This window comes from Chiroxiphia lanceolata, unplaced genomic scaffold, assembly GCF_009829145.1.
Source record: "Chiroxiphia lanceolata isolate bChiLan1 unplaced genomic scaffold, bChiLan1.pri scaffold_53_arrow_ctg1, whole genome shotgun sequence".
Lineage (NCBI taxonomy): Eukaryota > Metazoa > Chordata > Aves > Passeriformes > Pipridae > Chiroxiphia > Chiroxiphia lanceolata.
Genome location: NW_022476526.1, coordinates 1 through 71,655, shown reverse-complemented (window position 1 = coordinate 71,655; position 71,655 = coordinate 1). Strand labels below are relative to the sequence as shown.

General features: G+C 47.7%; 2 protein-coding genes and 1 long non-coding RNA gene across 3 annotated transcripts; all 3 read right to left on the bottom strand.

Moving 5' to 3' along the window:
- Positions 1-19,373: 19,373 nt before the first annotated feature.
- Positions 19,374-35,854, bottom strand: LOC116781682 (homeobox protein NOBOX-like). The gene is made up of 8 exons (XM_032677388.1): positions 35,788-35,854; positions 32,782-33,198; positions 32,267-32,373; positions 31,636-31,778; positions 30,709-30,842; positions 22,796-23,081; positions 21,960-22,297; positions 19,374-19,896 (listed from the first exon to the last, which is right to left on the bottom strand). Exons 1-8 carry the CDS (start codon positions 35,852-35,854, stop codon positions 19,619-19,621), a joined length of 1,770 nt encoding a protein of 589 aa, XP_032533279.1. The 3' UTR covers positions 19,374-19,618.
- Positions 35,855-47,022: 11,168 nt separating this feature from the next.
- Positions 47,023-71,648, bottom strand: LOC116781692 (C1q-related factor-like; the record flags this gene model as incomplete). The annotated part of the gene is given in 3 exon segments (XM_032677395.1): positions 47,023-47,295; positions 47,297-47,344; positions 71,271-71,648. Coding segments are annotated over 3 exon segments (561 nt in total), but the record flags the coding sequence as incomplete, so codon positions are not given.
- On the bottom strand, positions 56,187-65,322 carry LOC116781693. Its single transcript, XR_004354945.1, has 3 exons — positions 65,312-65,322; positions 58,132-58,136; positions 56,187-56,432 (listed from the first exon to the last, which is right to left on the bottom strand). It is a non-coding gene; the product is annotated as an uncharacterized LOC116781693 (long non-coding RNA).
- Positions 71,649-71,655: the final 7 nt, after the last annotated feature.

Below are 71,655 nucleotides of genomic sequence, written 5' to 3'. Positions count from 1 at the left end.
AGAATAAAGGCATGCCAACACTGATCAGAATCACATGCATGTCCACTAATTGCACTCCCAAAATCATACGGGTAGGTGAGTTTTTCTCGCACTGTATCTCGTACAGTAACCTCAGTTTTGGGTGACCAATCAATCCGTGTCGGTGGTTTATATACTCTACATCCAATTCGGGTTTGTTCTCCAATTTTTCCTATTAAAGTACTTGTAGTGTAAGAACTAGCAGTGTGGTTCCAGTTATCTAGTACTCTTGGTCCTTGAAGGACTAGGACAGATGGGTTATACTCATTCAGCTTGTTTGGAAGAAGGGGGAGTTCTGGGTCTATGAAGAATTGTAGACCAGAACTCTTGTTATAGGCTTGGGACCATAATGACTCTTGGGCAAGAATTTGATCAAACACCACTATACTTATCAGTCCAAAGATCAGCACTGAGGAGGCTTGACAGTAGATGATTCTTCTCCCGAGGTCCATGTTTCCTCCGGAACCCTCTTGACTCGAGAGTAGTGGATCCACGTGGGTTTCTCTTTCACCCGGATCGCTGTGAAGGTGGTCATCAACACCTGGAAGGGTCCATTCCACTTCTCTCGTAGTGGAATCTCCTGAAAGATTTCTAACATATACCCAATCACCAGGTTTGAATGGATGTAACTTACAATCAGGCTGCTTGGGTTGATGTTCCAGCACTACTGTAGCATTTTTCTGTAATTGTTTCCCAACAGCCATAACATAATCATACACATAGTGATTACCAATTTGATCTACAGCTTCACTGTTCACTGTTTGCATCATGTAGGTCTGCCGAATAAGATCTCAAATGGGCTCAATTTCTCTTTGATCTTGGCTTGACCCCTAATCTGATTAAAGCAATAGGTAAAGCTGATACCAATGTAAATTTGTCTCTTGACATATTTTAGCAATTTGTTGTTAATGAGATGATTCATTTTCTCTACTTGTCCACTTGCTTGGGGTCTGTAGGGGTGTGTGCAATTGCCAATCAATTTCAAAGCTTTACTTATTGCTTGTACTACCTCTGCACAAAATGTGAGCCCCTATCTGAAGAGATACTCTTAGGTACTCCAAATCTTGGTATAATTTCATTTAACAGGACTTTAACTACTTCCCTTGACTTATTTGTTCTGCATGGGAACGTTTCTGGCCAACCAGAAAATGTATCAGTCAAAACTAATAAATAACGATACCCCCCTTTTCTTGGAAGTTCAGAAAAATCAATTTGCCAAATCTCACCAGGAAAGCTTCCTCTTTTTATTGCTCCTAAATTAATTTTAAGTTTAGTGTTTGGGTTGTTTTTCAGGCAGAGTTCACATTGAGACGTGACTTGCTTTATTGTGGTGAACAAATTTGGTCCTGCTACTCTAGTTTTTAAGTGTTGATAGAGTGGATCCACACCCCAATGAGTTTTATCATGTTCTGTTTTCACAAATTGCCATATTAATTTTTCTGGTAATGCTAATTGGCCTGTCTTTAATTGTCCCCATCCATTTTGTAGCAGCTTACCTCCGTTTTATGTATCCACTGATGATCTGTTTCCTGATACTCTACCTGTTGATCTGTGTCTAATCCTTCTGGGACTAGAGCTGCTATTGGTTGTTCAGTACCTCTTGCAGCAGCCAATTGGCTTCTGCATCGGTTTTTCTGTTTCCTATCTCTGGAACGTGTTGCCTTTCAGGTGTCCCCTGCAATGCATTATAGCCACCTGTGATGGGAGTTGGACGGCTTCTAGCAATCGCAGGATCTCCTCAGCATGTTTACAGCTTTTCCTTGTGTGGTCAACAATCCTCTTTCTTTCCAGATCGCTCCGTGGGCATGTACAACAGCAAGGCATATTTAGAGTCAGTCCAAATGTTGATTCGCTTTCCCTTTGCTAGTTCAAGAGCTCAGGTAAGAGCTATCAGTTCTGCTTTCTGAGCTGAGGTTCCTGCAGGTAAGGGGTTGATTCGATTACCTGTTCTGTTGTAGTTACTGCATAACCAGCCATCCTTGTGCCTTGTTTCACGAAACTGCTACCATCCGAGAACCAGTCCGTCTGCATCCTGGAGGGGTTCTTCTTTGAGGTCTGGGCGACTGGAGTACACTGCTTCAATGGTCTCCAAGCAGTCGTGTACAACAGGTTCTGCTGGGGCTTTTCCTTCTAGGAATGAAGCTGGGTTGACAGTGTTAGTCACCTGAATGGTAACATCATCTGATTCAGCTAGGATTGCCTGATACTTCAGGAACCGAGAAGGTGACAGCCAATGGTTCCCTTTCTGTTCTAGCACTGCAGATACAGTATGGGATACTAACACAGTCATTTTCTGTCCCATAGTAGCTTTCTGGCTTCTTCTATGTTTACAACCACTGCTGCAACTGCTCTCAGACAGGTAGGCCATCTTTGCTTACCTCATCCAGTTGTTTGGAGAAGTAGGCCACTGCTCTTTTGTGTGGTCCCAGTTGTTGAGCCAAGACCCTAAAGCCATCCCTTGACGTTCGTGCGAGAACAACCAGAAGGGCTTCGTCACATCGGGTAAACCCAACGCCGGAGCCCTCATGAGTTCTCGCTTCAGTCTCTTGAAGGCTTTATCTGCTTCAGGGGTCCAGATTATGTGATCTTTGTTCACTTTCAGCAGATCATACAAAGGTTTTGCAATTATCCCATACTGATAACCACTTAAACCCAAAAGTTTAAGAGAATACAGTCCTCTTCTGTTTCTGTTGCTATCAGGAGATCATCCACATACTGCAGAAGTACGCCCTCTCCTGGTGGCTGTTGCCATAGTTCTAGCTCTCTGGCCAGTTCATTACCAAAAAGTGTGGGGCTATTCTTAAAACCTTGAGGCAAGACCGTCCATGTGATTTGCATCTTTCTCCCTTTGTTAACAGATTCCCATTCGAAGGCAAAAATCTTTTGACTTTCCTGTGCTAGGGGTAGACAGAAAAAGGCATCTTTTAGATCCAACACTGTAAACCAAATCAAATTGTCCCTTAATTTAGTCAAAGTGTGTAAGGGTTTGCCACAACAGGATGTATAGTTTTGGTTATTTGATTTACTGCTCTCAGATCTTGTACTAACCTGTAGGTTCCATTCGGTTTCTTTACTGGAAGAATTGGAGTGTTAAAATCTGATTCACACTCTATCAGCAGTCCTAATTTCAAAAAGTTTTTCAATTATTGGCTCAATTCCTTTTCTGACCTCTAGCCTCAGTGGATATTGTTTCTTTGCTACTGGTTTAGCTCCTGGTTGTAGTTCTATCTGAATAGGAGTTGTCCATTTTGACTTACCCGGGGTGTCAGTGGCCCATACCAGGGGGTACACCTGATTCATGATTTGATCAATATCTTGGTTGTTTGGCTTCGGTTCCATGCAGCTCATAGCTAAACTCGGAGCTGCCAGCAATTGTTCTTCTTTACCTTGAATTCAATTTTGCCTTGCTTAAATTTTATTACAGCTCCCAAATTTTCTAATAAATCTCTACCCAATAAGGATTTAGGTGAACTTGGTAAATACAGAAACTGATGCAATCCCATTTGTTTCCCGATTTTAACTTTAGAGGTTTTAAAAAGAAGGCTTTTTCTGATTGGCCAGTGGCACCAACAACTTGTACGTAATCATCAGTTTTAGGTATCAATTCTTGATTTAAAACCGAAATGTTGCCCCAGTGTCGATCAAAAAATCCAGTTTTTCTTCTTCTTCCCCTAGCCGAATTGTAACCAGCGGGTCTGCCAGGGAAAAACCAGCCGGTCCCCGTCAATCACTATCTTGATGGGCTATGACAGCCCCCCCCGAATTTCTATTTGCCCGAGTGGGACACTCTCTTTTCCAGTGTCCCTCCTTTTTACAATAAGCACACTGATTTTGACTTATCTGTGTTTGCCTAAAGGGTGAACCTCCCCTTCCCCGTGTTGCTTGTCCCCGGCCACGACCTCTGTAATATCGTCCAGCTGTTACCGGGTTCTGTGTTAAAACTGCAATCATTGCTCTTGTAAGCCTTCTGTCTTCCCTCTTATCCCTGTTGTTATACACTTTCCAGGCTTCATTCATCAAAACCTCTAAATCTTTATTGGCAGGGTGATCTATTTTCTGCAATCTTTTTCTAATATCAGGATTACTTTGTCCCATCAATAACCCCACTAAATGTAGTTTACCTTCCCTGATGACGGAGCTAAGGTGTATATTTTCTCATAGCAGCCCTCAGTCTATCCAAAAACTCTGTGGGGGTTTCATTCGTCCCTGCCTTACATCATACAAGGCTGCTCAATTTACTGCTTTAGGGATAGCATTTTGTAATCCCACCTTAATCAAATCTCTATATTTCATCAGCATTCTATAATGTTCTGAATTGTTTGGATCCCAGTTAGGTTGTTGCAATGGAAAAATTTGATCTACATCTCCTGTCAGAACTCCCGTGGCAATCTGGCTCACCACCCTCTTGTCTAGCTGTTTTTATTACCAGGTCTTTCTCTGTTTCTGTCAGTTCTGATAACACAAGTCAATATCATTCCAGTCTATTTCTGGTTCTTTGCAATCAATTCAAATCTCTTAGCCACTTTCTCAGGATTTTCCCTGAAGCACTTAGCTTCCTCTCTCCAGCTGTTCAGATCACTAGCCAAAAAAGGTACTTTCACTTTTGCCTGCGTGCCTGTCGGTGCTATTACCTGACGCAGAGGCACTAACATATGACCAGTCTCTGCTGTTCGAGCCCTTGTCCTGACCCCATTCCTTCTTCTACCACCTTGTGCCGAAGCCTGACCACGATGAGTGCTACTTATCCCTTCCTCGGGGTCATCTACACTCTGAGCTATACTCCTGGAATCATCTGCTCCTAATCCCGATTCCTGCGGGTTGCCTGGTCCTTGCCTAGCTGGCTCCGGTCCTCTAAAACAAGTTGACTGCAATTCCTGAGGGTCCAAGATACTATCTCCATCACTCTCTCTCCTTCCCAGCTTAAGACACCTCTGACCTATGCTACAGGCATCACAGCAATGCTTTTTCGGCTTAGTATTTTTCTGATTTCTTTCTAATGCCAGCACAAGAGGGTCCTGGGGGGCTACATTAATTCCACAACTTTTCTGCCACTCTGGTTTATTCCTTAACGTAAAAAACATGTCGGCATACATGACTTCATCCCACTTTTGCTCCCTACGGAGAAATAACATAAGCTGTAAGATGGTATTGTAATTAAGACTCCCTGTGGAGGCCATTTTTCGCCATCATCCAAAGTATACAAAGGCCACCAATTCTGGCAATATTTTAAAAAGGTCTTTTTACTCAGATTACCCCCAGGAGTTCCTCCTAATTCCTTCCAATGACTCAATATACATCCTACAGGAGTCTTAGAATTTATCTCCTTACTTCCACCGATTCCCATTATGGAAGCAGGGAATTAGATCTGAAATGTGCTAACAACCACAACTACTATATTCTACACAATATTCAACCACCAAACCCTAATACTGGTTTTCAACAAAGATTTCCTAGAATTATCAGCTTTACAACCAGCTTCTAAAATCACTGGTTCTTATAACGAACTTGCACTAATACAAAAATCCACAAGATGTCACCCTTAGACCACAAATACACCTGACTCTCACAACAAGCCTATATATCCACATAAATCCACAAGATACTGCTGTTAACCACCAAACGCCCACTTTTATAACAAATCTGTATACTCAAAACACAAATCCAAACCAGATGTTAAAATTCTGGGCGTATTGAGAGAGACACTGGCCTATGAATCCTACAACAATAATACCTAGCGCACCTAGTTTCCTCTATAGTTTGATTATTTCCACATCTAACACATACAAATTTAAAGCCCAACCTAACCTTATTTCTTGGGAGGATCTGGGTCCTAGAATATACTTAAAACAGTTGTTACATAGAACACGCACATACAATGAACAATTGCAAAATGGACAGATCTTAATTCTGGGTTTTAAGCTGTGTGGTATATTCACAGTCAATTTCTCAGATCCCCTCCCCATACAAGTTTAACAGGATGTTTCTATGATTGGTTTAGGATGAACAGAGATTTCAGAAGTTCGAAATTGCCGACAACACAAAGCAAGAAAACAGAAAATTAGCAAAGCGATATAGCACACACAAACTGCTATGACAATTGCTATTTTCCAAGAGTACATAATAAAACATAGACAAAAGAATAACCAAGGAAACGTAGGTGCTTTGTTTTCCTTGATGTAAACACTATTAGGCCAAGTACAGACAAAACCAGAACATACCAGCCCAGAGGGTTATTCCCCAGGAAGAGCATCCTCTCCCGTATTCCCTGCGAGACGGCGTCCCGTTTTCGACTTACGGGTATCCAATAACCAGAACCAGAATAAACAAAACCAGAAACCAGATATAAATACCTTTATCAATAGGCAGTGTTCTGTCCAGCCCCCGCAAGAGATCACCGAAGGAGGGAGTCCCTTCGGGTAGAAAGACTTACCCAAGGGCGCCCAGGGTGTCCCGTCCTCTGAGGGTCTCCGCAGCGGGGGAGAAGGTGTGCTGCCGCGGTCACCAAATGAATCCGAAAAATCGGTCTAAGAAACTGCTCAGAGACTTTGATCTTTTGAGCAGCAAAGGTATTTATTTGCAGCGCTGGGAGCAAGCCAGCTCGCGCTGGACAAACTTGCTCACCGGCTCTTCAGAAAATCAGCACTTTTATACAATTTTTAGATGTGATTAAATGCATATTCAAAACCATTACAACATCTATCAATACATATTAAAAATAGGCGGAGAATAGGTGGAGCTTGGGGCGGTGCTTCTCTTGGCACCCCCATTTCGAGGGGTCGTTCCCATCTTCCTCCATGGGGCAGGGGGCTTTAACTCCTCTTCCTCAGCTTGACCTTTCTTCCTTTCCATTGTTCTTGACCCGCTCACTGAAGCTCGGAAAAGGCCCTGGCTCCAGACCTGTTTCTCCTATTCTAATGCCTACCTGATCCTGCTGTATTCCTAATTTATTGCGTCTAGGCCTATTACATGTTCTTGTACTGTTCTCTTAAGCTTTGGTCCAGTAAGTAGAACAGAACGGGTACAGATCGTTTTGGATGTTGGTAACTTGTTTGCAGGCCCAAATTTCTTAGTTAACTCTTTTGGGCCTAACCCCTTGTATCACAATGGAAGAGGGCCAATTGGCAACGCAGGGGTAAACCCATGTGGGCTGCTGCATTGTGCAGGACATCGTTGCACGTGTGGAAAACATGACTCTGAAAGTGCATCACATTCATACTCACATGCCCAAAAGTCGTGCCACTGAAGAACATCAGAACAATAAGCAGGTGGATAAGGCTGCCAAGATGGGAATAGCCCAGGTAGACTTGGACTGGGAGCGGAAGGGTGAGCAATTTATTGCCCAATGGGCCCATGAAACATCAGGACATCCAGGAAGAGATGCGACATACAGATGGGCTCGTTCGTGATCGAGGGGTGGACCTGACCATGGAGGCCATCACACAGGTTATTCGTGAATGTGAAACGTGTGTGGCAATTAAGCGAGCCGTGTGAGTAAAATCTCGCTGGAAAGGGGGGCGGTGTTTGGATTTCCAATGTGGTGAGGCCTGGCAAATGGACTGCATTGGACCACTGCCACGAACACGCCAGGCAAGAGCTGCACACTCACCATGGTGGAAGTAACAACTGGCTGGCTGGAACATATCCTGTAAACCAGGCCACTGTTCCGTCTTAGGCCTCAAGAGGCACATTCTGTGGCGACATGGGACCCCAGAGAGAATTGAATCAGATAATGAGACTCACTTTCGGAATAATCTCATAAATTCTTGGGCAAAGAAACGTGGCATCGAGTGGATCCATCATATCCCTTATCACCCACAGGCCTCTGGGAAGATTGAGAGGTATAATGGACTGTTGAAAACTATGTTAAGAGCGTTAGGTAATGGGACATGGAAGCATTGGGAGGCAAATTTAGTTGAAGCCACTTGGCTGGTCAACACTAGGGGATCTGCCAACCGCCCTGGTCCTCCCCAAACAAAACCCCTACAAACTGTGGGAGGGGATAAAGTCCCGATACTACACAGCGGGGAAGTGGCTGGGGAAGTCAGTGTGGGTTTCTCTTCCCATGAGAAAAGGCAAACCCATCCATGGGATTGTCTTTGCTCAGGGACCAGGGCGTACCTTGTGGGTAATGCGGAAGATGGGGAAACCCGGTGTGTGCCTCAAGGAGATTTAACCTTGGGGTAAAGACGATCTGTGTTCTGAGTTGTATGTTGCAGGAAGTAAAGTCGCAGGACAATGAAGAGCGAATTCTGCGAGGAGCAAGGACAGTGTGACAAGGACCCGAGCCGGGCTGGTGTTGGTGCCCAACTATCAATTGCTTCTCCTGTCCAGAGTACCCATCAAAACGGAATGGAGCCCAAGATCTGAAGGGGTGGAAGAAGGCCATTAAATGAGATCTGTGCAAGCGTGAGAGATAGTCAGGTATGGGATCTGATGTAAATGGTATGGAATAAGGGGTGGAGATTGTATTTGGGTCTGGCTGAGCTGGAGTTCATTTCCCCATAGCAGCCCTCACAGTGCTGTGCTTGCATTGGCAGTTAGAAGGGTGTTGATAACGCACCAGTGTTTTGACCACTGCTGAGCGCAGCATCAGCACTGTAACATTCCTTCCTCAGCTGAGGGCAGGATCCTGGGAGGGGACCCAAGTAGGCCAGCTGACCCAAACTGACCAAAGGGATATTCCATACCATATGACGTCAGCTCAGATATAAAAGCTAAGGCAAGGAGCAGGAAGGCAGGCATTCATTGTCTGCAGCGGCTGCCTGCTGAGGAACCATTACGCATGCAGAAACCCTACTTCTTGGAAGTGGCCGACCATCGCTGCTGATGGGAAGTAGAGAATAAACCGTGTTATCTTTTGCTTTGCTTCGCTTTTGCGTGCACGAGCTTTCACTTTGCTTTTGCTTTAAATAAACTGCCTTATCCCAACCCACGAGTTGTTTTTCCCACCTTACTCTCTCCCCTGTCTGACTGGGAAGGGGAGCGATAGAGCAACGGGGTAGGCACCTGGTGGCCATGTAAGGGCGGTACTTTTGATGTAGCTGATCAATGGAGCATAGAGGGGTGCGAAAGTAATTATATTAGGATGTGAAACCAGCCAGAGTATTGCAGAATGTAACTTTATTGCACAAGTTAACTGTAGGTCCGTTGTGCCTTTAGCAAGTTAACTAGATGTCCCCTGTTATCATATCTGAGTTCCTCCTTGGCTTGGCTCCATACTGCAAGATAGATACAAATACCCTTGAAACACAGTGGTAGAGGTCGTACATAGGGGTGAGAAAGATGATGGTGAGAGGAAGATTACGCGGGAGGGGTCGCTCGCCCCTTGCCCTACAGTAGGGCATGCGCAGACTGTTGCTATTAGGTAATGAATAGGCGGTGTTTGGCTGCCACTGAGGCATCACCTTATACTGCGTACTGCCCCTACATAGTGTAATGTAGAGCTGATAAAAATGGGGTGTCAGGACTGCTGGCGGGAGCGATACTCATCCTGCCATCGAGACTGTGTTGCTCTGCGAGGACACCCGCTAAGCATGGGTACCGACCAGCTGCTGCAGGTCCTAGTAGCCCTGGCCTATCTGTGCAGGTGTAGTGGTTTGGATTTTGTTTTCCCCAGAGGCTAAGAAAGTGGTAGCCCCCAAGGGGTGGAAACCCCTGGAAGTTTTGAAATTCTGTCCAATAGGCGCTCCTGCAAAAATGTAAACATATCACAGCCAGACCAGAAAAGAAGAGTTGTAGTTTTAGGTTAGAGGAGGTAGCCATGTTGTAGAGCTACGAGGAAGGGGGTCTGAGCCCCTCGGGGCCTCTGGGCCCCCCCCCCAGCCCCAGTTGGGGGCTACAGGGACGTGGAACAGTGTTAAGCTGGACTAAGTGTCTGTAGCTGAACCTGGAGATGTTTCTTCATTGTGAGCAGAGACAACAGCAGCAGACCAACACTGACCGGAGGAAAAGTGGCGGCGCAGAGCCGAAAGATAAGAGAGCAGTAAAACAACCATGCAGCAAAGCAGGCAGAACTTCTGCAAACCTGAGAGAAAGAACGGCAGCAGAGAACAGAACTAAGTTTCTACAGAGAGAAAGCTTGGGGGTAAGAACTGCAAAACTCCCCTAAACTTCCTTGGAGATCCCTCCAAAAATGGAGGGGGTGGACTCTTACTGATTAGAAGTCCTAAATGGGTAAAGGAACTAAGAAGCTCGGTTGTCCTGAGAGCTCAGCCAGGACAGTGTATAGGAGGTTGACCTTGGGGCCCTCCTTTGCTGCAAGCTGTAAAGAAGCTCGCAGCCATCTTGAGGCAGGGTACAGAAGCTCTGCAAGGAGCTGGAGTCTCCTGAAGATACCAGACCGTCACAAAGACCCCCTGCGTCTCGTGATATGACCGTGGTGATAGCGACCTTTGTCTGGGGTGAACGCAGCCCACAGAAGCCCCCTTTGCCTGCGTCAAGGGGCTGAGAGGAGCTTGGAGGCCTCCCTTGTGAGTGCTGGCAGAAATCCAGCCATCAGCTGCTGCATGAGAAAAGGACAGATGACTGCTGCCTTAGAGACATTGCTGCTCTGAAGAAGGGATCTGTCCTTCTTTCCCTCCTGGACTTTATTTGGAGGGGAGAAGAGATCTGATCCATTGTAAATACTATATGTCATGGTAGAGATAGTTGTGATCGTGGTATAATGTGTTATAGTATTTATTTGTACAGTCATTGTAATATATTCCCTTTCCCCCATTCTGAGTCTGGTTGTGTTTTGTCTGGAAAAACCCATCTCACATTGGGTTGAGATGTGGAAGGGGGAATGGAGCTAGGGAATTGGATTTTGGGGCTATCTCAAACCATGACAGTAGGTAAGCACAGTTTATCAATAGGAAGCAACTGAAAAAGTAAATGTTTTATATCCTTTTTTGTATCCCTTTAATTCCCTTTTTACTAGTAATACTGTAATAAAAGCTGTTCTGAGTATTGTATGAATGCCAACCAATAAAGTAGTTTTTTGTATTCTTTTTAGCTTTGATTCTCTTTGCTAGTAGTTTTTTTTTTTTTTTATTCTCACTGCAATAAAAGATTTATTTTTTTTTTTGGTAGTGTTTGAATGTCTGTTGTACTTGTCTTTATTCCGGGCACATATTCAAATGAACTAACACAGTCCAGCCAAGGTCAACCCACCGCAAGATGTCACTGCCAGTTCTGTCCATCTTGGAATGGCCCCTGGCTACCAAAACAACCGAAGCCCCACTCCTCCACAATCTACCCAAACCGTGGGACCCTTTGCAATGTCACGGACTATCTCTCCATTCGGAATAGCCCCTGGCAACCAAAGAACCAACCCCCCCCTCCCCCCCCAGCGCATCCCCACCATGGACCCCTTTGTGATGTCATGGCCTTTCTTCTCCATGCCGGAATGGCCCCTGGTAACCAATGAATAGTCCCCATAGTCCATCACTGTAGCCCCACCCATGGGCCCCTTTGGAATGTCATGGCCTATCCTCTCCATTCCAGAATGGCTCATGGACACCAAGGAACCAAAGCCCCACATGCCCACACTGCAGCCTCAACCTTGTGCCTGTTTGTTATGCCACAGGCTATCCTCTCCATTACGGAATGGCCACTGGAATCCAAAGCACTCATTGTCCACACCCCCACAGTGCAACCCCACCCCTGAGCCCGTTTGTGATGTCATAGCCTGTCCTCTCCATTCTGGAATGGCCCCTGGCAACCAAAGAACCAACGCCACACACCCCCACATTTCAGAGCTCCCCTTGTGGACCTTTGTAATGCCACAGCCTATTCTCTCCATCTTGGAATGGCCCCTGGCTACCGAAACAACCAATGTGCCATACCCCCACAATCAGCAACACCCTTTTGCCCCTTTGTGATGTTACGGCCAATCCTCTCCATTCCAGAACTGCCCCTGACAACCAAAGAATCAACACCCCACACCCCCACACTGCAGCCAGAACCCTGTGCCCCTTTGTGATGTCATGGCCTATCATGTCCATGCTGGAATTGCCCCTGACAACCAAAGAACCAACACCCCACTCCCACATAGTGCAAAATCTACCTGCTATGCTGCAAAATCAGGTATACCCACTAGGCTTAGAGACCAGGTCTACCCGCTGTGGAGGGAGATCAGGTGTTCCTGGTAAGCTCGGAGACCAGGTCTACCAGACAGGCTCGGAGACCCAGAGCTGGGTAGACCATATGGTTGAAGGGAGCCGGGTAGACCTGATTGCCGAAAGCCTGATAACCCAAAAGAGCCTCACAAATCTGGTCGAAAGTAGCACTCCAACCTGGACAAGGGTAGACCTTGTAGCTCCGTCCTGCTCCTCAGCTGAATTTCAACATAGAGAAAAATTGTCAACAGAAATAATCTTTAAAACAAATTTAAATTTGATTTTCGTGGGAAAGAAATCTCTTATTTGGAATAAAAATTCTATAAAAGTTTCTTTTTATTCCTTTGGGCCCACAACACTCTTGTCGTGCTCACGGTGAGCCACTGCCCTTCCTCCAACGTGCACACTTACTCAAACTCCCCCTCGTACCCTACATAGCCCCCATCGCAAAACCTGGCTGTGGGGGATCTGGTAGAGGCGGTAGACCCTGACGGTGCTGGGTGCTCGCCAGCTTTTGGCTTTGGCTTTGCAGTCTGTTGTGAGGTATTTTTTTCTAGTTGATGGGTAGGGGGATCAGGCAGAGGCAGGAGACCCAGGCGTGACCTGACAGCTGCAATGTTGCAGACACCCAGAGGACCCCAGAGCTGGAGGTAGCACTGCAGGTGGGATCTCACTTGAGTGCAGCAGAGGGACAGACCCCCCCCCCACACACACACCTGCTACCCACCCTGTGGGATAAGCCCAGGACACAGGGGGTTTCTCACATTGCTGACACACATCCCATTTTTCATCCGCAAATATTCCCATGCCCTTTTATGCAGGACGGCTCTTGATCCCTTCATTCCTGCAGCCTGTATTGATATCTGGGAGTATTTTACATCCCACTGGCTCCTTGTACACCCTTTCCTGTCCCTGCCACAGCACAGTGAAGGACCCGGGGGTCCAGGCTGATTGTCTGTGATCCTCTCCTGCCCTGACACCAACCAGTGCTCTTTGGGGATAGTGCTTGGACAGCCCCAGTCAGACCCTGTTTCCCACTGTATTCCCAAACCCCAGGTTCTCCAGGGCCTGCCTCATGTGCCCCTCACCTCTCCCACCCTCAGGAGGAGGAGGGAGGCTCAGAGTGCCCTAACCTGCTCTGCTTGATGTGCCCATGATGGGAGTGAAGGGGATCTTGTGTGCAGAGACCCCCAGGAGCCATCTGAGCCTCTGTGCTCACGGCAGGGCATGCGGCCAGAGAGGCACCCTGTGTGCAGGGGCTGGAGAGGGGAGGGGACGGGGATATGGGAACACACATGGAAACAGTTACACACAAGAACAGGGAGAGTAGCTTTGCTGAAGGAGTTTATTGACCGTTCAGGGGAAATGGCCCAGGGCTCCAAGGGAATCGGGAGGGTCCTCCAGGGATCATCATCTCCTCATGCCGCTAGGGGGAGACATGACACAAGTGTCACCACCAGTTCCAGTCCTGAAAGACAGAGCCCAAATGTCACATCTGGTGTCCGCTGGGACATGAGAGGGACCTTGTCCCAACCCCGTCTCTCTGCAGGGACATGGGTCAGGAGAAGGGAATTGGAGTTCTGGACAGGACTTGGATCCTGAGATCCATGGGGCACCCAGAGCTCCTCACCCTGGAATGTCCCCAGACCTCCCAGAGTCACTCCCAGCTCTCATGGTGATGCTGGGAGTCTGCAGGAAATGTGAGCCCCCCCCGTCCTCAAGGTGACCCTGGGGATCCTGACAGACCACCGAGTGCAAGAAAAAGGCCTGGGGGCAGCTCTGCCCAGCACCCCAGGACATCAAGGACATCCTCCGTCAAGGAAAGCCACGTCCATGTCACTCTCCTGTCCCCAAGCCCTGCCAGGCCTACCAGAGAGGGCTTAGGGATCCCACAGGGTCCCCCAGGACCCTTTGTGGGGGAGGAAACCCTCCCAGGCTGTTCACCTTAGGCATCCAGAGAGGGAGCCAGGTGTTTCTCATGCACAAGACCCACCACCTTCTCAACCACAGGGGGCTGGGGACAAAGGTAGACTTAGAGACACACTGCGGTGCACGGGGATGTACTGGGAGCCAGGGAGAAAGCAATGGGGTCCTTGGGGAAAGTGCTTCTGGGCAGAAATGAGGTACAGAAGCTTGTGTGATCCTGCCCAGGAGCAGTGGGGGGGTCCTGGCAAAGAGGTACATCTGGATCTGAAGTGGAATGAACCTCCAAGCCTGGCAGAGGAGGGCAGAGCTGGCGGGACAGGGAAGGGCAGGTCCTGGGGCACCCCACACACCTGGGGCTCCCTTGTTGCCCTCAGGACAAACTGGAGCCCAGAGGTGGGGTGAGTGCCCAAAGCCTTGCTGAACTCCAGGCACACAATACCCACAGCTCTGCTCTCAGCCAGTCAGGCAGCTGCCCCATCCTAGATGGCAATCAGGTGGGTCAAGCAAGACTGCCCCTTGGTGAATCCATGCTGACCACTCCTGATCCCTTTCTTGTCATCCACGTGCTCAGAAACGGCCTCCAGGATGAGTCATTCCAGCCCCTGTCCAGAGATGGAGGTGGAGCTAACTGGCCTGAAGCTCCCTGGGTCCTTCTTGCCCTTTTGGAAGAGTGGGATGACACTGGATTTCATCCAGCCCTCAGGCCCTCTCCTGAGGGTAGGAATGGCCACCCAGTGGTGTCCAGCAGCTCCCTCAGTGCTCCCAAATGCATCTGACAGGGCCCATGGACTTGTGGATGACAAATTTACCCAGGAGATCTCAACCCAAATCCTCCTTGACCACAGGGAAAGTCTTTCTTCCACCAGCTCTTTTCACTGCTCTCCTGGGTCAGAGATTCCTCAGGGCTGGTTTTCTATTCCAGAAGTGGCAACTCCACTTGCTAAAGACCGTGGAGCCGTTCATGACAACACTCCAACCCTGGAGCCATCCCGCCATCTCTCTGGGAGATCCAAGCCTCCCAGCTGCACAGGATCTCTAAACCTCTGTGTTTGTTTCCCTACCTTGTGCTTTGCTCTCCAGGCACTTCACTGAGGTGTTGGAGAGGGTCTGTTTGCCAGGAGGGCTGCAAGAGGACACTCCCTTGTCAGGCTTTGGGGCCACTCGCTGGGCTGCTGAAGGGAAACTTCCTGGAAGTTTCCCCACTGGAGCCTTGTCTTGCTGCCTGGGTGGTCTGCAGAACTCTGCCCTTCCCATGTCTTCCCTAGTTGAAATCCCACCTTCCCAGGTTGGCTCAGACACCTGTGTCCCACTTCTTGAGGTGGATTCTGTGTCTCCCAGTCCCCTGTTGATCTTCAAACAGGGTGTCGTGGTTTGAGAGGCCCTTCCCCCCCTGGAGCTGAAAGATGGGTAGCTCCAGGGGTGGATTTCCGGTGATGAGCCGGCGTCGGCAGCACCCGAGGCCGGTCGGACGATGGCCCGTTGCCGCCACTGGCGCGGAGGTCCTGCCGGCACCACCGCGGCCGCTTGGCGCCCTCGACCCCTTTCGGCGGGCACGCACCCGGCGGAAGGCAGGCGGCGCCCGGCGGAAGGCAGGCGACGCTCGGCCGGGGGGGACGACGCCCCCTCGGTTGCCACCGCACAAGTTCACCGTGGCCGCGGCCGCCGGCCGGGGCGACGGGCAAGTTGCCGGATCTGGACAAGAGCTCTACGCACGGGGCTTGGAGACCAGGGGTCGGAGACCAGGTCTACCTGCTGCCGGGCAGGTAGCCCGGCGGGGCGAGCCCGGGCACTCTGGCTCTAAGTTCCCACGCCGGCAACAGGTCTACCCGCCGTTAAGGCCAGCTCCAGAACTTCAGCTCAAAGTCCCCTCGCCGACAACAGGTCTACCCGCCGCCGGGGCCCCGCGCGTGCGGCACCTTCCCCGCCCAGGCGCCGCCCCGTCCGCCCGGGGCCGCCGACGCCGGCAGTTAGTTTTACCTTACTGATGATATGTTGTTGCAATAGTAATCCTGCTCAGTACGAGAGGAACTGCAGGTTCAGACCCCTGGTGCGCGCGCTTGGCTGAGGAGCCACTGGCGCGAGGCTACCATCTGCGGGCTTATGACTGAACGCCTCTAAGTCAGAATCTCGCCTAAACGTAGCGATACCGCAGCGCCGCCGGCGCCTCGGTGGGCTCGCGATAGCCGGCCGCCCGCCCCCCGGGGCGGGCCCGGTGGGGAGCGCCGCTCGTGGTCGGGAGCGGAGGGGCGGACGGGAGCGGAGGGGCGGACGGACGCGCCGCCGCCTCTCCCCCGTCGCGTACCGCATGATCGTGAGGCACCCGGCGCTAAATCATTCGTAGACGACCTGATTCTGGGTCAGGGTTTCGTACGCAGCAGAGCAGCTCCCTCGCTGCGATCTGTTGAGAATCAGCCCTCGACACAAGCTTTTGTCCACCGATCGCTCGCTGGCAGACGGCGGGCCGGGTGCTGACAGGGGGCCCCGGCGCGGCGTGCGCCGCGCTCGGCCCAGCTTCCCTCCGCGCGGGTCCAAGGTCCGAGACGCGGGGTCCCGGGGGCCGGACCTAAAGGCGAGAGAGAGAAGGGGGACGCGCGCGCGTGGGCCGCCGGCAGCGGCCCGTCCTTCCCTCCGTGCGAGGTCTGGGCCCGATACCTGGGGCGGGGGGCTTAGGGGTGCTCCGGTGCTGAGGGGCGGCAGCAAAGGGGGCACCTCGCCGCAGGGCGGAGGGGCCCTGCTGCCGACATCTTCCCGCTAGGGGTTAGACCTGGTGACCCCCCGGCACCCTCGCGTGCGGGTGTGGCGCTGACGGTTGGCTCTCCCCGTTGCCAGGTGAGGGGGGTAGACCTGTTGCCGACGAGGGGACTGAGCCTGGGTGCTGTGGCTGGCACTGGCGGTGGGTAGACCTGAACTGGAATATTATTCCTGACTTGTGTGCTGCCAAGTTGTTCTGGCAGCAGTGTTAAAGGTAAAGGCTAGAGTTAAGCCCTGGCTTCAGGATGTGAAGGAAATATGTGATGCTGGGTGCAAGGTGTCTGCAATTGTGCTTGGTTTTGCCTCCTGGGATGGGGCAGACGTGTCACTAAAGGGGGAAAGAAGACAATGGAAAACTATAGAACTTGTAACATCCTGAGGCCTAATGGTCATCGCTGTAGAGTGATCCGTTTCTGTGCTGTTCATATCACACCAGTGATATTTGTGGAGATCAGGCAGAACAGTGTGGTTTGGGGATTCTAAATCAGACATTGATTGTTTTGCAGTGCTCATATTTGTATGTGTTTTGTCCCAGTAGCATTACAGCAGGTGGCAAGAATTATTTGGAATCAACATATGACAGAAACCTTTTGGCTTATGAGTCTGCACAAGAATATATGTGATTGTGAAATGACCATGTGTGAGGTGCTGAACCTCAAAGAAGAAAAGTCTTATGTTGAAAAGCTGGTTGGCAAGACTGCAAATGAAGGACTGATATTTGTGGACCTCCCTATGGGCTCTGGCTCACATCACGCCTGCAATTTTCTTGTGATGAACTGGTAACATTCTAGTTAAGTGCAGAAATGGTTTCATACTCAATGGTACAGTTAACGTGAAAATGAATAAACATTCTTTTATAGCATGGCGGCAAGAGGTACCTGGAGTATCACTCCATGAGGTGGAGGGGGATTGACTGCAGTCAGGGGTAAACTGGGGCAGGACGGTTTGCCCCTGATGAGGCCTGGAATCTGTACAGAGAGTGCAAGCTTTCTGTAGGAGCGGTTGGTGAGACCAGGATGTTGTCTGGTATTGCATTAAACTCCAGATATACTGTGCCTGTGATGGCTCCTAATAGGCCCATAAATTTGTGACTGGCAGTCAACCACTTCATACTATAAAAGATGAATCCAAATTACAAAATTTCTGAAATGCGAAGTGCTGTCGTACTAGGCTTTATACTTTGCAGAAATTCCCGAGATTCATTGCGTTGTCCAGGCCCAAATGATTGGACACACCTGTTCATCTGTCCAAACTTGGAAACTAGGTCTGCCAACTGGGAAAAGATTATCTCAAGTACTGTTGACTCCAAATAAATGACCACTGTAACCCACTTGGATCTCCTCGCTGAGGATGGACATTATTATATTGTTGTCTGTACTTTTGCTGTTACTCAGTTGTTATGTTGTTTTACATTTTTGGAGATGACACCTCATCAATACGCTGTTTGAGTTGTTCACCAGTGTCATGGTCCAACCACAGACCACGCGGTGGGATGTATCAGGGGTTAATTATGCTGATATTTTTGGTCTGTGTTCGGCCCAGCCACCTGTGAAAGTTTTGTTCTTTCCCTGCCAATTTATGAGAAAACAAGCACTGATAAAATGGGAACTTTGTCCTTGAAGGGAGTTTTGGTATAAACTATATTTAATTGGTGTTCTGTGATTGGCTAATCGTCCTCCAAGGTCGCTTGAAGGAGAAAGTGAAGACTATAATGATGAAGGACGCCCCCAGACTCATTTGGAAAAGACCCCCCCCGAAGTCAGTACGCAGGCGCAGGGAAAGCCACGCGTGCGCAGAAGAGATGCACTTACATAACCAAGGGGGTGGGACTGATGGCCTCTGGCTGGGTGGTGATGACCACTCCTGCCCAGGTTGAGGTCACTTAGTTAATTGTATAAAAGGAGACAGTACTTTCTTGGGGGGGAGTTAGCTTCACACCAAGGACAACGTTGCCTTTGGCGGGGATGCCTGCCAGTTTGTGAACTTACTGACTCTCCAAGGATGCAGCTTCTGCTATGGGTAATTATAGGTATGCTAGGTCGGTAAGATAACTTTATGGGCAACAGCTGGGGAGGTCGTGCTGGGGGCTTATTTTTCTCCTCCTTCCTCCCTTTTGGGTTTGTTCATTTTGTTGGCCACCTCTTGGTAATAAATATCAGTTTTGTTGAGCTTGCAACAGTCATGGTTTCAAGATTTCAGTATGTTCGAACCCCTCCCTAATACAGCCCCAATCCCATTTTTCTGGGGCGGGTTGTAACAACATGACACAAAATACTTTGGATTTTTCAAATGTCTCATATTTCAAAATTAGACACACATATACCCCAATACACATCCAAAGAATATTTAAGGCATATGACACCTTTCAACCATTCGAAAGTAGGATAATCTTGTTTCCAAAAAAGAAAAAGCCTGGAAATGGAAATCCAGACAGAAAGCTCTCTCTTCTCTTCCCTTTTCCCCTCTCGTGCTGAGGAAGTTCTGCCTTGAAGAGAGGTGTTTATACCTCTGGAAATCTTAGAAATTGTCAGTCCTGTGCAGCAGATGTTGTCTGAGAGAAGACAGAACTTTGGCATCTATTTTACTGACTTCTAAGTCCCCCTTTCTATGAACAGATGAATCTAAGAACCAGGTACAGGATAACGGGACCAGCCTCGGATGGCAGACCAGAAAAAAGGAAGTTCCATTCCCATTCATGCCACAGTTTTGATCCTGCATTCATAGGAGCTGCTGCTGTCTTGGAATTCTTTCCTTTTCCCCCCAAAAAAAGAATCAGCTGGCCTTTCAGTTACCAACGGTGGTGTCTCCTTTCTTGTTACAACACTCTACATCATCTCTCTTTCAGCGAGCCATGGCCATGCCAACTCTGGCTCTGTTTGGTGGCTCTGGTTTGAACTCTGATCTGGTGTGACTCCCTTTTGCTTTCCAGCCTGTGACATGGATCCCAGTGCTGTTCCATTGGGCACTTGAAGAAGAGATGGCTCTGTGAAGTTCTGTCCTTCTGCCGTGCTAAAAAATGGCATTTGGGAGTGCAGCTGATTTGAGAATTGAGCTTCCTGCATGTAGAAATCACTCCAAGGGTCAGCCTGATAGGCAGTGATGTCTGCTGAGGGAAAAGCAACAAAGGAAAGACAGAATAATGAAAATAACAGCAGCATGTCTATGCTCAGTGCAAACAGCATTGCAGCCATGCTCTGGTGGTCACTGCAGTAGAGCAGACACCACATATAGATAAAGGATCACTTTGCTGTTTACACTGCAGTGTTTTTATCCAAAAGGTAGTTCTCAGGAGGAAAAATCTTGGAAATTCATAGCATTGTTATAATGTAAAAAGAAATCATGATGTCACTCAGCACTGATCCTGAGAGTATGTAACGATATTAGAGACACCCACTCCCCAATTTTTTGCTTCCACTCCTATTTTCCAAGAGGTTCCAACTCTGTCAAGCATAACTTGAATGTTTAATCTTCACTTTCATTTATGGAAGCTGGAAGCAGGAATGTACTGTTAAGTAATAGCTATAATCCAACTAAGCTGTTCACTTGCTTACTCGGTGAAGTAAGACTCACAGGTGTGTCTGCACTGACAGACTGGTTCCCTGCCCACTGCACTTTGGGAACCTGGAACCTTTTTAGGAAGAAATTCTTCCCTGTGAGAGTAGTGAGGCAGGTTGCCCAGAGAAGCTGTGGCTGCCCCATCCTTGGAAGTGTCCAAGGCCAGGTTGGATGGGGCTCTGAACAACCTGGGATAGTGGAAGGTGTTCCTTCCCATGGCAGGGGATTGGAACTGGATGATCCTTAAAGTCCCTTCCTACCCAAACCATTCCATGATTCTGTGAACTTGGTCATAACAGTTGTGGGATCCCTTCCTCGAACAGAACAGCCACGCACTGCTGATTGTGCTCTGGACAGAGTAAGAGAATATCAACTCTGCCTCTGTTCCTTCAACAATCTTTCAACTTTATCAGCCTGCACCTTTACACACCCCTTATGCTCACACAGTGTGCCCCAAAGAATGCAACACACACTTTGGCATCACGCTATAAAAATGTTAATTTGGTGCACTGGGGCACAGCCCTCTCATTATTTCTGGCACTTCAGACTGAAAAACCACTGAAAAGAATAATTATGCCTTGAAACCAGAGAGGGGAGACAGGCCAAGTGTGGTAGATAGCACAGGTGCTGCCAACCTGGCCTGGACAATGTCAGCAGGAATAATGGGAACAAGAGCCAGTTTTCAGCCTGCTGTGAGTCAGACTCTGTGAGTCAGACTTCCCTCCCTAACAAGGTCCACAAGACTGGTACAAAACCAGCAGCAGCATCTGTGGTCTCAAACTATTCTCTTATGTGATAAGACAAGACGTAGTTTTTGGACTGTGAGCTTAATTCAACAAACCTGACAGTCCAAATAAACTAACTGCAATGGTTTATCATTTGATTATACTTGGGCTTGAATAACTTCAAAATACAAAGCCTGGACACAAAACAAGGAGACCAACAGTGCCAGTTTCACCTAGTTACTTTTCAGAAAATTATGCAGAAGTGCCTTAATCTGTTGCAAATTCAAACCAGAGGAAGAAAAAGAAAGACTCTATATGCATACTCTACTGGCTTCTGTCTCTCTCTTCTTTTGCACTACCCCAAGATATGAAACTTCAAACTGGTTTCTGCAGAAGCCCAACAGAGTGAGAAGCCTGTTTTTCTTTCTACCTCCAACTATTCCACTTGCTGTGGCACCTTTTCCATTTTGCACCCTTGATTCCCACCCACATATACCAAAGGCATGTTCACTTGCACAACAGTACACTCCTGCAAAAGTTAGTTCTTCAGTCCAGAGAAAAACTACTGCACTACCTGACACATTCACATTTAATGCTCTTTCTGACATGTGCAACCTGTGTAGTAACTTTTGATTCAAATGAATGGGTCACTCAGCACTTTAAAAAAAACCCCAAGCATACAAGAAAATTAGAAAAAAAGATGGGCCCATATATATATATATATATATACACACACACATATATATATCTATATATCTGTGCATGCATGTGCACGTTTCAGCTTTCTGTCACAGCCACCAGTAAAACCACTGATCATCCTGAGTGTTTCAGGGTATGGTTTAGTTACTCCAGAGATGCAGGATTGCAAAATATTTCAGAAATTTACCTGAGATTCCACTTGACTGCTGCGGCACAAGCTGTCCCCCCATGTGGTTTTGTCCATAGTCTTGTGTGGCTCCATAGGTTACTGCTCCAGTGTTACCAGGTAAGGCCAGGAAAGCTGAATGGGACTCAGTGGGTGTTGGAGGAGGGAGGTGGTCACTGGAGAGTAAATTGGTGGCCAGGTGATCTGGCAGTTGGCAGAACTGGGAGAGCTGGTGCTGCTGGGAATATTGGGACAGCTGGTAAATTCCCCCCTGGCTGCTGTACTGGCGGTACATGGTCTCCAGGTTCCCTGCAGTCTCCAGCTGCTCAGGGTAACGGCAGGAGGGTGGTGGACTAAAGCTGCAGAGAGCAAGGAGAGGCAATCCAGAGATTAAAGTAGGGTCAACAGCTACAGCAACCCATACAGTAAACAACTGTGTTATTGCCAACCCTGATCTGACTCCAACCCCTCCTCCCAGATGCCAGGACAAGGGCAACAGAAACCACTTGAGCCAAGTGGTTTCACAGCAGGATTCTTCACCAATGGGCATTAGTGGGGATTATCTTCCCACTTTCCAAAGCACACCTCACAGTTTGAAACATCCTCTCTTTTGCTTGACAGGTATGCAATTCTGGAAGCATTCTGAGCAGAGGTATCACGTCTCACAGCAGGTGCCCTGTCCCACTATGCACATCATGCAGCTTTTCATGCTTCATTTAAAAGATACTGTCACTCCTGCACCTCACTTTTCACTTATGCTCCCACCTAATTCCTTGTCCCATGTCCCACATTCACCCTCACAAGGCTTCTCCTCACAAGGCTTTGCTTTTTTCATTTCCCTTCTCATCTGTTCCTACCCTTGATTCTGGATGTTGTAAGTGAAGGCCTCCCTGGAGCCATTTTCCTGACTGGACAACCAGCATTCACTGTTGGGAGTGTCCAGCGCCATGGAAACAGCAGGGCTGTGGGGGTTGAAGGACAGGTTGGTGGCCCTGCGGACGGGAGGAGGGCCGGGAAGGCTCGGGAAGCACTCCACTCTGCTGGAGTTGAAGCTGTCCACTCTGCTGGAGTTGAAACCGAGCTGTAGCGACATCTTCGCCTGAACTTCTTCACAAGATGCCACCGTTCCTGCCACCGAGGAGGCTGTGAATGAAAAGAGAGACTGTCACACCAGGCTGTCATAGCAGGAATGAACAGGAGCAAGCAGAGGGAAGGAGGAGCAGAACAGAAAAGCAAGAAGCCAGACATTAACTGGTGGGAATAAAAGTGAGTAAGTACCGGCACTGCTGTAGAGAAGCACAAGGAAGTACAAGCAAGCTCTCTGGAGCACAGGATGGTGTTTATTGGCTAAATAAAATTACCTTCATGATTTCAGCCTCTGCATATTATATTTATTCAGCTCTCAAGAAGGCAGCCAAGTGAAGCAAAGTACTTCCTGGAAAAAAGCCAGGAATTATCCCCCAGTCATCTTCCATCACTACTGTCCTCTGGGAGGAGTGTGCTGCACTCAACTCAAAAGATTACCCTTTTGAAAAATTTAACTGTGGCTTGAAAGAAACAAAAACGTGCACGTGCATATCCACATCCTCAGTCATTGTTTTGACCATATTTTCACTCAGATGAGTCGTGCCAGAAACAAAAATTAAAAGAGCAGAGATGTCAGCTGAAGATCTTCTGGAAAAAGAAGCTGGGACACAGAAAAAGAAAACAACACCTTTTGGTTCCTAGAATCTTGTTTGGTGACCTCTCTCCTCAGTCACTGCTGGAAAATGAGAGAGGAAGAGTTTCTTACAGAAAAGCCTCTGTGGAAACAGGACAATAGAGGACATTAAAGGTCAGAATCACATATGCTGGTGATCCAGAGTAACAACTATACGCAGAAGTTCAAGGAGCTTGCACATGGGGCAAGAGGACAAGATTTTCTTTCATTATGGCAATTAGCAAATGATTTCTCTCTTCACAAGTTTAAATGATTTTTCAAGTCTAGCTGGGCTAAACCAGCCAACTGTTCAGGTAAAGCTGGTCTACTCCCACTCATACGAAAGCTTTATGGAGAGTTTACAGTTGTACTTCACCCTTGCAGGCATACAGGGTAACATCAAATGCACTTGACCAGGTACAAATGAAAGGCCTCAAGCATAAAACCTACAGATGCCACAGCAAGCATTAGCAACCTTCGGAGAATTTTGGAATGCAAGCCCAGAGAGCTCATGAGGAGATTCCACTTCAACACCTCATAGCACTGTTTTTCAGATTCCCCATCACACTGTGCATTTCTGTCTCTCTTATTGCATCTTCCCACATGCAGTTTTTTCCAGCTCTCTGCAACCATGGAGAGAGGGAATCATGATGTTTCAATGAAAACTTTTCAAGTTTCAATAACCTCGATTTTGGGCTCATTTAGAAAACTGGAGCAAGAGCTAGGATGGCATCTCTCAAGCATTCACATGCCCATGAAATTCTCAGCGGTTTATTTTTTCTGTTTGAACATACTATTTATCCATGTCAGGCAGCACCTGTGATATACCTGTCCCACTCCCGGTGTTTGACATAGCACAGATCTACTCCCACACAACAACGCACAAGGAAGCCAATATTTAGTGTCCTCAAAATCAAAATGGCTTAGCCAGAAATGAAACTGAAGATCTCTCCCGATTTTTTTTTTTAAACCTTCATTTGCACAGGTTCTCCTAACCATCGTGTCCTAGAATGTTCACACAAACATTATGAAACATACCTACCTGAAAACCAGTCTACATCCAGGTAAAGCTTCAGTTCAGTAATGACATTAGGGTGAGCTGTTCTGCAGATGGCACTAGTCTTCCTCAGGATGAATACAAGGAGCCCAGGAAGTCACTCCTAATCCCACTTTCACATCTACTAAAAATTAAGTTGTTTTTGAAATATTTGCAATACTTACGTGTAGATAATCTTTGTGGGTCATGGCAATAGGACCCCCAGGCAAAGAGATTGTGAAGGGACACCCATGGCCTCCAAAGAGCTGGTTTAGCCTTTTCTCAAGACTCCTCTGCTTCTCAGTCCTTTCAAAGACAGATGCTGAAATTGTGCCTTCTGAATAAAGTCACAAATGCAGTGGGAATAAATAATTCCCAGAGAAGCAATATCTGCTAAATCTGACATATTTACAGAAGATTCCAGAACTGTTTGATGGAGAATTCTGATCACTGGCTTGAGATAATGCCTACATTTTACTATTCTGTTGCTTTTCCTGACACTGATATAGAGATAAATAACCTCAGAAGGCTTTCCAGTGAACATGGGAATGTAACAGCAGGATTTTTGTTTATTACTTCCATTATTTCTGGATTTTCAGTCCATGAGACAGCCTTGGGAATTTTTGGAGAGCAATTTAATAATTTGCGGCTTCAGATCTCTGAACCAGCCCTGGTTAAGACATTTGCCTTAACTCAAGAATGTCTATTCTAAGTCTCTACCCACACACCTGCCTTACCCCTACTATAGCTGCTTCCTCAACATCCTGGCAGAGTTCAGAGATCCATTCTTTAGTGCAAACAGCTTCCAAAGAGTGGGACAGAGTCTTAAAGTAACAGAAACGGATGTGTGTTTTTCTGTCGGCATGACTGGGATGTCTGTCTTTCACGAGTCGTGAAGGAGACTGAGGCTTGTCCTAGAGATGTATCCATGAACTTACAGCAGGGCCTGGTTTCACAAGCCTGTGTCACACACTGATGTCACGAACAGTTTCTTTTAATGCTGAGTAATTACAGCCTTTCGTGCAAATGACATCTTGAAAGTAGAAAAAAAATATTAATCAAACTTAGGAGCAATGGCCTCTTCATTTAATTGGAGTGATGGTCAATGAACCAATTCAGTTTCTAACTGCATTGCTTTGAGAAGCCTGTCAGTCTGATCCTCTTCTGGATTTTCAGTAGGCCAGAACCTACCACTTGTTCAAAAGATATGATTCCTGCTTGCCATATCAGCTACACATCATCAGCTTTAAAGTAATTTGTTCAAAAGCCGGAATCCTGTGAGTGAAATTCTGAGAAATAAAAATATGGGTTTTTTTATAAATAGACGTATCATGAAGTTGTAAGATATCCAAGTTACAAGAGCTGAACTTGGGTATCAGGGTCTCTTTCGGCAGGATAAGGGAAATGAGAAAATTCTTAAAAATTCAATCTTTTAGGGCCATTTTGTACACAAGGTTCCTTTTCTCTTTGGGCTAAGAACAAAGGAAGATCCATCACCTTTGACAGGGGATGGCTTGCAGCCAACTGGGAAAAAGGGAAAGCCCCTTTTCAGAGAAAAGAAACCTTTTTAGGTAAAGATGAATACATTAAAACTTATCTGAAAAGGGTGGGATTTTGCGAAACTATAAAATGTATGGAATTTAAACCGAAGGTGTCTTTTTCCCTGGAAACTCGGTGCGAGAAAGACCCAATGTGTTGAATAAATTCTTCCTTGTTTCTTTGTTCCCTAAGTTTATGCCGTCTTTCTAAATTTAAAGAGAGGGATATTTCCCACAAAATCATTAGAGCTGGTCATTTATTCACTCTTCTCTGACAGATCATATCCAGTTTCATCCAGTTGCTCTCAAGACTTCCACAGCCATTCCACCTCTGACAGTTATCTGCACAGATTTGGCTCCTGACAGGTGTCCTCACAATACAGTCACATGAAACAAAGGATTTCCTGCAAAATCACCAGTGGGGCAGAAAAATCTCCTCCCACAAACCAGAGGAACTTTTCTTTCTAAAGGGTTAACTCAAAAAAAATCATAAGCCAATGCTTTAAGTCAATGAATCACAGATATATTTATATCAGTAAGGAATCTCAGGAAAACAAGAACAACTTTAAAGAACTGCCAGTGTCAAAAAAAATCTATTAATCTGAAGCATGCTGTCCTGCAAAAGTAGTAAAAAACAATTCTAAGACCAAAGTAAGCTCAAAATGGAAGTTTTGAGGCGCAAAAGGCTCTCATAGCAAGCAGTGTGCCCAATACCCAAAGCAGAAGCCATAACTGCCATCAAGGTAAGATACATCTCAAATACAACGCGCTGACATTTTTAATCAGCTTGTTTGGCAAACTGGAAAAAACAGTGGGACATTAGAAAAAAAAGAACCCACAAATCAACAGTCAGAAGTACTGGTCAGAGCAAAGAAAAACAGTGGAAAAGGCAGCACAGAACACTCTCCAAAGGTCTCAGGTAACAGATTATACTGTCCTCATAATTTTCTTGTCCTGCTGAAAGTGGTTAAATACACTGGTACCAAGGAAAGCACCTGAACAGCCACTCCAGTAGGCCAAAATCTATGGGCAAAACTGCACCAGAATGCACAGGTCACAAATTATTTTGCTGAAATCTAACATTACTAAGCAATTGGTTTTGCCTTGTAAACTGATAACTTTTTTTTCTAATTTGTTTCCTCTTTTATTTTGCTTCAGCTAGTTTGGATTTTATCCTATTCAAGTTTTCCCTCCTTCATGTTCTGAGATATTCTAATAAAGCTAACAGGTGGACCCTGGATGGCTCTATTTCTTGGCAAGTTTTTTTTTTATGAATGAATTCAGGTCACATTGTCTTTCATTTTCCCTGTTTCAGTTTTTGCTTTCTTAAAGAGAAAAGTCTGCCTATGCAATGCTAGATAACAAGCAAACAAACAAAAAGCAAATTTTATTGTTTTATTCCCCATAGCTGTGTTACCCTGCATCTAGTTACGGCAAAACTGCAACTGCAGCTTTCCATGCCATTGTGCCCTGCAGATCTCTCTTCTATGAGGACTCTCTACACCAAATATCAGTCTTCTTCCTCAAAGAGTGCACCAACTTAGGTCTCTACTCTGCCCAGGCACCAGTTCTCCCATGACTTGTAGGAATGTAATTTTTAGGACTTCTAACTTCCATCTGATTAGAGTTGAACAAATTTGGAGGGCCGGGTGGGTTTCATAAATAAAGAGAGCAGCATGTGGCTCATTACACAGACCTTATTCCTCCCTTCCCTCAGGCAACCGGTCCAAAACCACTCACCAAACCTCACAGTTCGTGTGCACTACCAAAGCAAGCCTCTTTTCTGAACAGTGACTTAGAAAAGGTACTTTTTTAATCCCCTCAAACAGATCTGTATCTGGAAAGTATTTACCAGCCTTAGCTGACACAAATAGATTTCATTACTTCTTGCCCAATCTGATTTAAAGAGAACAAGGGGAAGCTTGTTCCCTCACACAGATCTAGTGGAACGAAGTAGACTCTCGTTTTCACACATCCCTATCACTGAAGACACAGGGGTTTCAGACAAGCAGAGGAAGCCTGTGTTTCCTAAAAGCTGGATGCACACACAGCAAATGCAATAGGAGGCAGTCAGCAGCAAGATGAAAGGATTCCAGCAGTAAAAACCCAGCTCTCTTTATCACTCATTTTCCACATACCCATTTCACCCTCAGGGACATTCATTTGCCCTTTTTCTTCCTTACACACTGCACCAAGAATTCAGATGGGACCTTTCTCTCCTATCAGGAGGATTGCTTGTCTTTTCCACATGGAGAATTGCATCCCAGCGTGCAGATTCCCCAGAAAGAAATGGCTCATTGAAAACAGAGGACAAGATCACATCCCTGAATGAAACTTCTATTTCTCTAACACAGAAAATGGATTCAAACTAAAAGATTAGAGTAGATATCAGGAAGAAATTCCTTGCTGTGAGGGTGGGGAGGCCCTGGCACAGGTTGCCCAGAGAAACTGTGGCTGCCTCATCCCTGGAAGTGTCCAAGGCCAGATTGGATGGGGCTCTGAGCAACCTGGTGTAGTTGAAGGTGTCCCTGCCCATGGCAGGGGGTTGGAACAGGATGATCTTTAAGGTCCCTTCCAACCCAAACCATTCTATGATTCTATTATATTCTCTCTTGACTAAATAGCACATCTGCAGATGTATTTTAGGAACCAGCAGAGGTTCCTACAGCATAGAAATCTGATAATTGGTTTGTTTCCTTTAAATGAATTATTTTGCAAAGCCTTAGTCTTTATCTAATTCTATCTAAATACAGGGCTCAACAGACGACACTGCTTCAGCACTCTGGGAAGCAGTGAATTATTCAAACACTTTGACCATATTTGCCCTGCTGTAAGGAGTGGAAAAACCAGAACTAACTGAATTACAGTCCTATTGATTAAATAGGTCATAGGATTGACTAAAGTAGTCCTTGCCTTGAGAGGATGACAGGCAAATTTAAATGACAGAAATACTAAATTAGGTATCTCAATTACGTACTTTTAGCACACATAAGTATTTACTAGCATTCTAAGCTTACTGATACAATCTTACAGGTGCTTTCTACAGTGCCAAAGTACTTTTAAGGTATCAGCACTATTAGAAAATGAGTTGCAAGAACTGGCCTTAATACTGATAACTAAATACTGGCACATTTAGAATAAAATGAGGGAGCAGAAATTCCAATGAATGAATTACACTGGGAAGCAGAAAAATGCACACGGTAGTATCATATGTCAGCACATATATTGCTTGGGATATCCCTCCCAAGGAAGTGATAAAGTCCTCATCACTTTGGAAATCTTTTCAAATTGTGCCAACTTGGAAATGTAAACATACATAGGAAACGCTTTAGGGAGCATTCCTGACTCCAGGGAATGCTCTGGTACTCCACACACGAATAAACAATTGAGCAGTCTTTAGCTGCCATCAATCTTTAAGCACAGCACAGGTAGAACCCTGGTCGAACAGCACACCCCACTGACCTCCAGCTCCACTGCAACTGAGAGTAAATTCAGTGTCAGCTCTGGAACTCAACTAGTCTCCCTCCCTCGAGGTCTTGCACAAAATGGAAAATTGCACTGCCTGGGGAAGCTGAGGAACCCTCTTGGACATTTAAAGGTATGGAGTACATGAGGGAGCCTCTACAACACCAACAGTTTGTACAGTGCACCTTCCTCACACACCTCACCTGACTCTGGTTGTAGCTAGAATGTTTCCATCTAAACCAGAGTATGGGATGTGTATATCTGCCATGAAGAACATCATAACCAGAGTAATACTTTCATCATCATTTAGAGTAGCAGGACCAGTGTCAAACAGCTATTATGGAAGAATGCCCCTATCACTTATCCTTATGAAGTCATATTCAGAATTCCTTGCTGGCTTGGGCTAGGACATGAACAAGGACTGCAAATTTGGCTCCAGCATCAGCACAGAAGCACCACCGTGCTGGTACATAGCTGGTACAGACTCAATTAACAGAGAGCTGCTATACCTCCAATCATAGAAAAGTTTGGGTTGGAAGGGACCTTAAAGACCATCCAGTTCCAACCCCCTGCCATGGGTAGGGACACCGTCCACTATCCCAGGTTACTCCAACCCCCATCCAGCCTGTCCTTGAACACTTCCAGGGATGAGGCAGCCACAGCTTCTCTGGGCAATCTGTGCCAGGGCCTCCCCACCCTCAAGGGGAAGAATTTCTTCTGCATATCTAACCTAAATATTCCCTCTTTCAGTTTGAAGCCATTCTCCCTCGTCCTGTCACTGAGGAAAAGTCCCTCTCCAGCTTCTCTGTAGCCCCTTCAGATACTGGAAGGTGCTGTGAGGTCTCCACACAACCTTCTCTTCTCCAGGCTGATCAATCCCAACTTTCTCAGCCTGTCCAGTGACCTGGTGTCACATTTTGCACTGATGGCGTGGGGCACTCACATGACCTTCCCTAAAGTGTTTGGGAACATCCTAGCTCCACCAGCCAATGCTGTAGTTATGGAAAACACTCATGCTGATCGGGGTCTCACCTGAGGCAGAGGAGAGTGGTGCAAGCTGTGCTCTGAGCAGGCTGGAGCAGTTCCCAGCTGCAGCGTTTCCTCTCAGCACAGCAGATTGGTCACGAGCAACATCAGGCAACGGAGGCACAGGCAGAGGAGGTGCCCTGGAGGCAGCAAAAAGGGTGTGAGGATGAACCAGAAGACAAGGCAAGGCATTATGACCAAATACATACTCTTCTACCCTACAATGGGCAGATCCTACATCACTAGCTGGTGGAAGAAGAAAGCAGTGGCTGATTTAGGTGTGCAAGGAATGCTGTCTTGACAGTATTTGGGGAAGCAGCCTCAAGTCCCCAGTGTAGGACAGGCAGCAGGGACAATGCAATGAAATAAGTCAAGTGGTCTCCAATCTTTAACTTAATTTTTCCTCTTTGCATTCTGTTTTCTCACTCCAGATTGCCACAAATATATCCCTGTGGAAACTAATTTCTTCCCTCACACATTCACTCACTACCCCTTGAAAGACTATCTATCCTCTCACATACTCCCTTCCCCCCCAGTAAATGTCCCCTCCTCACCTATGAAAGGTGCTACCTTATATTTGTTCAAAGAAGTCCATGACTTTGTAAGAGTGATCTAAGCAAGCAGCACTTCCATTACCAAGTGAAAATCCATGGAAATGGAAAGCAATGGTGGGAAATGCAATGGGCTCCTGACCATTCACAAAAACATAAAATGAAGGGGTGATCCACAGACCTTTCTATCTCATCCCTTGTTCTCCACATGACTTTAGCCACAGCAATCTCAACAGATTTATTTCAAACCCTCTTTTAAGAGGGTCTACTACAATTTGCCAAGAAATCTGACGAGCTACCGAGGTCCAACTCGATTGTCAGCTCTCCATAGTTTAAATGTAAAGGGGGAATGGCAAAGGAAAACATTTAATTCATTAGGTACCTGTTGTGGAAAGACGAGAAAACAGAGTAGGTCCCCCACCCACAATCATGTGACAGAGGTGACGATGTTGGATGTTTTCTGTTGCCTTTCGCATTCAGCTTCTCCGATTTCCGCCACTTTGCCCTGCGATTCTGAAACCAGATCTGATGAATGGAAAGAAAGGATGAATTCAGGAAGGAAAACATCTACACATGGGGACACTGGTAACGAATCAGCAGCGACTGCTTCCACACATCACCAGGTGAGCCCAAAAACCTTTCTTTGACAGAAAGGAACCTCAAGAAACCTTTCTTCCCAAGAACCTGCACAATTCATTGCAAACAGAAAAATAATAGCAGAAAGACACCCCCAAACATCAATTTCCTTTGCTGTCCATGATTTTCAAGACAAAAGAGATTAACTCTGATCTCCTTAGCCTCGTTTATCTAGCCATTATATGATTCATCTTAGGAAATGGGAAGATATGCAACCTCAGAAACCATGGCCATTTTGGGTGGGGTTGAGCAGTGTCCATCCCTGTGAGCTCTCTTCCTTGTCACCAGTGGCAGGTGTAGTCATCACCTCCTCCCTGTCCCAGTCCCTGTCCATCCCTTTTCTGCACAGAACCCACTGTCCCTCACACAGGCGTTACCATGATTCGCTTTGGCATCACACCAAACGCAGCTGCAAGCTCCATCTTCTTCTCAGTGTCGGGATAGTGGTCTTCATGGAACACCTTCTCCAACTCTTCTAGCTGCTCTAGAAAACATGCATTGTTCAAAGAGAGTGAGAGATGGGGAGTATGTGATAAACAAGAAAAAAAAAAAACAGAAGAGGGAAGCAGAAAAAAACCAGAACATGTTTACTATATTTAGAAACACATGAAAAACATAAAAGATTTTTTTTTAAAGTAAACCACAAAAATAAACAGAACTCTTCTTTTGCAGTAGAAACAAAGGGCACTGCTAGCGATGCTTCAAACATAAGACACTTTATTTGAAGATCTTCTCTATTTGAAGATCCTCACACATCTGATGGTGTGGAATGCAGTGCAGCACCAGTTAGGGCAGCTCAGCACCTCCATGGGCCTTCGGCATGGGGAAAGGAACACCAGTACCACTGGCACTACAAGTGTCCCTGTCTGCCAGTGGGTGCCCCAGTATCTACCTGCATTATAGAAGGTGCGGGACTTCTTCCTGACCGATGATAGGATGTCTGGATTCTCAAGTAAGGCTTTTTTCTCCTTTTCCTCTTTTCCCTCCTCCTTGGTTGCATCGTGGCTACTTCTGGATTCCAAGACTGAAGACACCTCGTAGGATTGCTGGGCTTCAGCACACTTGGATGACTGGCAAGCAGCTGGGCTACCCTCGTCCTGCCTGCAGGGAGCTCCAGGGATTCCACTTGGTGCTTTCTTGGTGGACATTCCACTTCTGTTGGTACTTTTTTTCTCCTTCGTCTCCTTTTCAGTCCCATCAAAGTAATGACTCTCACAGTGTTCAGGGGACCCTGACTGACCTGGGCGCTCATGATCCACCACAAAGTGCTCCTTACACTGCAACACGTTGTCCTCCTCATCCTGGCACTCTGTAAGGAAAAAATGGGAAAAAAACCCACCCCAAAACCAACCCATACCCCACCTCACATGCACTGTGCCTGGATCAGGAGTTTCAGTTACGGAAGAAGGAAAACACCACACAACAAAACCCAACAGTGACAAGAATTGGAGAGCTCAAAATAAAAACTGTCACCAGGACAGAGCCTGCCAGGGAAGCAAGAGCAAAGAAACTGAAATGGTCAATAGGGAGATAGTCAAACCTCTGTGATGAGAAATGGTTCATATTGAGAGTGAAGATGTCTGCAAAAACATTACCAACTGTAAACTACAGGGAGAGGTAATTCCAGGCACAGAGAATAAAGGGAAGGTTGCATATTACAAATACAGTAGTGGGAAAACAGCACTGGGGATAGCAAAGGTCTCTGGAATAATGGACAGAATAAAAATTAATGATTTACGAGCAAAAGAAAGACACAAGTGAAATTCTGGTCTATTGTGTCAACAGGGATTATCTTACAAATGGCAGACAATTTTTTATGTATTTCTGTCATACCAAAGCTGACCAAGCAAAAACCATTAATTGTATAAGCCACTGATAACTGCCTTGAATTATTTTTCTGCAGCTTCAGCCACACTTACAAATAACAGACTTACAAACCAGCAAATTAAATAGCTGGATGAGGACAAAAACAGGTGCAGAAGTGTGATCAAGTTTAACAAAAAGCACAAACTGCATTATAGTAAGGAAGACTAAATAGTAGAAGACAGGTCAGAGAGAACACAGCAAGAGAAATAATTAAAATAAGCAACATAACAATAAAGAAGTGTTATACTTTCCCAGTTGGCATATACTTTTCCAAAAAACAACGGCCCAAAAACCTGCTGGTTGTCTTAGAATGTCTGAGTCTGTGTGATTCCTGCTAGCTAAACAAAACAATCAAACAAACAAACAAACAAATAAATGCTTAAGAATAGAAAGTAGAATAACAAACCCAAACCCATGTATCTACCTCTGTCTGGAGAGGGGAAAGTTTGAGCAGACTGTTGGCAGCATTTCAGTTGTATATGCTTCCAGAGAAACTTGGTAGTTTAATTTGGGGGAGGAAAAGGATCTAGAATAATTCTCTTTCTAACATTTCACTCTGGTTTACTTTTGATATATATTAGTGCAATATCAAAATAAGGGATTTGCTTTCTGCCTCAATGTTTCTTCCTGAAACAACTGTTAGTCAAGAAGGAGCCCCATAACATCCGTGAGATGGGAGAATCTTCATGGAAGTATGAGGGGATGCCAGGCTGTTCCAAGACCTTCCAGTTTGCTTTTTACAGGATTAAGAGAACTGAATTAGCTGCAGGGGAAAGAAACAGAAGCAGGAAGCTATGCAACTATAATAATTTGATCTTGTTAAGCAACAACAGTTTCCACTGCTATTGACATGAAATATTCTGATGGGGAGGGTCAAGAAACAGTTCTGTATAATTCCTTTTTCCATCACCCTCCTTGTTGCCTCTTAGCTCATCTCACTCATCATGTGAAAAAACCAGTATTTTCTGTCATTCACCCAACACCTCAAATAGGCAATGGCATTTTCAGCTTAGTGCTTTGATTTGAGTAGGGGTTTCACTTGTTTCTATGCTAACACCAGTATGTGTTTACACCACAAAATAAATTTCCAAGGTTTGTGTAGGTACCTTCTACCTGTTTTATATTACCTACAGAAATACTCTTCCAAGAGAAAGTAAATTGCTCTTATTTCTAAAATACATAGCAAAGGCCTCACAACAACTTGGGATTGACAAGGAAGAGCTGTAATAAAAATAGTTTGGAGAGAAAGATAGGCCTTCATGGTAATAAAGAGGGACTTACCAAACTACTCCTTTCTCCCATATGGCAAGAGACCAGACTGAACATCACTTTGTCTCACTTTTAGATAAACATAACCTTAAGCAGAAGAGATTTTAACTGACTGGAAACATCAGACATGTTCAGTCTGGAATGCCTGAGCTGCTGAAGGCGCACGAGCAGGAAGCCAAGCTCTCTTTTCCTTCTCACAACCACCTCCTTAGACATTTCTCAGAGCAAGCCAACCACTTGCACTGTGACAGCAAGACTTCTGAGGGTTTTTTGGGGCATTTGTTACAAAGCCACCTGAAGGCACGCACACGGACAGATGTCAGAGGTACATCTAAACAAGGAGGAGGAAACCCGGACAGTGGGGGGAAGGTACAGCAGAGAAAACCGGAGGCAGCGGGAGCCCCTCAGCGCGACAGGAGGGGAAAGGCACCTGCCCCCAACCCTCGCTCAGGTGCTTTTACAAGCCAAGGCACACGAGGGCCCCGCAGCCCTTCGTCCCCAAACTCCGCCACGGAGCCTCAGACACCAGGGTGTGTCTGTGCGGGGTCAGGACGCCGCGGGGATGAGGGAGGCGGGGGCAATGTTGGTCGGAGCGCCCAGATAACATCCCGGAGGAGCCATTACCCTTCCCCTGGCGCCACTCGTTAGGCTCATCGCCGAGTGCCTCCCTCCGGTCATTAAGGCGAGCCGGCACCACCCTTACCCATACCCTTGTAAGAACCCTTATAATAACCCTTAAATTAACCCTCATAACAACCCTTACCATCACCCTTAGTCAGCTTTCCGGCCGCCCGCTCCTTGTTTTCACCGTCCGCGCCCGTCCCGTCCATCCCGGCTCGGCTGTGCTCCCGGCTGTGCTCCCGGCCTCGCCCAGCCCGGTCCGGTTAATGCCCCGCCCGAGGTCAGTCCTGCCTCGGCCCCGCCGGCTCGTCAAGGAGACCCTGGGACAGCGGGGGAGGCTGCCCGACACCCGCACCCGCAGGGAACGGGGCAGCGTCCCCGCGTCCCCGCTCGGCCTCGGTGGGGATGCTGTTCCCCCACGGACGGTACGGGAATGCTTCAAGCTCGGCTCAGGATACCTGGGAGACTGCTTCCCGCGAAGAGCTGGTGGAAATACCGCCCACAGCACACCGCGGAAGCCTAGATGTTGCAAAGCTCGCGTGAACGAGGTGAACCTCGTTATCTAGAGTGGTGTGTCCAGTCTGGGCTCCTCAGTGCAAGAAAGACAAGGAGCTGCTGGAGGGGGTCCAGCGGAGGCCACAAAGGTGATGAGGGGGTTGGAGCATCTCTCTGAGACCCAGCTGTGGGAGCTGGGTCTATTTTGTCTGGAGAAGAGAATGCTGAGACAGGATCTCATTAATGCATATAAATATTTCCAAGGCAGGTGCCAAGAGGATGGTGCCAGACTCCCTTCAGTTGTGCCCAGCAACAGGATGGGCAGCAACAGCCATAAACTAAAGCACAAAAAGCTCCACTTCAGCATAAAGAACTGGAACAGGCTGCCCAGGGAGGTCGTGGATCTCCCTCTCTGGAGACATTCCAAACCCACCTGACCTGCTACCCTGTCACCTGCTCCAGGTGACCCTGCATTGGCAGGGGGTTGGACTGGATGCTCTCCAGAGGTCCCTTCCAACCCTAAGGACTCTGTGATTCTGTAGTCTTTTCCAGTGGGCTGGCAGGAAGATATTACTTTTTTAATGTGCTCTGGCTGTAGTTATTTAGCAGTGCTTCTGGTTCTCCATCAACGGGGGTTGCACTGTCTGCAAAGACAGTGCTGGCATGAAGAATGAGCCTTGCTTCACTGCATTCTGATGCACCAAAATTGAATATCCTTCATCCTCCTCATGGTTACTGGCTTACCATCTTATTGCTCTCACGGCACCGTTCTCCTACTGTGTGTTTCCCTAATACCTTCTGTCTTTGTTTCAAGGTTCACTAGAGCTTGGAAGGTCCTGCTTCTACAGATGCTTTCACCTGAAAGCAGTTTCACCATGTTAAATGAGTGTAAGCTGAAACATGTGCCAGCATTTTGCAGACAGTATAATTGGTCTAACTGTGCACTTGGTTCAGCCACCAGCTGCAAGACATGCTGGCTGCAATGTCGTTGTGGCTAAAATGGCATTTAGTTTGCTAACAGCATTCAGCTGACAAAACATAACTCAGAAGGGATGGGACCTCTTCAATATTAGATAAAAGTGCAAATTATAAAAATCACTAACTGCTTCAGAGGTTCCTATTTCTGAGCAAGGTTGTGTTTATTTACTGAACTCTGGTCCTAATATCAGCTTTTTCTTTTGAAGGGAGTAAGAACTGTGGAGAATGCTTTCTTTTATTTTCCTTGAGGAGGGACCAACTTAGGTTCCCAGGGCTGTGAGCTTTTTTTTTTCTCTCTTTAGAGCCACATATATCTATAGGTATATATATTTTATACTTCTTTATATGAAAAATGACAGGAGTCATAACATTAACTTTCAGATGTAAACAGTTACTTTCTCAGACTCTCAACAAAGCTGTTTAGATGTAGTTTATACTTGTGCTCCATTGCTGTTCTTGTCACAAGAATAAATTAGTGTAACTGCCCTCTGAGGTTTTTTTTTTTCGGTATAGAAATACTGAATTTCTTTTGTCTGGATACACTATGTATCAGTCCCCACAGGTTCCTGGGGAAGATACACTGGCACCTCTCACACAGTGTCCCTATGCCCTGCCTTCTTTGTGGATCTTCCTAGATAAGTATTGGGACCTGTTTGACAAACCCTATGCTTCTGTTTAACACTAATTTTTTGGGAAATCAGGTTATCCTCATTAGTTAATGTAGGGAGAAATCCTGACTCATAAAGAAGACTGTGATAGGACACAGCAGATACTCTGTTAAACTTGATTCCTGTAACCTGAATGTGCAGTTGGAAGGGGTATTTGATTAAGTTTGTACAAATCAAAGAGATGTTAATCAACTTCAGAAAGCATTTCAGTGCAGATATGGATTTCGGTGGCAGGATGGTGCTGGAGTTAAAAATTGAAATAAATAGTGAGAAGTTGAGGCCTATCTGAAATGCAAGAAATCAAATTAAACCAGGGCATGAGCGCTTAGAAGCATAAGCTGACCTTTAAATGTTCCTAAACATACTCATTCGTGGCTGGGCTTTGCGAATGAAGATTTGGGAAGGGCTCTACCCACATTTGCTACAAGCACGCTGCTGGCTAAAGAGGCCAATACGAGATAGACACGTCCGGTTGCAAAAGGCACAGCAGAAAGACTCCTTGGATGGTATCAACAAGACACGATTCTTTCTGCATTGTCTTTTCTCTTCGATGGTGATCTTGCATGCATTCTCAAAGGAAGCAGCAGCGTTATAGATGGTGTGTCTCCAGACCTCCCGATTGGAGGCCAGAGTAGACCAGTGATGAAGATCAGTGTGGCCAAGGCTGAGATGTTGTTTCAGGGAGTCCTTGTATCTTCTCTTCGGGGATCCTCTCATGCAGCAGCCGATGGCAAGTTCACCATAAAGCAAGATCTTAGGGAGGCGGTGGTCCTTCATCCTTGAGACGTCCTGCCCAGCGCAGCTGTGTTCTCAGTAACATGGCCTCAATGCTCGTAACTGCTGCCTGTTCTGGAACAGACGTGTTAGTCACATAATCTGACCAGTGGATGTTTAGGATTGTACGGAGGCAGCGTTGATGGAAGCGTTCCAGGAGTCGCAGGTGATGGCGGTAGATGACCTGTGATTTGGACCCATATAAGAGAGTAGACAGCACAATGGCTCTGTAAACACTGATCTTTGTACTTTTCTTCAAGTGTTTATTTCACCAAACTCTTTTATGGAGTTTTCTAAAAGCACTATATGCCTTTGCTAACCTGTTGTCTATCTCTCCGTCAATCTTACCATCCGAGGAGATGAGGCTGCCTGGGTAATTAAACTGCTGGACTGATTTGAGTTCTGATTGGCCAATGGTGATATAGGGATGATGGAAGACTTCCTGAGGTGCAGGCTGACAGAGAACTTCTGTCTTCTTCAAGCTGACTTCCAGCCCAAAAAGCTCAGCAGCCTCAGCAAAGCAGGATGTTAGACGCTGCAGAGCTGCTTCTGTGTGAGCGACAAGGGCGGCGGCGTCAGCATAAAGCAGCTCCCGGACAAGATGATTTAAGGTCTTAGTGTGGGCCTTCAGTCGCCTTAGGTTGAAAAGGCTTCCATCAGTACGATATTGAGATACCGTCCTGATCATCGAGGTCTGCCGTGGCCCTTTGGAGCATCATGCTGAAAAAGATTGTGAATAGGGTTGGTGTGAGAACGCAGCCTTGTTTCACACCATTAGTTATTAGGAAGGGCTCAGAAACTGCATTGCCATATCCGACTTGGCCATCTCATGGAGTGAGATGATCATTTTAAGGAACTTGGGGGGACAATCTAAACGTTCCAAAATCTGCCACAGACCTTTTCTGCTCACAGTATCGAAAGCCTTGGTGAGGTCAACAAAGGTTACGTAGAGCCCTTTGTTCTGTTCCCTACACTTCTCTTGCAGTTGTCTGAGAACAAATACCATGTCTGTGGTGCTCCTGTTGGCTCTGAAACCACATTGGCTTTCAGGTAGAATTCCTTCTGCTATAGTGGGTATTTGTTCAAGAGTATTCTTGCCAGGATCTTGCCAGCAGTGGAGAGCAGAGTAATACCTCAGTAGTTAGAGCAGTCTGATTTATCTCCCTTCTTCTTATATAAGGTGATGATGACTGCGTCACGAAGGTCTGATGGTAGTTGGCCTAGTTCCCAACAGCACACCACAAACTCGTGGAATTTAGCATGGAGTGCTTGGCCCCCATGTTTCCAGACTTCAGGTGGAATTCCATCAACCCCAGCTGCCTTGCCAGTTTTCACCTGCTGTATGGCCTTAAGAGTTTCTCCCCTACTAGGGGCAATATCCACTTCATCTTTCGCTAGAGTTTCTCCCCTAGTAGGGGCAATATCCAGTTCATCCTTCGCTGGCTGTTGTGTAATGGGTTGAATTGCTGAGTCTTGAGCTACACGATTGGTACTGAAAAGAGTCTGAAAGTGTTCAGACCATCGATTCAGAATGGAGGTTTTATCTGTCAGAAGCGTTTGACCATCTGCACTGAGTAGAGGACTTTGGACCTGGTATGTAGGTCCATATGCTGTTTTCAGGGCCTCATAGAATCCTCTGTGATCACCCGTATCTGCACATAATTGAATTTTTCCTGCTAGACTGATCCACCACTTATTCTGGATGTCACGAAGTTGCTGTTGGAGCCTGCTGCATGTGAGATGAAAGTCTGCTTTTCTTACGTGACGAGACGGCAGTGCAAGGTGTACTTGGTGAGCAGTTCTCTTCTTCCTCAACAATTCCTGGATCTCTTGATTGTTTTCATCAAACCAGTCCTTGTTCTTCTTGAAGGAGAACCCTAAGGATTCCTCAGAGGACTGCAGGATGCTGTTTTTAATATGCTGCCAAAGTGATTCAGGAGAGGGATCTATGGAATGGTCCTCGAGCCTAGTTTGAAGGTTTGCCTGAAAGTTGTCTCTCACTTTAGCTGATTGAAGATCGTTAACTTGGAGTCTCCTCCTTGCAATGCTGCCCCTTTTAGGTTTGAACTTAAGGTTGAAGTTAAGTTTACAGCGTACAAGTCGATGGTCTGTTTGGCATTCTGCACTAGGCATCACGTGGATGTGATGGACATCGCGGACATCTCTCTGTTGCACCAAGATGTCATCAATGAGGTGCCAATGCTTGGATCTAGGATGCATCCAGGTTGTCTTCAGTCTATTTTTCTGCTGAAAGATAGTGTTGGTGATGGTGAGCTGCTGGTGCCTTTAAGTTCCCAGCAGATCCAAGTCCCCATATTCCATAGCAAAGGGTCCAGCTGAGCCCCCAGCACTGGCAGCCAGACACAGAAGTGATTGATGTGCCCACGTCAGCCCTGTTGTCACCTTCCACCCTCGGTGTCAGCCTGCCCACAGTGCTTTTCCTGGCCCTTCTGGTGACACAGGAGGAGCAGGACATTGACCTGCTTGATTTTGGATGTGCTCCTCTTCCTCCCCTCTTTATTCCTCCCCAGGGCTGGGAACAGGGCTGGGCATGGTGGGGATTGTGTGGCTAGGTGTTTTTTCTGGGTAAGGGCTTTTTGACAGCACAAGTGGCTCCTTTCTATGCCCCCTCAGGACTCCCACAAGCGAACAAAAGCCCTTTTCCCCAGGAAAGAAATTGCTTACCCACTGGTTCTCAGGTGCCGGGGAACTCTGTGGGCGGGAAGAGCTTTCTGTCCTGGCGCCTTTTGTCTGGGAGGAAGATTCGTCCGTATTCAGTTTTGGCAGTAGGAGATAAGCAATTCCATGCTCCTTAAAACAATAGCTTCTGTTCTTGAGGTGTAGTTTAGGGGCAGAAGAACAGTAGTTGCACTCTGAGTTGTTGATGTATTGAACAGTAGACCAAATAGCCTCAGAAAGCATGTAAACTGCTTGCAGTTGAACTTTGCAGGTTGCTGCTCTGCCAGTACTTCAAAGCATGTTTAGCTAAATAAGTCTATTTTCAGCATTACAGCAGGCTGGAATCACTTCTTCCGACCTGCACCTTATGGGCACTTTAGTACAAAAAGGTGCAAAGTTATACGAGGGGAAAATCAGGCATAAATAAATGCAAAACTAAAAAGTCTGTAAAACATTTTCCACATGGTCCGAGGACTTGGCCCTGCCCACCTGTCTGCTGAGGCTCAGCAGGATACCCGGGGCTGCCAGCGGGATACAGGGAAAACCTGTGTCACTATGTGAATGTCACAGGGCCACAGGTCCCATCTCCTCCCCAGTCAAAGGCCTTGTTCCTCAGGCTTGAGAAGGACTCAGGATTTGCATTGGACTAGGCTGGGCTGGGCTAGTTACATTTCTTCCCAGTGGCTGGTAGGGGCTGTGCTTTGGATTTGTGCTGGATCAGTGCTGGTAACACAGGGATGTTTTAGTTATTGCTGAGCAGGGCCTGCACAGAGCCAATAGTGAGGCCCCAATTAATTTCAGTTTATACAAGATGCTTCCTTCAAGGACGTGTAAAGCCTTTATGGGGTACAAAGATGCCCCTGCAGCAACAGGCTCATGGTGCCCGGGGTGGGGAAGCAGCCCCGTTTGCTCCCAGCCTTGCCCTGGTCGGGGAGGGCACTGTGGTGAGGGGGCAGTGTGGCCCCTGGTGCTCTGTGGTGCTGTGGGTTGGGTGGCCCTACAGAGCCACCTCATGCAGGGTGACATGTGCCACATGCCTCGGGGACAGGGTCACACATCCCCCACACCTGCCCTGGGGAACACCCATCCTGGAGGGGACGGGTGCCACAAGCCTGTCCTGGGGCTTTCCCTTTTTCCCAGTTGGCTGCAAGCCATCCCCTGTCAAAGGTGATGGATCTTCCTTTGTTCTTAGCCCAAAGAGAAAAGGAACCTTGTGTACAAAATGACCCTAAAAGATTGAATTTTTTAAGAATTTTCTCATTTCCCTTATCCCATCAAAAGAGACCCTGATACCCAAGTTCAGCTCTTGTAACTTGGATATCTTACAACTTCATGATACGTCTATTTATATAAAAACCGTAGTTTTGTTTCTCATACATGGACATGGGGAGAGTCACCTTTTAACCACTCATACATCCCACAGATCCAGGCAGTTACAGCTCCTTTGGGAACCATGGTTCCCTGGGACTGCAGCGCTGTTTATGTACCAGAGTAAACAGTCTCACCACTGGAGTCCTCTGCTCTTGCCCCTGACAGCTGATTTCAGAGACATATTTTGTTTCCCAGGCTGATAGTCCCAGGTAAACCAGGAGCCGAGACAATCAAACCAAGATCAAATGGATCAATTCAAATGGGATGCTAAACCAATTAATAACTGAGAGGGATCTGCTTACACTGCCAGCATTTACAGTCACAGTTCTGCAGCTGTTTATTGTTACAGTTTTACAGTGGAAATACTTTTTAAAAGTAATTCAAGGCTAGAAAACACAAAACTAATGGTGGACTTCCAAAGACACTTCTTTCTCTGTCTGGATTCCCTAAAATGAGGTAGTTGGTGGAGTTCCTCCCCCTGTTTTGCATACATCCTCCTGTGCTTTCTTGCCATGTATTCCAGGACAGCAGCCACACCTTCTGACTCTTGCATGATCTGGAATTTCCACACATGGGACTCTGGTGCCTGTATAATCTCTCTATCCTGTCTGTGGGCTCCTCAAGATTAGAATTCAGGATTAAAGTCGGGAGACTTACAAAAAACAAACAAAAAAACCCACCACAGACCAGAAGCTTTTATTGACTGAAATTTCCCTGCTTCTTTCCTCAGCAGGAAAATAATTATGGCAACAAGGAAAAAAAAACACAACCAAGAAAAAAAGAAATAAAAAAGTGCTTCTGTTGCAAATATTATTATTCTTGACTCTCTTTTTGACTCTTCTTGTTTTGCAGAGTTTAAAATGGCAGTGTTTCCTTTTCCTTTGGTTTTTTCCCCTCAGAGACTAGCATCAGTCATTAATTTCTTCTTTGATTTCTGAAAAAAACCCAAACAGATTCATAAGAAAACGTGATTTCACATGTGTCAGAGACTGAAACGGTTAATGATTTATGCATTCTAGGATTGCCAAGGGACTTTTGCAGGCTTCTACAGGACTTTTGCTTTATACCTCTGATGGCCCATCAAAGCTCATCCCCCCCCTTCCCCCCCCACCCCCTCGCCAATCTTGAAAGGTGAGAAAAACTCTTTTTACCGGGCCCCACACAGGAACTCTGCGCAGGTCCAGGGAGATGTTGGAGGCTCGTGACATGGCCCATGACACTAACCATGGATATAATAACTCATAACTTCTTTGAGTGTGGGGGCTTCCCTCCTTCACCCCCAGCAGATCAAGGTCACCACTTCAACTGACAGACATGGAAGCTGCAACTACCGAATTCCATCGCTGGCCCCTGTGGGCGGTGGCTATATAAATCTTTCCACTCTGCATGTGAAATGACCTATGGCATGGCCACCACCCCACCCCAACGCATCGTTCAGAAGCCAGAAAGTGCCCGGGTCACCAGCCCCACAGCTGGGGTGAAGAGGCTCATCCTCTCTGGGGTGAAGGCTTTCATTCTCTCAAGCTCTCCCCCAGACCCAAACCAGGGGGCCAAAGTCATCCGGGCAGATCCTCAGGGGTGGAAGAGGCACAGCTCAGAAACTTTCTTCTCCACCACCACTGTGACTCCAGTGTCCCCTTCCTTCACAGACAACCCCAAACGACACAACTCGGCCTCAGTGGAGAATGTGTCCCTGAGGAAAAGCGGAGGCCTGGAGGAGGAGCAGGGTAGCAGTCCCCTGTGCCGTGAGACCTCAGCTGGCTTCCCGAATGACCTCAACTACATCGCCATTGACATAGTGGGTGGGTCCCTGGGAAACTGTGACAAATCCAGGTTGAAAGCCAGGCACCTCCTGAACGGGGACATCAGTGGAGTAGAGATGAGTGCCTATGCCAGCACAGACTTTCTGTTTCACAACCTGAAAGAAGCAAGTGCTGTGAAAGGTGAGTAGCTACATCTGAAAGTGCTTGCTATGTGTATTTGTGCCTACCATTTGCCATCATGGTGTTGTGTGTTTGTCGTGTAGAGCACTATCCCTCCTTGCTTCCTTAAAAATCACTCTTATCCCCCTTTTACACATCCTGTAATAAGCAGTTTTAGAGGAATTTGGTGGCTCTTTGTATGAGAAAAAAGGTTTAATTTTGTGATATTTCTTCATGTTTCAGTTCTACTGTGCCATTATTGTGAGTGTATACTTCTGGGCATCCCAATAGAAGCTGATGTTTACACAGTTACTATGTTTGGGCTGTCCTTCAGTTTTCTCACATAAAATTTTGGAAAGTGTTTGGAAAATGTGACCAAAATAGTTCGCGTTAATGCAGCATCTGAGTACTACTTAAAAATGTAAAATGATTGACTTAAAACCAGAATTGTCTGACTGAGGACATCAGATTACAAAAACAATCCTTGGCTCTCTAGTTGAGAATGTCTGTAATATCAAAATGAGAAAGATAAATTTAATATCATGGTTTTGAAATACCTTCTCTCTTGCAAAAGTTTAACAGTAAATCACAGTAAGCATAGAATGTGAATTTAAAATAATGAAATAATTCTTTCCAGAAGTCACTCTATACTTGAGCTATTACACGTATCACACATTTCACTTAAGGGCCCACCCTGTGGTGGTGTGTAACTGTGTTCCAGCTGACGCCTCAGTCCCAGCATGGATGACCAGTTGGTTGGCTTGCTTTTATACGGATTGCAAATGTTTGGTGTTCAAAGATAAAAGCAAATTGAAGAAATCTGAAACTTTGCATGAGAGAGAATTTAGGTTTTAAGTATGTAGCTATTCCTTTATTGGGGTGCTGGTTATGCTGTTGAAAGAAAAAATAAAGCAAAGAAACAAATACCTTCCCTTCTCCCCACTCTCTCAGATACTACGAGTCCCCTGCTCCCGCCGCCGCTTTTAAATGGGTCATGGGGGGGGGGCCCCCCCCCCCCGCCCCCCCGCTTCCTGATTGGCCCCGCTTCACCTCACGACTCCCCATTGGTCGCGCCCCGCCCGCGCCACGCGGTGCCTCATGGGAGCTACAGTCCCACTGCCGCGTGAAGCATCATGGGAGCTGTAGTCTCACCGCCCTCTGCGCCTCCTGCCGGCGGCTCCCGGCACAGCGGTGGGCCAGAGCCCCGGGGGTCCGGGAGGGTCCTGGAGGGTCCCGGGACGGTCCTGGAGGGTCCCGGGACACCCGGGCTGGGGCTGTGGCCCTTCTGCTCGGAGCTGCGGCCGACAGCCCGGCCCCACCACCTCCTCTACACCTGCAGCTGGGATCAGTGCCGGGGAACAGCACCCGGACCTGCCAGGGTTTGGGGGACACACACACACCTGGGAACACACACGCACCTGGGGACACACATACACCCTTGGAGACACACATACACCTAGGGGACACGCACACACCTGGGGGACATGGACACACACACCTGGGGACATACCCATACCTGGGAGCACACACACACACCTGGGGACACACCTCCCCACTCACCCACCCCTGGGCAACACTCCCACACATCGGGGGGATACTCGCCCCCACCCCCATGTCCCCAGGGCTCCCATCCTCTGACCCCACCATGACCACTCTGGACGCAGCCGCTGGCCCCAAGCACCTGCTATCACCTCTAATTGGGTCACATCCTGCCCACGCCGAGACAGTGGGGACAGGCATGTGTGCCCGAGGGTCCCGGTGCCTCTGTGTGGCCTGACCATGTCCCCCCCCTCACAGTGGCAATGCTGTGTCCCCTTCATGAGGCCACCCAGCCTCTGTGGACAGGGACATGGCAGTGGTGGCACCCTCAGTGTCCCCAGTGGAGGTGGCAGAGGGGCCACAAGCACTTGGAGCCAGGGAACCCCTCCTGTCTGGGCTTGGATGAGCCAAGTGGGGTCTGGTGGGGGGGGTGGCAGAAGGACCCTGTCCCCATGGTGGGGGACACCGGGGACACAGACAGCAGACAGGGAGAGGTCACAGCTCTGCTTTACCATGTTGTCACCCGGGGGGGAGCAGGCTGGCAGCTCCCCCAGTCCCCCAGCGCAGCCCCCCAGCCCGGGGCTGGGTGGGCACTGCACGTCTGTACATCAGGACCACTCTGCCAGACCCGCGGCACCGCCCCAGGGAGGGGGGGGAACAGCGGGGACGGGGCACCGGGGGACAAGGGGAGGCTCAGCCGTGGGAGGGGGGTTGCACTAGGGCAGTGTGGGGGGTCCCCCAGCCTTTTTGCCACCTGCCAAAACCCTCTGCAGCCCCAAGCCCTCAACTGGCAGCTGTGGAGTGCCTTAATGGGAAAAGGGGGTTTGGGGCACCGTGGGAAGCTGAGAGCACCAGGCAGGGGGATGCTGTGGGGCTGGGTGGGAGCAAGGGAAGACCATGGGGGCTGTGGGGCAGCAGGGAACTGAACCATGGCCCAGGGACGCTGTGGGGATGGGGATTCAGAGGGTGCCGTGGGGCTGAACTGCGGCAGAGGGATGCTGTGGGGCTGGGGCATTGGGGGCTGCTGGGGGTGATGCCGTGGGGCTGGGGGGTCAGAGGGGTGCCCGGGGCGATGCTGTGGGTCCAGGCTCAGTCCGAGTAGATGACGAAGCCAGAGAAGTTGCTGTACTTGTTGTTGTTGCCGATGTGGGCTTTGCCCCCGTCCAGCTTGATGAACACCTCGTCCTCCGCGTCAAGGTGCAGGATGACGCTGTTACAAGTAACAGTAGTTGTAGTTCTGGTCGGCGTCCTGCGCGATGGCGCTGGCCAGGACCTGCCCAGGGGATACCGCAGGACCGGCTCAGGGCACGCCCCAGCCTGTGGGGCCCACGAGACACCCCTGGTCCCAGCTCACCCTCAGTTGCAGGGTTGCACCCCCCTGGATCCCCACCCATGGGTGAGGCTGCTCCGGGCATCCCCCAGAGCCTCTCCCTGACCCGGCGGGCACAGATAAGGGACCACGGCTCTGAGTTTGGGTGGGGGACCGTGGCACAGACATGGTGCTGTGGCACTTGGAATTGGATACAGGACCACAGCTCTGGGTTCTGATGTGGGACCACAGCTCTGACATGGGACCCCAGTCTGGGTTGGGATGCAGGACCAGACATGGGACCATTCCTCCAGACTCAGACATGGGACCATGGCACACAGACAGGACCCTAACTCAGGATTTGGATGCAGGACCCCAGCTCAGAGACAGGGACCCAGATCCAGAGTCAGATGTGGAACCACATCTAGGACACAGGACCCCAGCTCCCAATTCAGATGTGGGAATCACAGCTCCAACATAGAACCCAGATCCAGGTTTGGATGAAGGACCTCATCTCAGACACAGGACTCCAGCTTCAGATTTGGATGCAGGACCATGGCTCAGACATGGGGCCCCATCTCTGGATTAGGATACAGGACCGTGCCTGGGACGCAGGATCCCATCTCCCACCCCAGTCCCAAACCAACCCACTGAATCCCACACATCCCTCAGTGCTTCCCACGAGCTGAACAAGGACCACAAGTGTGTGGCAAGGGCTGAGCTCAAATCCCCCCCCAGATCCCCCCTCACATGGACCCCAACCCACGGGATGTTCCCCCCACAGAGCTCTCCTGGGAGCTGGGATGTACTGGGAGATACCTGCAGAGCCAGAGGAGCCGTCACCACCTGGAGAAGCAGCTCCACGGCTGGACCTGCTGCTGCTGCAGAATTCTTTGGGTAATCAAATCTCCGCCAGCGCCTCGCGGGGAGATCACAGCGCTGGGTGACAGTGACAAGGCGGCTGCTGAAATGCAGAAGCGCTGCGCTGGGAGAAGGTGCCACTAATTACAGCTGACCAGAATCAGCTCTTAATTGGCTTGTGCTGGGCAGGCAGGCACTGGGGTCCGGGAGCGGCGGGAGTGGGAGGGCTGTGCCCACGGAGTCCTGTCCTTTGCCTCCAGGACAGGGGTCCCGGGGTCTGCTGCTCCTCAGGGATGCAGATGCACCGACCCGAGCCCACAGGCAGTGATGGTGTGGTCAGATGCTGTTAACTCTGGAACCTACTGATGGCTCAGCTGGGGATCCCATAGGATTTGCTCTCACCCCGCCCAGCCTCGTGCCACCACCAGAACTGTCACTCTGTTCAAAGCCACCCTGTGTCTTCCCTGCCACCACGAGTGTCCCTGGGAAATCTCTGTCGGTCACAGCACCGCAATCTCCAGGGGACGCTGCCTCTGCCAAAGAAGAGGAGAGGGGGAAGAAGCAGGAGAAACAGGAAAAAACAGGTTTGGTGCCAGGTTCTTGCCATGGTCCGCCCCCTGTGGCAGCTGGAGCCGCCTGGTGCCATCCGTCTTCCCTCGTTAAGGAGCCGCCTCCTCACTGCTTGCCTGCCAGCCCTTCCCTAACCAGGGAAGATAAATGGCAGTGCTGGGCCCAGGCTCCCGGCACTGTGCTAGCAACAGGAGGGGGGACTTCCACCCACCCCCCTTGTCCTGCTCCGCAGCTCAGTTTCCCTGTGGCACAGCCATGGGGTGGGAGCCCCCGGGGTGACACAGCCCCAGCCCCAACTGTGCTGTGCCTGCTGCCCCTGACCCCAGTGATAGCACTAGGGGTGTCCCTGACCCTGGAGACACTCTGGGGTGGTCCCCAAGGGGGTGGGCTGCACCCAAGGGCTTTCTGAGGGTGACAAGGGGCAGTGGGGTGCTCCCATGTCTAGGCCAAGCCACTCATGGTGACACTCGGGGCCTCGGGCATGTCGTCTGCCCCAGGTGCCATGCCAGGACCCCGAAGTTGTGGCAGCAGGTACCCCCCAGACTCCGAAGTACAGTAGCGGGTGCCCCTCAGGATCCCTGGGCACAGCCCTGGGAGCCCTCCAGGACCCCCAGACATTGTGGTGTGTGTCCTCCCAGCACCCCTGGTCACAGCAGTGGGTGCCCCCCTGTCAGAGACTGAAACAGTTAATGATTTATGCATTCTAAGAGACTTCTGCAGGCTTTTGACTTTCTGATGGGCAACTGGGCCCATCCCCCCCCCCTCCTCCAGTGCAGCAAGCCCCGAAAAGGCGGGAAGAGCCGAGTTAACTCGGTGCCAAAAAGGGGGACACCAACCTATGAAAACAATTCCCCGCCCTAGGGGAGGTGCAAAGGATATGGATTTTGACTGGTGACTTTGGGGTTTTGGCGAGGTTTTTGCTTTTCCTTCTCCCCCCACCACCTGTGGACCAAGACATCGCTGGATCCAGTGGGCGGTGATTATCTCATCTTCTTTTTTTTCTTGCTCTCCCTTACTCTTACCCTGTCTTTCTCTCCCCTATGCATTTTTCTCCTCCCCAGAAAGGTTATGACAGCACCCAAAATGTTAACATACCTACTGATGCGGAATTGTTAATATATGTTTTCAGACACCGATTATTTAGTGTCGTTTCGCTTTAATCCACCCCAAAGGAATTATTGATAAAACCTGGGTTACCCCCTCCCCCTTCTTTTCCTGGGACGGGTCATAACATTTCTTTGGCGCAGCGAGCAGGGTCCTTTGGATGTGGTGGAGTAATCGGTGTATTCCAAAAGCGATGCCGAGGGCGAGTCAAATGGTGACTATCCCTTCGCTGTAAAATTATAGTGAGAATTTTTCTCCTCTCGGTGTGACCTGGGCACATCAGACCTGTTGAAAGGTTTCCTGGTGTGGCCTGGACCTGTTGAAAGGTTCTCTGGTACCTGGACCTGTTGAAAGGTTCTCTGGTACCTGGACCTGTTAAAAGGTTTTCCAGGAGAGAGTCAAACCAGCCCTCAGAGGGTTAAGGAGGAGAAAGACATTAACCTAAGCTGGGTAATGACTGAGGCAAAGGGGATGACACCCCAGGTTGAGCTATATGGGGATTATTCCCTCCTGATAGTTATCCTTGGTTTAGAACTGTTTTTTGTGGGTGCTGTCTTAGGCGTGTTCCTTAGAGCAGTGCAAAAGCAAAAATCAGCTATTCAGAAATCCCTAAGTGAAGTGATAAAATCTTTCCAAGAGTCAATGAGAACTTTGCAGGACCAGCTAGAAAAAGAGGCTATTCAAAAATCTACCGGTGAGGTGATAAGATCTCTTCAAGAGTCAATGAAGGCATTACAGGAGCAATTAGGAAAAGAACGCCTGCAGTTAACTGCTGAGCGTCAGGCACTCCAAAGAGAGAGAGAGATTAACTCATTGCTTCGGTCAGCCCTACAAGATGAGGAGGAACAAAATGAAAGGCTTAAAAAGATACTGGAAATGAAAAATTGTGAATTGCGGGATATTAATTCAAAATACCTTAAACCGGTAGATGTTAACAAATCCCTGTACCCCTCTGGGGAATTAGAAGAGTTGAAGCAAAGTTACCCAGAGGACAAGGTAATATATATGCGTCCCCTCATTAAAACCGAAACCACTGGCCAGGGGGCAGATCGGCAAACTACCACACGAATTACCCCGTACACGGGGGAAGCACTGGCCAAAATTCAGGAAAAATACAGTCGTAAGGCCAGTGAATCAGAGACTGAATATGTGTGGAGAGTATCCCTTACAGGAGGGGTTCGGAGTTTGTTAAGTGAAGATGAGGCCAGAGGATTTTGGGGCCCAGGGGTCTTCCTGACCACAAATGATAACCGAGCACCGTGGCCGCTGACCCAGAGAGCTGCCTACTGGGCAGGCGGGTTAGACCCTATCGAAAGGGGAGATCCTCATACAGTTAAAACCCCCACAATTGGCCACATTGTCGAAAGCGTACAAAAAGCTGCATGCCTCCAATTAATCCATACAAGATTGTTGGACTCGCAGCGGCATTCCCCTATGGAACTCGAAGCGGATCCACAAAGATTTCCCGCCCTGATAAGAGACCTGCCTGATGCACTAAAAACTCATGCTAAACAACTACAAGAGCGCATAATGACAACCCCCAGGCCCAGAAGAAGGGGTGCTCCACTGGGGATGACCTGGTTAGAGGTAGCCCAAGAATTGGTAACTACTGGTCGACAGTTGGGGGTCTCTGATACAAGTAGTGTTAAGCAAAAAACAGATATCAGAAGGGTAGGAGAGATCCGAAAACCACCTTTGCCAGGTAGTCGTCAGCAAAATGCGACACCTGGTGAGCGAACAAGGTACAGTTTGTGGGTGGAGGGTATCGAGAAAGGAATTCCTCGAGAAGTGATGGATAAACTACCCACAGCTAATTTGGAACACTTGATAAAGCAGTGGGATAAGATCAAAGAGCATGAATCACCCCCTGGGGGCAACCCTCCCCAGGAATCCAACACTATGGTTCCCTCAGCCCCACCAGAAATCAATTTAACCAATCCCGAGTTGGGAAACGGGACACACCGCTCCCAGTAAGTGAGCCGGGGAGCGGTCAGTGGGTTTACATGAGAAGGCTCACAGAAAACAGCCAGGGAGATATGGTGATCACTTTTCCTCTCGGCCCTTTTAAATCTTTGGTTACATTTGTGGTGGACACAGGTGCACAGGTCTCAGCACTCCAAACTGAAGCTACTACCCAGTGTGGCATTAAGCCAGACAAAAAAAAAATATGGGTAACTGATGCCTTTGGCAAATCCCAACCCCAATACACTGCTCGAGTAAAATGCTGGTTACCGGGAGATGAGACAGCCACAGAAACTATCATGATTGTGGGGCCACTACCAGCTAACATCCTGGGGTTAGATCTTTTAAAAGGGAGGGCCTGGACAGATGCCAAAGGGAGAGAATGGGTGTTTGGTCTCCCATCCCTCTCTGTCCGTCTGTTACAAACCCCTCCAAGTCTGCCTCCTTCCAAAATAACAAATGTAAAACCCTACCCACTTCCTTTAGGGGCACGTGAGGGAATTGCTCCAGTAATTGCAGAACTGCAAGAGCAAGGAGTGGTTGTCCCTACACACTCACCATACAATTCGCCGGTATGGCCTGTTCGCAAACCTAATGGAAATTGGAGACTTACAGTAGATTATCGACGTCTCAACTCTAACAGTGGCCCCCTGACAGCTGCAGTACCTAACATAGCTGAGCTGATTGCTACAATTCAGGAGCAGGCCCATCCAATTCTTGCAACTATTGATGTCAAAGATATGTTTTTTATGGTTCCCTTACAGGAGGCAGACCGAGATCGTTTTGCTTTTACCTGGGAGGGTAACCAATATACCTTTACTCGTCTACCTCAGGGATACCGACACTCCCCTACCCTGGCCCATCATGCACTCGCACAGGAGCTGGCTCAAATTACTCCTGAAGAGGGAACTAAAGTATATCAGTATATTGATGATATATTAATTGGTGGCTCTGATGTCATACCAGTGAGCCAAACCCAGAAAAATATTATCACTCACCTAGAAAGTCTGGGGCTCCAAATTCCCACAGAAAAGGTACAGCTTGCCTCCTCTGAAGTAAAATTCCTAGGTATATGGTGGAAAGGAGGAGCAGTGTGCATCCCTCCTGAAACCTTAAACACCCTAGAGCAAGTAAAGATGCCAGAGAGTAAAAGAGAGCTCCAGCATGTTTTGGGTTTGCTGGTTTTTTGGAGAAAACATGTGCCAGATTTCTCCATTATCGCTCGTCCCCTGTATGACCTGACACGAAAAAAAGCAACATGGGAGTGGACCCCCATGCATGAAGAAGCCCTAAAATTACTAATCTTTGAAGCTAGTGTATACCAAACTCTGGGGCCCATACATCCCACAGATCCACTCCAAGTTGAATGGGGATTTGCAATCCACAGTCTGTCCATACATATGTGGCAGCGGGGACCTGAAGGTCCCACTCGCCCCATTGGTTTTCATTCTCGCAGCCTAAAAGATGCTGAAAAACGATACTCTGCTTGGGAAAAAGGCCTGTTTGTGGTCTGTTTAGCCCTGCAGGAAGCAGAGAAGACAATTCGACACCAATCAATCATCCTGCGAGGGCCTTTTAAGGTTTTAAAGCCAGTGATATCTGGAACCCCCCCCCCCTGCAGGGGTAGCTCAGAGAGAAACAGTTCGGAGATGGTATGCACAAATTGATCATTACTATCACTCTCGTCAAATAACTGAAGGAGCTCCAAAAATACTCCAAATACAAGAACAAACCCTCCTCCTTCCTGTATAAAACCTGCTCCCGCTTTTGAACCTCACTTAAAAAATGTTTGGTTTACAGATGCTTCTGCCAGACGAGAAGGAAAAGTGTGGAAATATCGAGCTGTGGCCCTACATGTTGATTCAGGGAACAGGGTAGTGACAGAAGGAGAAGGGAGTGCTCAGGTCGGGGAGTTAGTAGCAGTATGGAGTGTATTTACCAGAGAAGCAGACACTGAAGGAGACACATACATTTACACAGATTCCTATGCAGTATTCAAAGGATGTACAGAGTGGCTCCCTTTTTGGGAACAAAATCAATGGGAAGTGAATCAAGTATCAGTGTGGCAACAAGAAAAATGGAAAGAGATTCTAAACATTGCTAGACAAAAAACATTCCTTGTAGGATGGGTTGCTGCACACCAAACAGATAACAACCCCGCTCATCTGTTAAACAATCAAGTAGACTCACTGACACGGTTAGCTAAGATAACAATAGAGGGAGAGGGACAAAATTGGGAGCGTTTGTTAGAATGGTTACATGTAAAAAGAGATCACTCAGGAAACAGAGATCTGTTTAAAGAAGCAATCAGTAGAGGGTGGCCAGTTACCAGGGAACTGTGCAACACAGTGATCTCTGCCTGTAGTCTATGCTGCACCAGGTTGAAAGATCATGATCCACTGAAAGATCCACCCCTGCACCTGAGGGATAACAAGGGATTGTGGGATACCTGGCAGGTAGACTACATCGGTCCTTTCCGAATTTCTTATGGAAAACAATACATCCTGGTTGGGGTAGAGATAATATCAGGACTAACCTTGGCTGAAGCTGTGCGACGAGCCACAGGAGAGAATACTGTGAAAACTCTAAAACTCTGGTTCAGTTATCTACCCAAACCAAAGTCTATCCAATCAGACAATGGGAGCCATTTCACTGCCGGGGTGGTACAAGAATGGGCCCGAGAAGAGGGAATTCAATGGACCTTCCACACTCCATATTATCCACAAGCAAATGGTATTGTGGAACGTACCAATGGGCTCCTAAAGCGAGCCATAAAACCTCATAACCCTGAATGGGCCTCCAGAGTTTCTGATGCAGTAACCAAAATCAATAGCCGATGGGGAATAAATGGTTGCCCTCGAATTACAGCATTCTGCCCCAAACCTCCCACTATTGTACTGAGGGAAAACAAAAGTAAAGATCCTGTAAAACCACTCCATTATCCAGGCCAACCTGTATTAGTAAATCTACCCTCTGTGGGACAGGTGCCACTCACTCTAAAAACCCCGGTTAACCCTCATACATGGGTAGCCACAGATGCTCATGAGAAGGACCATCGAATAAACACTCGATGGATTGTTCCTTCTTTTTAACAATCGGTCCGCAATGGGCCAGATTTGTTCCTTTTGCAGAAACCTACCAGCAGAAGAGATCACACCACATGATACCGATAAAGCCTTCTACTGCTGCTATCATTAGTTCTCATTATCCTACGACAACATGAAGTGACAACAGAACTGAAGAGTTATACTGGTTTTTTGGGTTTTTCTGTACCACATTGGTTGTCTGCATGAGTTTTATCTTAAAAATGTTATGATCCTAATAGTTTTGAACCTACCACAAACATTGTGTTTGTGTTCCCCTACTCCCAAAATTACTTGTATTAAGGATTGTTAACTTGTTTGTGTAGTTTTTCTGAGATGTATTGTTAGTTTAATTTTTGCCAAGTTTATTTTGTCTTTTTAAATATCTAAACTCAACCAAATATAACCTGGGAGTTAGTACAAGTATTCATGCATATTTGAAATCATACAAATATGTATTATATACATTAGCCTTCTACCTTGAGAGGCATTGAATTTCATATTTGGTTAAATTTAACAAATAGAACTAAATTTAAGCCCAAAGAGAACATAAGAAAGCCTTTTACCAGCTCCCAAGTAACTCAATGTTTTTGATGTATAATTTCAAGTATGTGTATATGTTTGTAACCTTATTAATGTTAAGAAATTTGATTGTAGCCCATTACTCACCCTGATTACTCACGGGGTGGAGAGAGAGTAGCTAATACAAATTAGTTTACTATTTTATTATAAAGTTTTTTTTGAGAGAGGAGAATTGTGGTGCATTGGGGCTATCTCTTCCTTTCCTTTACTCTTCTGTCTTCCTGTCCACTATACGAGAAGCACCGCCCACAAAGAAGATTCACAGAGAAGAAAAAAAATCATTGAATGCATAAATCACGGGGTGGTGTCAGAGACTGAAACAGTTAATGATTTATGCATTCTAAGAGACTTCTGCAGGCTTTTGACTTTCTGATGGGCAACTGGGCCCATCCCCCCCCCCCTCCTCCAGTGCAGCAAGCCCCGAAAAGGCGGGAAGAACCGAGTTAACTCGGTGCCAAAAAGGGGGACACCAACCTATGAAAACAATTCCCCGCCCTAGGGGAGGTGCAAAGGATATGGATTTTGACTGGTGACTTTGGGGTTTTGGCGAGGTTTTTGCTTTTCCTTCTCCCCCCACCACCTGTGGACCAAGACATCGCTGGATCCAGTGGGCAGTGATTATCTCATCTTCTTTTTTTTCTTGCTCTCCCTTACTCTTACCCTGTCTTTCTCTCCCCTATGCATTTTTCTCCTCCCCAGAAAGGTTATGACAGCACCCAAAATGTTAACATACCTACTGATGCGGAATTGTTAAAATAAATCTTGTCAATATATGTTTTCAGACACCGATTATTTAGTGTCGTTTCGCTTTAATCCACCCCAAAGGAATTATTGATAAAACCTGGGTTACCCCCTCCCCCTTCTTTTCCTGGGGCGGGTCGTAACACCCCCTCAGACCCTCTGGGCACAGCAGTGGGTGCCCCCCCTCAGACCCCAATAGCCCAGCACTGGGTGCCCCCCCCAGACCCCCTGGGCACGGTAGCAGGTGCCCCTCAGGGCCCTTGGGTGCAGCAGAAGGTGCCCCCCTGGCCCCCCAGGCAGGGCAATGAATGCCCCCAGGATTGCCTGGCAGGTCCCTGTGTGCCCTTGCGGACTGTCCCCACTGGGGTCTCCTGGGGCTGTGACCCTCCCTGAGCCATGGACGGCCCTCACCCCACCATGGGGACCCCACAGCCACCTGGTGCCATCCCCCTGTCCATCCATCTGTCTGTCCATCCATCTCCCCCCTCCCGCTGCCCCTCGCCTCAGCTACGGGCTAATACAAATAATAAATAATGCTAATTAACCACCAACAGCAGCTCCCCTGGCTCTCATTAACTCCAACCCTGACACAAGGGTGATGGGCTGCCCCCAAACCGGCAGCACGAGAGGAAATTTGGGGGGCCCCCCACGTCCTGACTCCCTCCAAAGGTGCCAGATCAACGCTTATCCACCAGGCTCCCCCAGCTTGCCAGGGACAGGGATTTTTTGGGAACAAACCCCTAATTAACCCCATCTTTTTAATTATTTGGGGCATTTTTGGGGGGAACTTTGTCATAGATACCAGCACGGCAATGCCCTGTTAGTAATTAACAAGCAGTTAATTAAGCTGCATCACCCACCCAAGTGAGGCTCCTCTCAACGAGGGGCTCCCCAGCTCCTGGACATTTATCCAAGGACATCGATATCCCCCAGAGGTGGGGGGTGGGGAGGTTTGGGGTGGTCCCCAGATGTGTTTTGGGGGAGGCAAATGGGTCAAGGTGAGTTTTTGGGGTGCTCAGTTCAGAGTTACACGGATGCTGTTTGGGAGGAAGAGCCAGCAGTGCCAAGCGACGCTGGAACACCCCAAAATTTGGGGCTGGAGGGTGGGAGAAGACAAAAAAAATCCCGATAAAAGGAAATTTAAGCTGTTTACATGGAGAAAAGCTGCCAAGCAGCTCCTGCTCCTGCTCAGAAGGGCTCGGAGCCGAGGAGTGAAGTGACTGTGACAAGGCTCCTGCCTACCCCCACCCCCCGGCTGCTTTTTGAGGTGAAAACTCAGTTTTGGGTTAATTCGGGGTCCCACATCCTCGGGACAAGGAGGCACCGCAGGGGGTGATGCCAAGGGAAGCGATGGGAAGCAGGAGCGGGGTGGGATGGGATGGATCCCGGCGAGGATGCCGGGCTGAGGTGACATCCAGAGAATGGAGCTCGGGTGACAGCTCGGGGGTCCCAACCATGTCTTGTCCCTCGAGTAGTGGCCGGGGGGGCACATGGGATGGGAAAGGAGCACCTGAAAATGCGGGGGGGGCAAGGCTGAATCTTGGGTTTGGGGGGTTCAGCTGGATGGGGTCGGGGGGATGTGGGAGCGGGGAGGGGGAAGGAAGGATCTGTCCCCTCCCAGTGTCCCCACACAGCCCGGCCAGAGGTGGGGACATCTCCCCTGGCACAGCAGCAGCAGAACCAGCTCTGGGCTGAGGGTGCAGTCCCCCAAAAGCGGGGCAGGCACTGCCCCCCTTGAGACCACCACAGACATTGTCCCTGCCCCTGATACAGGAGGTTAGGCCCAAAAGAGTTAACTAAGAAATTTGGGCCTGCAAACAAGCTACCAACATCCAAAACGATCTGTACCCATTCTGTTCTACTTACTGGACCAAAAGCTTAAGAGAATAGCACAAGAACATGTAATAGACCTAGAGGCAATAAATTAGAAATACAGCAGGATCAGGTAGGCATTTGAATAGGAGAAATAGGCCTGGAGCCAGGGCCTTTTCTGAGCTTCAGTGAGCGGGTCAAGAACAATGGAAAGGAAGAAAGGTCAAGCTGAGGAAGAGGAGTTAAAGTCCCCTGCCCCATGGAGGAAGATAGGAACTACCCCTCGAAATGGGGTGCCAAGAGAAGCACCGCCCCAAGCTCCACCTATTCTCCGCCTATTTTTAATATGTATTGATAGATGTTGTAATGGTTTGAATATGCATTTAATCACATCTAAAAATTGTATAAAAGTGCTGATTTTCTGAAGAGCCGGTGAGCAAGTTTGTCCAGCACGATCTGGCTTGCTCCCAACGTTGAATAAACAAATACCTTGCTGCTTAAAGATAAAAAGTCTCTGAGCAGTTTCTTGGACCAATTTTTCGGATTCATTTGGTGACCTGCGGCAGGACACCTTCTCCACCCGGTTGTAGAATCCCTCGGAGGACGGGACCCCCTTGGGCGCCCTCGGGTAAGTCTTTTTACCCGAAGGGGCTCCCTTCTTCGGTGGCTTCTTGCGGGGGCTGGACAAGAACACTGCCTATTGATAAAAGGTATTTGTATCTGGTTTCTCGTTTTGTCTGGTTATTCTGGTTCTGGATACCCGTGAGTCGAGGCGGGACGCCGTCTTGCAGGGAACACGGGAGAGGACACTCTCCCGTGGGAATATCCCCTCTGGTCTAGTCTGGTCTGGTTTTGTTTGTATTTGGCCAAATATTGTTATTGTGTAGCTGATATATCTTGCTTACCTCGAAACATCCAGGAGCATACAGTTAAAGGTATTATCATGCTAAGAGTTACTATATGAGAGGTAGTGCTGAAGAGTCAACTATAAGCACATCACTTTGGATAAGACCTAGAATTAAGATTTGTCAGTTTTGCAACTGTTAGTTATATGTATGAGCCTTGTGTAACAGATGTAAGGTTTACCTCCCTGACAGACAAGGCTGGGTCAGAACCAGTGCGCATATTGCAGAAAAGAGGGACACTGGAAGCAAGAATGCCCTGAATTAACAGGTGGAAATACAGGCATAGGAGGGGCTGTTGTTGCTTACAGAATACTGAGTGAAGGGGGGAGCCGGCAGGCCAGTGCCTAGGGGACCTGCTGGTAAAAATTAAGCTAGGGGAACAAAAAAGAAGAATTAGATTTTCTAATTGATACTGGGGCTACATTTTCTGTTTTGAATTAATACCTTAAAGTGATAAATATGTTTAAGTCGTGGGTGCCACTGGCCAATCAGAAAAGCTTTCTTTTGAACAAAATTGGAAAACAAATGGGAATGCATCAAGTTTTTGTATTTACCAAATTTATCCAAACTCGTATTGGGCAGAGACCTACTAGAAAATCTGGGAGCTGTAATAGAATTCAAACAAGGTAAAATTGAACTTAAGGTAAAGGAAGAACAATTAATAGCAGCTCTGAGTTTAGCAATGAGCTATGTGAAGCCAAGCCAGGGTAATTCAAATGTCAATCAAATTTTAGATCAGGTATACCTAGGAGTTTGGGCTATTGAAACACCAGAAAAGTCGAAAAGGGCAGCTCCCATTGAAATAGAATTATGGACAGGAGCAAACCCAGTAGTTAGGAAGCAATATGCACTGAGGCTAGAAGATAGAAGAGGAATTGAGCCAATAATAGATAACTTCTTGAAATTAGGGTTTTTGTGGAGTGTGAATCAGATTTCAACACCCCAATTTTACCAGTCAAAAAGACAAATGGAACACATAGGTTGGCTCAGGATTTAAGAGCAGTAAATAAAATAGCTAAAACATACATGCAGCTGTTGCAAACCTATATACCTTATTAACAATATTAAAAGAAAGTGTAATTTGGTTCACAGTATTAGACTTAAGAGATGCCTTTTTCTGCCTTCCCTTAACGCAGGAAAGTCAAAGAATATTTGCCTTCAAGTGGGAAAATCCCACCACAGGAAGGGAAACTCAGCTCATTTGGACAGTGTTACCTTAAGGGTTAGAAAATATTCCCACAATTTTGGGAATTAATTAGCTAAAGAATTGGAACAATGGCAGTCACCACCGGGAAAGGGTGTACTTTTATAATATGTGAATGATCTATTGATTGTTACTGAAAAACAAGAAGAATGTGTCCAATGGACAGTAAACCTTAAACTTTTTGGACTTAAATGGGTATCGAGTCTCTCAACAGAAAGCACAGCCGGTGCAGAAACAAGTGGTGTACCTGGATTACGAAGTATCTGAAGGACAATGATCACTGGGGACAACAAGAAAGGAAACTGTCTGCCAGACACTGAAACCACAGATGGTGAGAAACCTTCGAGCCTTTCTAGGAATGACAGGTCAGTGTTGTTTATAGATATATCAGTATGGACTAATTGCAAAGCCTTTATATGACCTGTTGAAAATAACTAAGGGCAACCTCATCTGGACCCCTGAAGCAACCCCCTTCAAACAGCTGAGATGAGAACTCATGAGGACTCTGACGTTGGGATTGCCTGACGTAATGAAGCCCTTTTGTTTGTTCTCTCATGAACGACAAGGAAAGGCTCTGGGGGTCCTGGCTCAGCAACGAGGGCCATACAAAAGAACAGTAGCCTACTTCTCCAAGCAATTGGATGAAGTAAGCAAAGGATAGCCCACCTGCCTAAGGGCAGTAGCAACAATGATCATAAATATAGAAGAAGCCAGGAAATGTACAATGGGACAGAAAATGACTGTGTTAGTGTCCCACACAGTATCTACAGTACTGGAAGAGAAAGGAAATCATTGGTTGTCACCTTCCCAGTTTCTGAAATATCGGGTAATCCTGGCTGAATCAGATGACATAACCATTCAGGTGACTAACATTGTTAACCCAGCTTCATTCCTAGAAGGAAGAATCTCGGCTGCACCTGTCACGCAAGGCTGCCTGGAAACCATTGAAGCAGTGTACTGCAGCTACCTGGACCTTAAAGAAGAACCACCCCTGGATGCAGAAGACCGGTTTACTGATGGCAGCAGTTTCATAAGACAAGGTGTGAAGATGGCTGGGTATGCTGCGACCACCACTACTGAGGTAATCAAATCAAATCCTTTGCCCGCAGGAACCTCAGTCCAGAAAGCAGAACTGATGGCTCTCATTCGAGTTTTAGGATTGGCAGAAGGAAAACAAATTAACACCTGGACTGACTTCAAATATGCCTTTGGCACAGTTCACGCTCATGGAGCAATTTGGAAAGAAAGAGGACTTTTAACTCTTCAAGGAAAAGTGGTAGAATATACTGAAGAAACTCTACGATTATTAGAAGCTGTAGAACTTCCCTCTCAGGTGGCAATTATGCACTGCCAAGGACACCTGAAAGGTAACACTGTCCTGGAAATAAGAAACAGAAAAGCTGCTGCAGAAGCTGAATTAGCTGCTGCAAGAAGTAAAGAACTACCAGTAGCAGCTTTAGTGCTAGAAGAACTAGACACAGATCAACAGGTAGAATATCAAGAAACAGATTATAAGTGGATACATGAAAATGAAGGTAAGGTGTCAGACAATGGGTGAGGTTAACTAAAAACAGGTCAGTTAATACTATTAGAGAAATTAGTGTCGTAATTTGTAAAAGTAAAACATGATAAAACTTATTGGAACTTAGACTCACTCTATTAGCATTTAAGGACTAGAGTAGCAAGACCAAATTTATTTATCACAATAGAGCAAGTCACATCTCAATGTGGACTTTGTCTGAAATACTGGAACAAAAAAATACACCAAAGGGCAATAAGTAAAGGGCATTTCCCAGGTGAAATTTGGCAAATTAATTTCTCTGAGCTCCCAAGAAAAGGGGGGGTCCTGTTATCTCTTAGTTTTGACTGACACATTTTCTGGACGGCCTGAAGCTTTCCCATGTAGAAAAAAATGAATCAAAAGGAGTGGTTAAAGTCTTGTTGAATGAGATTATACCACGGTTTGGAATGCCTAAGAGCATCTCTTCCGATAGAGGTTCACACTTTTGTGCATGAATTGTACAAGCAATAAGTAAAGCACTAAAAATCAATTGACAACTGCATATGCCCTACAGACTCCAGGCAAATGGGCAAGTAGAAAAGATGAATCTAAAATATGTCAAGAAACAAATTTTCATTGGTATCAAGCTTTACCTATTGCTTTAATTAGGCTAAAGGTCAAGCCAAGTCAAAAGAGAAACTGAGTCCATTTGAAAATCTGTTGGGCAGACCCTACATGATGCAAGCTGTGAATAGTGAAGCTTTAGATCAAATCAGTAATCAGTATGTATATGATTATGTTGTGGCTGTAGGGAAACAATTGCAGAAAAATGCTACAGTGGTGTTAGAACACCAACCCAAGCAGCCTGATTGTAAGTTACATCCATTCAATCCCGGTGATTGAGTATATGTTAAGAATCTTTCAGGAGATCCACCACGAGAGAAGTGGGATGGACCCTACCAGGTGCTGATTACCACCTCCACAGCGATCTGGGTGAAAGAGAAACCCACGTGGATCCACTACTCTCGAGTCAAGAGGGTTCCAGAGGAAGCATGGACCTCGGGAGAGGAATCATCTACTATCAAGCCTCCTCAATACTGATCTTTGGACTGATAAGTACACTGGTGTTAGATCAAGCCCTTACCCAGAACTCATTATGGTCTCAGGCCTATAATGGGGTCTCTGATCTATTATTTTATTTACAACCTGATCTTCTGCCTCAGCCAGGCCAAATTAACCAATACAATGCATCTGTTATAGTCCTCCAAGGAACAAGGGTACTGAGTAATTGGTAAAATCCTGGTACCCCATACAGTGCAAGTGTTTTAATAGACACAGATCAGATGGTCACCCAAAATTGACGTTACTGTGAAATGTAATTAGTGGCTGATCAATGTTGGCACACCACTCTAGACAAATCAGTTTCTGTGATGTGTCAGTGGACATTCAGGGAAGGAAATATAACCAGGAGATTTCCAACCAGCAAATCTCCTACCACCCCATTGACTAAGACCACCACCACCTTCTTTAGCCTGTGAGAGTGTCCACAATTTAACTTATGCTGGACCTTACATGATTAGACACTCAAATGAGCAGAAGCTGTTGTTAGATCCCACATATTCACTGAAGAGGGTTCGAATAAACCTTCAAGTAAACATATCAAACATACAAAAAGATTGTCAGCCCTATATTCAGCAAAGCCTTAAAGGCTGGCATGCATAGATGATGGCCAGATCCCCTCGTACCTGAATTCCAAGAGATGTAACTGGATGGTTTGGCACAGGATTCAGTGTATTAAACACCATAGTTTATAAATACCGATCAAGAAGTATTAGTGAATAAACTAATACTGTCACAGGGGGGCCGTTCCCGGGGCGGCTGCGGCGTGTCCCCGCACCGCGCGCGCTCTGCGCGCGCGGTTGAGCCCTTGGCCACAGCCGTTCCAGGAGAGAGGTGAAACAGGGGGAGCCTTGCCGGCAGGTACTGCACCTCCATGAAAGAGGAGAAGGAAGATTCGGAGTAGACAGAGGTTTGGCGTTCCAGGGTTGGGGGTGAGGGGTTGGGGGGGGGGATTACCGTAGTGTGTCAAGCGGGCCGTGGTGGTCCGCCGACTAGCAGGAGGGAGAGTGGCACAATCCCATATGTAATGTCGCAAGTGAGTAGTGTGCCTGAAGATATGTGGAAACACAGTGGGGGTAGGATAAGGTCAGGGTAGATAGTAGGTTCTTTTAGAATAATGAGGGACCCCGCCAGGCTGGGGCCAATAAAAGGCACCCCTGCCTGGATGGGTACTGGGGTCAGAATGTTTGCTTTGTTTGTTCTGTCTGTCTGGTTTTGGTTCTCCTGTGGCTACTGCCCAGGCTCGACATGTTCTGGATATACTTGCTTTGCTCTGTTACATCCTGAAACGGTGGACAGGACAAAGGGTTGTCCCTGGGTACCTCCTCCAGTTTATTTATAGGTAGGTGATAATAAAGCAGGAAATGAAAGACTTGCCCAAGGCGTTTTAATAGGAACATAGTCTCCGTTCCCCTGTGTGGTTGCAAACTGTATGGTACATGCCTCCAGTAGGGTCGCCCATGCCAGACAGATCAAAACCGTAGGACCAGATTTAATACATTCTTGGGCAGGATGAGCTCTTTAGCCTCCTGGCAGTCATCCTAGGAGAAGGACAACTCCAATCCCAAACCCGGGCAGATGGAGCTCGCTTAGCCCTGTAAGGCCATCCATCTAAGAGAAGGTCACTCTAATCAAACCTACGTCCTGAGGACCTCACTGCCACCGTCCAAGCTCGCTCGGCCCTGGCAGATGAACCTCAGGATTAAAGGGTGGGTTCAGTTCCGCGCACACTGTGTCTCACCTAAAAAATCCACTGCGCAGGCTTGAAGGCTTTACCCACATGCAAAAAGTCCTGTAGCGACGGGCGAGGGTCGAAACGGCAGGTGAAAGGTGCACTGGGAGCCGCAGACCCAACCCTGCATGCAGGTGGTTCAGGATGTTGGTCATTTGAGACTGACCGGAGATGACGGTCTCTTGGGGCAGCACCCTGAACGACCAAGCAGCCTTTTCAAGGTCAGCACTGCTTGCTCCACTCGGAGAGGGGCCTAGAAAAGGTGGCCTAAACAAAGCTCATCTCCACTTTCACCCGGTTGGTTAACCGCGGCCAACGGGCATCTTCTTCCAATGCGGTCGCACAAAGAGCAAAAGTCAAAGGCATGCACCTGCCTCCAAAGGTGTACCTAAATTAACTCTAGCATGTTGGAATATCAGAACCATGCTCGATTCTGCGGGTAGCGGACGTCCTGAGCGTTGGTCTGCCCTAATTGCCCATGAGTTGGCTCGTCTCAACATCGACATCGCCGCTCTCAGTGAAGTCCGCCTTCATGAAGAAGGTAGCCTCAGAGAACATGGTGCTGGTTACACACTCTTTTGGTCAGGCAAGCCCAGAACCGAAAAACACCTCTCAGGAGTCGGCTTCATGATCAAAAACTCCATTGTCCCTAAACTCGAAAATCTGCCGACAGGTCACTCTGACCGCATTATCTCCCTACGCCTTCCACTAAACAACAAGCAACATGTTGTCATCTTTAGTATATATGCCCCAACTCTCCAAGCTGACCCTACTGAAAAAGATAAATTTTACGCTGACCTGCGCCTCCTTACCCAAAAGGTTCCTGCAGACAATAAGATCATTATCCTTGGTGATTTCAACGCCAGAGTAGGCAAGAATTTTGAAGCCTGGAAAGGAGTATTAGGCAAGCATGGTGTTGGAAACTGCAACGGTAATGGTCGACTTCTGCTAGAATTCTGTGCAGAGCAACAACTCACCGTCACTAATACTATCTTTCAGCAGAAAGATAGTCTGAAGACAACCTGGATGCACCCCCGTTCTAAGCATTGGCACCTCATTGATTATATCTTGGTGCGACAGAGAGATACCCGCGATGTCCTCCATACCCGTGTGATGCCCAGCGCAGAATGCCAAACAGACCATCGGCTTGTGCACTGTAAACTCAATTTTAAGCTCAAATTCAAACCAAAGAGGGGCAACATCCCAAGGAGAAGACTCCAAGTTAACAATCTCCAATCAGCCACAGTAAGAGACAGTTTCCAGGCAAACCTTCAAACTAGGCTCGAAAACATTCCCACAGATTCCTCTCCTGAAACAATCTGGTTTCATATTAAAAACAGCATCCTGCATTCCTCTGAAGAATCCTTAGGGTTCTCCCTCAAGAAGAACAAGGACTGGTTTGACGAAAACAACCAAGAAATCCAAGACTTGTTGAGGAAGAAGAGAACCGCCCACCAAGCACACCTTGCACTGCCATCCTGTCACTCAAGAAAAACAGCCTTTCGTCTCGCTTGCAGCAGGCTCCAGCAGAAACTCTGTGACATCCAGAACAATTGGTGGATCGATCTAGCTGAAAAAACTCAATTATGCGCAGATACAGGTGATCGCAAAGGTTTCTATGGGGCCTTGAAAACAGCATACGGGCCTACATACTGGGTCCAAAGCCCTCTACTCAGTGTTGATGGTCAAACCCTTCTAACAGATAAAACCTCCATTCTGAATCGATGGTCTGAACACTTTCAGACTCTTTTCAGTACCAGCCGTGTAGTCCAAGATTCAGCAATTCAGTCCATCACACAACAACCAGTAAAGTATGAATTGGATACTGCCCCCACTTTAGGAGAAACCCTCAAGGCCATACAGCAGGTGAAAATCGGCAAGGCAGCTGGGGTTGATGGAATTCCACCTGAAGTCTGGAAACATGGGGGCCTTGCACTCCACACCAAATTTCACGAGTTTGTGGTGCGCTGCTGGGAGCTCGGTGAACTACCTTCAGACCTTCGTGATGCTGTCATCATCACTTTGTATAAGAAGAAAGGTACTAAATCAGATTGCTCAAACTATCGTGGTATTACTCTGCTCTCCATTGCTGGCAAAATCCTGGCAAGAATACTCTTGAACAGACTAATACCCACTATAGCAGAAGGAATTCTACCTGAAAGTCAGTGTGGTTTCAGAGCCAACAGGAGCACCACAGACATGGTATTTGTCCTCAGACAACTGCAAGAGAAGTGTAGGGAACAGAACAAAGGTCTCTATGTAACCTTTGTTGACCTCACCAAGGCTTTTGATACTGTGAGCAGAAAAGGTCTGTGGCAGATTTTGGAACGTTTAGGTTGTCCCCCCAAGTTCCTTAAAATGATCATCTCACTCCATGAGGATCAGCACGGCCAAGTCAGATATGGCAACACACTTTCTGAACCCTTTTTAATTAAGAATGGTGTGAAACAAGGTTGCGTTCTCGCTCCTACCCTATTCACCGTCTTCTTTAGCATGATGCTCCAAAGGGCCACAGCAGACCTCGATGATCAGGACGGTATCTACATTCGATACCGTACTGATGGAAGTCTATTCAATCTAAGGCGACTGAAGGCCCACACCAAGACCTTAAAGCATCTTGTCCGGGAGCTGCTTTATGCTGATGACGCTGCTCTTGTTGCCCACACAGAAGCAGCCCTGCAGCGTTTAACATCCTGCTTTGCAGATGCTGCTGAGCTCTTTGGGCTGGAAGTCAGCTTAAAGAAGACAGAGGTCCTCCATCAACCTGCACCTCAGGAAGTCTCCCATCATCCCCACATCACCATTGGCCAATCAGAGCTCAAATCAGTCCAACAGTTTAACTACCTTGGTAGTCTCATCTCCTCAGATGGTAAGATCGACGGAGAGATAGACAACAGGTTAGCTAAGGCATATAATGCTTTTGGAAAACTCCACAAGAGAGTATGGCGTAATAAACACTTAAAGAAAAGCACCAAGATCAGTGTTTACAAAGCCATAGTGTTGTCTACTCTCCTATACGGCTCCGAATCATGGGTCATCTACCGCCACCACCTGCGTCTCCTAGAACGCTTCCATCAGCGCTGCCTCCGTACAATCCTTAACATCCGCTGGTCAGATTATGTGACCAATACATCTGTACTAGAGCAAGCCGCTGTCACTAGTATTGAGGCCATGTTACTGAGAACGCAGCTGCGATGGGCAGGGCACGTCTCAAGGATGAAGGACCACCGCCTCCCTAAGATCCTGCTCTATGGTGAACTTGCCACTGGCTGCCGCATGAGAGGAACCCCGAAGAAAAGATTCAAGGACTCCCTGAAACAACATCTCAGCCTTGGCCATATTGATCACCATAACTGGTCTACTCTGGCCTCCAATCGGGAGGCCTGGAGACACACCATCTATAACGCAGCTGTCTCCTTTGAGAACTCACGCAGGATCACTCTCGAGGAAAAAAGGCAACGCAGAAAGAACCGTATCTTGCAAAATACACCATCTAAGGAGTCTTTCTGCTGCGCCTTTTACAATCGGATATGTCTGTCACGTATTGGCCTCATAAGCCACCAGCGTGCCTGCAGCAAATGTGGATAGTGCCTTCCCAAATCTTCGTTCGCGAAGCCTAGCCATGATGATGATGATTCCAACACTGTCACATCTGATCTAGGAAAATTCAAAGTCCCTTTAAGATCATCTTTGCTCACTTTGGCAGAAACACAATCATTGGCAGTTAAATTGTTAACATTAGTAGCTAATCACACTGCAAAAGATTTCACCAAGATTATTGACTATGCTGGTGTCATCCATAAAAGGTTTGCACTTATAATACAATGTCTCCAAACTCAACAGTGGGTGCAATCTGTAGCTGCAGGAATATCAAGAGAAGGAACTTCAGGAATATTACCACAGGAGGTAAGAGAAATAATAGCTAGAAACAGTTCCACTACAAAATTTGAGAAAAATTACTAAGCGTGGTGGCAGTTAGTGAACTTCACTCACAATCCTCAACATGAACAAATTGAAGCTTATCTACTCACTATCAGTGCAGCTAAAGAAAAGACCATCTTTCCTATCCTGACATTAGGAGCCATACACCAAAATGTAGTTGTCAGACCCATAGACCATAATGTTTGGGCAAGTTATGATCACACCAAGAAAAAGTGGCAGTCAGTCAGTACTGAGGCATGTACTCCTAAAGGACAATTAGGATATATCTGTGAAAATGCTGTAGTCGGAAATGAGGATTTCTGCTTAGATGCTGAAGATAGTGTGTGTGTATCTTTGAAATGCTTCGCCATACTAAAACCCAATCACAAGTCTATTATGTAGGAAATGGATGTGCATGTGTTAGAATCTTTTGTGATAATTTTACCATAGGTATTTGTTATGAAGTAGTGAGTAGTATTAAGTTTTTGTTTTACTAAAATAATAAGCTGTGACTTTGATTGTATCATTCTAGTGACTACTAGACAACTGATTGAAGCTGATTATATAATGTATCATGATGTGCCAAAATTACAGATAGGAATGAATATTAATCTTTCTAAAGCAATGCTTAAACATCCTGATATAGAAAAACTGGTCCAAGAAGTAAACAGAACGACTAAACGAATGCTGTGGCAAGTAGAACATGACACTGAGAGAATAAAAACTGTTTTAACCAAAGTGGAAAAAGTGGGAAAACACCACTGGTGGGACATCTTCACTAGATACTCCCCTACGGCATCACAAGTGTTCCACTATTTGATACATCCAATATTAGTAATAGGAGCTGACATGATTATACTGCTGATCCTAACTGTCTGGCTATGGTACAAATCAAGCATCATGGTTAGAAGGATACAGATAATTTGGGCAGTGATGCATACCTATCAAAATCAATTAGAACTTGACGAAAGAATTTGTAAATTCTAAACAAAAAGGGGGGAATGATACAGGAGGTTAGGCCCAAAAGAGTTAACTAAGAAATTTGGGCCTGCAAACAAGCTACCAACATCCAAAACAATCTGTACCCATTCTGTTCTACTTACTGGACCAAAAGCTTAAGAGAATAGTACAAGAACATGTAATAGGCCTAGAGGCAATAAATTAGAAATACAGCAGGATCAGGTAGGCATTTGAATAGGAGAAATAGGCCTGAAGCCAGGGCCTTTTCTGAGCTTCAGTGAGCGGGTCAAGAACAATGGAAAGGAAGAAAGGTCAAGCTGAGGAAGAGGAGTTAAAGTCCCCTGCCCCACGGAGGAAGATGGGAACGACCCCTCGAAATGGGGTGCCAAGAGAAGCACCGCCCCAAGCTCCGCCTATTCTCCGCCTATTTTTAATATGTATTGATAGATGTTGTAATGGTTTGAATATGCATTTAATCACATCTAAAAATTGTATAAAAGTGCTGATTTTCTGAAGAACCGGTGAGCAAGTTTGTCCAGCGCGAACTGGCTTGCTCCCAACGTTGAATAAACAAATACCTTGCTGCTTAAAGATAAAAAGTCTCTGAACAGTTTCTTGGACCGATTTTTCGGATTCACCCCCCCCCCAGGGACCCCAGCGGGGACAATGGCATGGCCAGGGGGGGCAGGGCACCCCAGGGGTGCTGTGGGGGTGTCCTAAGGCACCCCAAGGAACAGCAGGGCACATCTCTAGGGCCAAGGAAAGGACTGAGGGATGCTTGGGGACATGTCAGGGTGGGTGGTGACTGTCCCCAGCGCAGAGGGGACGGGGAACAGGGACGGGGCACCCGGGGGAGCATGTTTGGGGATGGGAGGGGGATGGGGCTCTCTGGGGCGGGCACCTGGAGCACATCACTGTCCCTGGGAGAAGGATGGGGCACCCCAGGTGTGCTTCTTTGGGGTAGCGAGCAGGACAGGGCACCCCAGGGGTGCACCCAGGGCCCATCAGTGGGAGAAGGATGGAACATCCTGAGGGAGCATCTCCAGGCCTGGGAGAAGGATGGAGCATGCTGAGGATGCATCTCCAGGGCTGGTAGCAGGACAGGGCACACCGGGGGTGCACCCAGAGTCCTCCATGTCCCCGGGAGAAGGATGGGGCACCCCAGGGGTTATGGATCCATGGGCAGGAGAAGGATATGGCACCCTGGAGATGCACCTAGAGCCCACCACTGCCTCCAGAAAAGGGACAGAGCATCCTGGGGGCACATCCCTGGGAAAAGGACAGGGCATTCCAGGATGCAGCCAGAACCCATCTTCACCCCTGGGAGAAGGATGAAGCACCCCAGGGGTGCATGTCTGTGGCTGGGAGAAGGATGTGGCACCCCAGGGATGCACCCAGAGGTCATCATTGCCGCTGGGAGAAGAATATGACACCCTGGGGAGACATCCCTGGGGCTGGGAAAAGGATGGGGCCCCTAGGGAAGTGCACAGAGCCCATCATCAGCATGGGAGAAGGATGTGGCACCCTGAGGGTTCGTCCCTGGGGCCAGGAGAAGGATGGAGCACCCACCGGGTGCATCCCTGGGGTTGGGAAAAGAGTGGGACTCCCCAGGAAAGCACCCAGAGTCCACCATCAGCACAAGGGAGAAGGATGTGGCACGCTGGAGGTGCATCCCTGGGGCCAGGAGGAGGATGGAGCACCCAGAGAGTGCATTGCTGGGGCCGAGAAAAGGAGGGGGCACCCCGAGGAAGAATCCAGAGCCCTTCTCCAGTGCTTGGCGGGGGCAATACTGCTCCTGTGCCTGCGGAGGGAGTTAGGATGGGCAGCCTTTACCTGCCCGTTCTTGCAGAGGTCTGCCCACATGCTGGTGCCGTCGCTGCCACGCATGAGGACGTGGTAGGTGAAGTAGGTGCCGGTGATGGCGCAGGTGAGCTTACCCAGGGCAGCGTCATAGCTGTTGCCTAGGTTGGTGACCACATCGTCGAACTTGAGCACCTCGTAGCCCTCGTGGGAGTTCTTGAGCCCGGCGTAGAAGGTGACCCTCGCCTCTGTGCTGTAGATGGTTGTGCTCACCGCTCCCGTAGCCCCCGGGCCCGGTAATCTCGGGAGTCCCGGTCTTCCCGCTTCTCCCTGCGCCCCCGGCGGCCCTGGCAGCTCCGGTTCTCTGGGCGGTCCCGACGGTCCCGGTTTCCCCGGTCTGCCCGGTTTTCCTTGCGGA

Bases quoted from the DNA above. Each gene is read 5' to 3' on its own strand.
- LOC116781682 (XM_032677388.1), bottom strand. From the start codon at position 35,854: ATGGACGGGACGGGCGCGGACGGTGAAAACAAGGAGCGGGCGGCCGGA. The intron at 33,199-35,787 runs GTAAGGGTTGTT...TTTTCCTTACAG, and splicing joins AAAGCTGACTAAGGGTGATG to AGTGCCAGGATGAGGAGGAC. The intron at 22,298-22,795 runs GTAGGAACAGAT...TGCTCTCTGCAG, and splicing joins TACAACATCCAGAATCAAGG to CTTTAGTCCACCACCCTCCT.